The sequence below is a fragment of the Spinacia oleracea genome, chromosome 4 (genome assembly GCF_020520425.1).
Source record: "Spinacia oleracea cultivar Varoflay chromosome 4, BTI_SOV_V1, whole genome shotgun sequence".
NCBI classification, from domain to species: domain Eukaryota; kingdom Viridiplantae; phylum Streptophyta; class Magnoliopsida; order Caryophyllales; family Amaranthaceae; genus Spinacia; species Spinacia oleracea.
In genome coordinates this window covers 83,684,254-83,756,342 of record NC_079490.1, presented here as the reverse complement: position 1 = coordinate 83,756,342, position 72,089 = coordinate 83,684,254, and the positions used below count along the sequence as shown (strand labels likewise).

The window sequence follows — 72,089 nt, the reverse complement described above, 5'->3', positions numbered from 1 at the left end:
AGGTGCGTCTTTGTATTGTGTAGGATCTCATCTCATTTGTACTGTGCATATTGACTGAGCTTTCTGTCTTGTAGGTGGTCTGGCGCCCTTTTGCTACTGCGCCCACACCTGCTTCGGCTATGCGAGCCTTCTACTTTTCTGGACAGCGTGTGTTGTTCATGGGGGTTTATTCGCCCCATGTGGTATCTGGGCGAGCAAGTGACTCTTCAGCATAGTGCAGGAGACAGGTTGGTCCCTTTAGATCCTTCGGAGTGCATGTTATCAAAGACTGTTGATGTCGCCCGGGTCTAGCAGAGGCTGGTGGTGAGTCTATTTTTCTCCCGTGAGAGAGTTTTGTAGATAGGAGGGGCCGCTATGAAGACCTCCTATTGAGACTTGCTCCACCTGTTCGCTTTGTGCCACCGGTGAGTTTTTGGATATGAATCTTGTATTCTTGTATTCTTGTATCATTGAATTTTGTATAACTGGATCATTGTATGTGTACTTGTAGGCTGAAGAGATCGACTTGGAGGATGTTTCCTTTGCTGACAGGGTTCTCTGCTACGTGGATTCAGATGGGGAGCACGTGGAGGTTACTGTTACGATGGCCTCCCCTCCAGATCGGATGGCGACTGATGCCCTTCCGGAGTACTATGCATCTTGTATTTTCTTGAAATTTGTTGTAATCTTGTATCTGGAAATTGATTTTGAATATTGTATGCAGGCGCCTCGGGCGAGAGTGCGTCGTTGGATGCTTGTGATTGACTCTCTGAAAAATATTGTATCAGTCTGACCAAGAAGCTTGCTGGCCGGGACAAAGAGGTGAGTTTATTAATTCTAAGGTATTTGTACTCTTGAAACTTGTATATGGATATCTGATGCTTGAATTTTGAATTTTGTGTAGGAGCTTCGTCGAGGCCACAAAAAACCTGAGGATAGGGGACCTCGAACTAGTATTTCGATGGGGCAGACTGGGCGTAGCTTAAAATGAGGCCCTGACTTTGGTGCTGAGACTCACCAAAGGCATTCAGATGCTGGTTGGGGAGATATCCCCTATACTTCTCCCCAGGCTGGCAGGAATTCGTATTCTTTCGGAGGCATAGGCAGTCAGATGCCTTTCACACCTTCCCCTGGGTTCCACTTAGGAGCGAGCAGTTCTCATCCTTAGGGTGAGGCGTCTTGGACTCAGTGGTATGAGCTGGAGCGGAGGCGCCAGGTTCAGGATATGGAGATGCAGTGTCGATTTTGCGCGGCTCAGTCTTATCAGTTTCCTCCCTATCAGCAGGGACCTTAGCGGTCTTCTGGTACCCTCTGCATTTCAGAGCAGGAGCCAGCTACCCCCGGGAAAGAGTTGGACCAAGAGTTGGAGCGGTACATGAGCCGGAATAGGAACAAGGAGCCTGTGATTAAGATTGCGGCTGAGGATGACTCGGACTGATCCTGTATGGTAGCGAGTTCTAGCTTTGCCTCGGTTGGGCTTTTGTATGATGACTTTTTGTATGGATATTTGTAGTTTATGTTTTGTACTTGGATATTTGAATCTTGGATTTTGTAGGTTTGAATTTGTATGGTTTGAGTTTTTCTCTATGTGTTTTTGAATTGCGTTTCGTATACGTTGTGTGTGCATTTTGAAATTTGTGGCTATATGTATGCATGCAAAATGAAAAAAATTGCCCATTTTTTCGGGTGTATGTACCCACATTAAGCCCCCACTTTGACTGAGGTTTTTTGGTTTAGAAAAAGGGCAAGTCAAAGTATATTCAACTTTTGCTTATGCATCAGAAACTTGAAAAAAATTTGCCAATTTTTTCGGGTGTATATACGCACTATAAGACCCCACGTACTTTGACTGAGTTTTTTTGGTTTAGAAAAAGAGCAAGTCAAAGTATATTCAACCTTTTCTCATGCATATGCGGACTCGACTTAGGACACCGATCTAGGACTAGAATGCTTTTGAATTTGAACAAATTGACACGAAATTGACCCGGGTGCTGATTCGAACTACTTGAAATTGCGCGGCTTGCGGCTTCTGGAATATTTGGCATAAATCCTTGGAGCTGATTTGGTTGTACAATTCCATGAGGAGTATGTACTTGAAGTCATAAAGTGGACGTTGGGTTAGTCCTTCTTGCAGGCCCTGCGCCTGGCGCAGGCTTTGGCGCCTGGCGCAGGTGGTCCTTTTGAGTACCACCATAAATGTTGGTTTTTGTATAAATAAGGAGCATTCTGCATCATTTTTCTTGCACCAATCCTTCACTGCATGCTTTTCTTCACCTTTTAGTTCTTCACAAAAAGAAAGCAAATGGCGGTGTCTTTTGAAAATGCTTTGAACTCCTGGCTTGGTTCGCTAGGCAAACTGGAGAAAAGGGAGATAGATGGCATGCATCTTGGGGTGCTCGTCTCCTTTCGGTTCGTGAAACTTGATATGCATTTAATCCATACCGCTTTGGAGGCTTGGAATCCGATTCACTAGGTTTTCTGCTCTGGTAACAACGAGGTATGTCCCCTCCCTGAAGAGTTTAGTGCCATATTGGGTTGGCCCCTTATGATAGGGTCTTGCATACCTAGTGTTGAGGAACACGTTTTCTTGGCTTTTGAGAGGTATTTGGGCCTAAAGCCCCGATTTTGAGTTCTGTTGTACATGGCCATGGGGTGGATTTGTCCCTCTTTATCACCCATTTTGTTGGACTTGGTATCCCCAAGGTCTACCGCTTGAGAGCTTTGAGTTTTTGTATCTTTGCACGCTTCCTCTTTGCAATGGCGATGCCTCCCTAATAGAGATTATGGAGCAGTTTGCTTGTGCTAGGGACCCAATGCCGCTTGTGATTGGCGAGAAATTGTTGGGCAATGATATGCTGAAATCGGACCCCTCTTCTAAGCCATAGGGAAGCCCGGTGGTACTCCAAGTAAGAATCTGGAGTTTCTTGTATATTGAAATTTGTACTTCTATTTAGAACATTGAATTTTTAATTTTTTTTCTTGTATTTTCCCCAAGGTCTGGCTTATGGAGAGACTCATGTATGGCCGGCTTTCATTGGATGAGTGGCGCTGCGCACTCTCAGAGATTGGATCTTGTATCAGGTGGGTAATTCCGTGGTGGGGGATTGCTGCTATGAGACATGCACCTGGTTCTACTGTTTTGAGGGTGCCTCGCCTTTCGATGATAGCCTTCTACTCTCCGGCCCGAGTGATGAGACAATATGGGTTAAGGCAAGAAATCCCGGATTGCGCTGAGGAGCATCCGAAGCCTGTTGTACTCACTGTTGATTGTCTTGAAGTTTGGAGACAGTATTGGGTTGCCAAACCATTCTTGAACATTCAATTCCCACCTGAGCCTGTTACTCTGCCTGCGGAGTATATTGTATGGATGAAAGGTCCAAGCTTGCCAAAGGGACATTTCTTTCTCCGGGTCCGTGGGAGCCCGAGGTTCTAGAGCTAGACGCCCTGCATCAACTGATTATGAAGAAATTGATAGGAGTGTGGCCCACCCGGTGCTTGACAGTTCTAGGTCCAAAGGAGGTTCGTCATCCTCCCTTCTTGGAAGACTAGCAAGTTCCTTCTCCCGCCGCTTGAGAAAGGGGAAGATTGATGAATGATTGCAAGAAGGGCAAGGGGATAGTACTCAAGGTGCCAAGACTCAAGAGCATAGTCGCCCAACCCCAGATCTTTGTAGGCTTGATGTGTTTGAAATTGTATTTGTAGGAATTGTGTATCAGAGTGCGTTTAGGAATGTGTTTAGGAAGTGTGTTTAGTGGAAGTGAAAAGGCTTTGGACTTTTCTTCACTTTATTCCAACCTTGTAATCAAATTAGCTTTGATTGAAAAATGTGTCAAATTCTGCTCGAACATGTTTTGCATTTGATTTGCACATTTGCAATAAGAACAACAGCAATTGAATTTTGATTTTTTCTTTTTTTTTTTCTTTTTTCTTTTTTCAGGATGCCTTTAATTAAATTTTTTTTTTGTATTAAGGTGGTCGGGCCTCGGAATGAGGTTGCCTACGTGTCCCGTTAAGAAATCAGGCCGAACGTAGTTCTAACTTACATAACTTTTTGAATTTTGAATTTTGAATTTTGAATTTAGACATAGAACTTTTTGAGCTGATCCAGGTTCGTCAAAGAACGGAACTCAGTCCCATCGACATTTGTTAATTCGACTGCTCCTCCGGAAAGGATTTTCTTGACTATGTACGGCCCGGCCCAGTTGGGTTTGAATTTTCCCCTTGGGTCCATGACGCTCTTGCGAAGGGCTTTCAGGACAAGCTCGCCTTCCTTGATGTTTTGGGTTCTGACCCTCTTTTTGAAATGTCTTCCCACTCGGCGTTAATAGACTTGTACATGGTGAGCGGCTTGAAGCCGTCGCTCATCGAGCATGACTAGCTCGTCTTATCTTGATTGTACCCATGTAGCTTCTGGGATTTTGCTTTCGAAGACTATCCTTAGAGAAGGTATTTCTAGCTCGATAGGTTGTACCGCTTCCATTCCATAGACCAATGAAAATGGAGTTGCGCCAGTTAAAGTGCGAATTGAAGTTCGATACCCCCATAATGCAAAGTGCAGCTTCTGGGGCCAGTCCTTGTAATTTGTTTCCTCATGATGATGATTTTGACATTACTGCTTCGACTGCCCCATTTGTCTGTGGGCGATAAGGTGAAGAACGGTGATGTGGAATTTCCCGGAGCTTGGGTCCGCTGGGATTTTTGTATTTAAGATTGTACGATATCCCTTTTAAAGTTTGAATTGTAGATGCTTATAGATGTTTTTAGAACTTGAACCTTTGGAGTTTGTACCTTGAATTTTGTACTTTGGAACTGTAGATGCCTTGCTTGGCACAACCTTGCTCGTTGGAGTGAAGGAAATAATTCCCTTGGTCCAAGTATGCATTTAATGCTAAGTCTAATAAATGCGGTTCAGTATTAATTAACAAGTTAATAATTCAGTGAGATCAAGTGAACTGAATGCCTAGCTAGAGGCCACTTCAGTTCAAGTGGAATTAATAATATTAATTCACAACTTACTCTTGACTAAACCCGTAGGGTCACACAAATAGTACGTGAACGAATCAAGTATTTAAGTGAATATATTATTCATTAAGTACTCAATTTATGAACATTCGGAAACGACGGATCTCGGTTCCAGTGGGAGCTGAAATCGTCAAAAAGGAAAATAAAGAATACTCCGGAAATGATGATATTGCCGGAAACGGAAATATGGATCATGACGGAAATATAAATATTATCCAAGTCGTAGATGTTGCCGGAAATGGAAATATGGTTCGTATCGGATATTATCGGAAATAGAAATATTACCGGAATTGGAAATATTGCCGGAAACGAAAATATTACCGGAATCGAAAATTTTGCCGGAAAAGGAAATTATTTCGGGAATCAGAAATATTAAGGGAAACGTAATTATTTGTTCAAAACGGAAAAGAATTTCGGAATCGGAAAACGAACCGGAAGCTCGACGAGCGACATGCCGGCAAGCGAGTCGGCCCATCGCTCGACAAGCAAGGCAGCACCATGGGCCGCGCCTTGCGAGCAAGGCAGCAGCCATGGGCCGCGCCAAGCTACGAGCAAGGCAACAACACATGGTACGAGCAAGGCGGCAGCACATGGGCCGCGCCAAGCTGCGAAGCAAGGTAGCAACTCATGGGCCGCGCTCAGCCAGCACGACAGCAGGCCTGCCGAGGCGAGTGCCACAACATACTGGGCCGAGGTAGCACGAACACCAACGTGGCCCGTTGTGGGTGCGTTGGGTTGTTTCGTCTTGGGCTCCAAGAAATATCCGATTGCTTGATTCCCAAGTAACCTTGGATTAAGTATTCCTAGTCCTACTAGAATTCAAATAATTAAGAGTTTAATTAATGTTGCAATTCTAATTGAATAAGAATTTCAATCCTAGTAGCGTTGGTAATTCTATTCCTAGTAAGACTCAAATTCCTTATTTCCTACACTATAAATATGAGGCTAGGCCCTCATAATTATACACATCAATTGAACTGAAATCATATTCTTTATTCCCATTATGTTTAAGGGAGAACATAATACAAGCCTAACCCGAATACATAAAACCTTAAGTAAGATCCTAGTTGGTTGAACCTAAGGCGGATCCGAACGTGCTCTGGACTTTCTACGGAGTTGCAAAGCTTGGGGCTCTAAAGACTTGTTCTTGTTCGGTTCGGGAGTAGCTTGGGAAGGCACGCATCACATTGTATGTCACCTAAATTATGCTAATTGACTATGTGGCAATTAATTTGGATTCTGGCTTTATGTTTTTTCTGCATGAATTATATTGTTGTATTATTCATAATCTAACAATGGTATCACGAGCCTCTAATTAATTCCATAATCAATTATAGTTAACATGGATTAAATTTTGTAAATTTGCAATGAATTAAAGGGGTAATTAATTTTGTGGATGTAATTAATTGCAAATTTGTGCGATTATTTGATTATATGTTCGCAGGATTTTTCAGGAGTTTTGTCAATAATGGTCGAAATCTTATGTTTTTATAGTGAATTTCCCATGTAAACAATGTTTTAAAATTTTGACAAAAATCAAAGATTTGATGCCGAACCCAGAATTCCCAAATTCGAAGTCTAACTATGACTTTTCGGAGGTTTTAATTTTTCGAATGCAAAATTTGTAATTTTTTATGATGTTAAATTAAATATTTGCGAATCTTGTATGTAAATCTTGAATCTATGACTAACCGACTGTATATGTTTAACAATTTTAAGGTCTAATTTTGTTAATTATACAACCTAATTTGTAATTATAATTAATTCGTTGAATTTCAAATAATTTAGAATTTGTTTTGAATTTCATAATTAATTGATAATTTAATTAGGATCCTATGATTAAAAACCACCATAAAATTTGTTAAAATTGAAAAGTTTTAAAATTTTATGACCTAGATTTTAATCCCTAAGAAAATATGTAATCGGAAACTAATTTGAATAATAAATTTTCGATTTTTCGCCTAAATTTAGTGAAATTAATATGGATTATTAATTTGTCATTAAATTTAAATATAAAAGTTTTTTATTTTTATAAATCGTTCACAAACTTGCACGCACGAAGCAATGGAAGATAAGTGTTACCCTTAAGGGGTGTTGCATAGTGCGGCCATGCGACGACGAGCAAGGGAGCCCGTCGCCCATGTGGTACTAGGCAGCGAGCAAGCACGAGCATGCGCACGCGGGCATGGGCCTATGCAATGTGTGTTGTGCGAGTGATCGAGCAAGGCAACGAGCGTCAAACGCAAGGCAAGAGGCAGGCCAGCAACACGACGAGCAAGGGAGCTCGCGTGCCACTGCGCCAAGCCCCCTGCCCAGCGCACAGCAGCAAGCACAACATTGGCTGTTGCGTTGCTCGATGCGATGCACCTCTCGACCTGCAACAAGCAGGCCATGGGCGCTGCACTTGGCACGCGGCCCATGGGCGCTGCTGTGTGCCTTGTTTGGGCGAGGTGTGGGCTTCACCCTACGGCCATGCCTTAGCACGTTGGGTCGTTTATTTAATTTTCGGTTGAGCGTCGGTTTTAATTAAATTTCGTAATTTTAATTTTTCTAGAAACTTAATTTTGATTAATTTAATTATTATAAATTTTTTTATAATAATATTTTTAATAAAATTAAAACCTTGGTAAAATTATAATTAATTAATTTTAATCAAATGAAAATAATATTAAGGGATTTAAAAATTATTTTATATGCGCTTTAAATTTTAATTAAATTTGTAAGTTTCCGGTTGGACTACGAAATACAATTTTATGTTTAAAATTTTTAAAGCATGTAAATTCTTGGTTTTAGTGGGATCTTTTAGTCGTTAAACTCTTAATTAGTTCTTTATTCCTTTGAGGTTAAAACAACTCGATTAGAACTAACAAGGTTAAATAATTTGTAGATTGTTGGAACATTTGATTAGCTGCTGCAAATTTTTATGCGATGCATGATTTTTCTACTAACTTGCTATGTGGGCCATTCATTGATAAATGAATGGATGAATGGTATATTGTAAATGTATTGTTTTGCAGGTTATGGAAAGTGACTAGTATGGCCCAAATAGGATAGAAAATATGGTCTGTGTACCATTAATTTGAATGTAAAATTGGTCTTATGCACCAAAGTTTTTATTTAAATATGGTCTGCCTACCATCAAATAGTTGTAATTAGTTTTAATTATAGCATATCTATTTGAAGAAAATGGCGTCTCCCATGGTGAAATTCAAGACGAAGTTTCCAATCCATTTTCAAGATGAAGTCGGGCCATACTAGATCACATTTGAATCTTATGCATGCTTTAAGTTATTTATTGCTTTAAATATGTCTTCATAATGCATGAGATTATGGCTTGATTATGTTGCATGATTAAGGATTTTAGTTCACTTTAAATCTAACCAACATAGTAAGAGCCTTAAGTTCCAAACTTTAAAAAAATTGAGTTAAAAGGTGTCATTCTAAAATAACACTTACTTGGATAACCTTTACATCAATCTAAGTAACAGTTTTCCACCATAGCGAGGTGTTACTTGTGGATTCTAAAGGGGTAAGGTACACAAATAATTGTGAGTACATTTTAGTTTTGGTGAAACTCAACAACATAAGTAAGGAGTCCTTTTATGTCTTGGCAAACGGGATAGGTTTACCTAAAAAGTTCTTAGACGTACCAATCAACCAAGAGTAATTTCTAGACTATTAGAAAAGGATTTGATTAACTAAAATATTTTAGAATTGAGTCAGAATACATAATGTGCTTAATTCTCCAATGATTTAAGGATATTTGATTCATTTTATTCACACCTGTCGGAACACAAAAAACCTGAATAAAATGCTTAATAAATATTGAATTACGTATGTATGCTAGGATTTAAGTTTATTAAGAGAAAATATGAATGGTTATTTATTTGTTTATTCTTTTCAATTGTTGTTTTAACTATGGAAAAAAACAATCAAAATATCATCAAGGGTTCTAAACTTATGATCAAGTTGAACCTAACAAATTTTCTTGAATGGCAAGATAAGTTGGTTGAACCTAACAAATTTTCTTGAATGGCAAGATAACTCAATGGCATTGAGTATGCACTGTTTTACCCCATGCCAAGCTATTATGCAAGAGACATGACTCCTGAAAGACACGCCGCATGGGAAGCGGATCTCAACAAAGTCACGAGTCTCATATACGCTGAGCAACATCCCTGACGATTGGCATAGAAGGTTTGTAGCTTATGAACCATAAATGCTTCTCAGGAATCTAAGGGATATCTGTTGTGAAAGCACGAAGGAAAGAGACCTAAATGTCCATGAATTGATTGAATCAATGATAGGGCTAAAGGTTGATCTTCATAACAGATGTTTCAGGCAAGAATTTCATGAAACACATGCTCAAGTCCTTCGCTCTAAACAAAGAGTTGGTAAACCACTTAGGGATCATGTGAACTACATGTTATCATTGTTTGATCACTTGAGTCTGCTAGGTTCACCAATAAGCAAAAGGATGGTTGTCTCCTTCTTACTCAATTCACTTCATGAAGGATTTAGACGCTTCAGGCAGTACCACATGAGTGAACCAAGAGAAGAAACTATCGGTGAGTTTATTTGGCTAGTCAAAAATGCTGAAATACTACTCGACCGTGAAGCCAAAGATTTACTCAAGGCTAAAGGGACACCTTTCAACAAAGGTGGAAAGTCCAAGGGCAATGCTGAGTTAGTTCCCAAGAAGAAGACAAAGCAGGAAAAGTCCACATCAAGCTGTCTTTATTGTGATGGAATTGGCCATTACAAAAGAGAATGTCCCAAATATAAGGAACATCAGAAGAATGGAACTGTCGTTCCATCTTCAGGTATTTTCGTTATAGACTGTATACTTGCAAATTCAACTTCTTGGGTATTAGATACAGGTTGTGGCTCACACTTATGTTCCAATTGACATGGACTAAGAAGAAGTAGAAGGTTAAGCATGGGTGAAGTCGACCTACGAGTGGGAAATGGAGCAGGGATTGCTGCATTAGTTGTAGGAACTTATTATTTGTCGTTGCCCTCTGGGCTAGTTTTGGAACTGGAAGAGTGTTTCCATGTTCCATGTCTTACTAAAAACATCATTTCCGTTTCTTGCTTAGATGCTAAGGGATTTAGCTTTTTAATAAAAGACAATAGTTGCTCGTTTTATTTTAAAGAGATGTTTAATGGATCTGCTAAATTAGTCAATGGACTTTATGTGCTAGATCACGAGACACAAGTTTATAACAGAAATGCCAAAAGGCAAAAAAGAATGATTCAGACCTCACATATCTGTGGCATTGTCGATTAGGCCATATTAACATGAAACGCATAGAAAAACTTCAAAAGGAAGGAATTCTAGAACCATTTGACTTAGAGGATTATGGTAAATGCGAATCATGCTTACTTGGCAAAATGACAAAACAACTTGTCTCTAAAGTTGGAGAAAGAGCAACTGATCTATTGGGTTTAATCCATACAGATGTATGTGGACCAATGAGTTCAAATACTAGTGGTGGTTTAAGCTACTTTATCACTTTCACTGATGAATTCAGTAGATATGGTTATGTCTACCTAATGAAGCATAAGTCTGAATCCTTTCACGAATTCAAGGAATTTCATAGTGAAGTAGAGAATCAATTAGGCAAGAAGATAAAAGCACTGTAGTCTGATAGAGGCGGTGAATATCTGAGCTATGAATTTGATGACCATCTGAAAGATCGTGGAATCTTGTCAGAATTAACTCCTCCCGGAACACCTCAATGGAACGGTGTGTCAGAACGGAGGAAAAAGACCTTGCTAGACATGGTTCGATCAATGATGGGTCAGGCCGAACTTCCAATAGAATTTTGGGGAGATGCACTAAACACAACTGCACTCACAATAAATAGGGCTTCGTCTAAAGCTGTCGAAAAGACTCCATATGAGTTATGGTTTGGAAAGCCTCCAAATGTGTCTTTTCTTAAGATTTGGGTTGTGAAGTATACGTCAAACGATTAATTTCAGACAAACTTCAACCGAAATCTGACAAATGTATCCTTGTGGGCTACCCAAAGGAAACAAAGGGGTATTACTTCTACAATACATCGGAGGTGTTTGTTGCTTGAGATGGTATCTTTTTGGAAAGAGATCACATTTCCAAAATGACAAGTAGGAGAAAAGTAGACCTCGAAGAAATTCGAGTCGAACAACAAACTCTAGAGAATGATCAAGATGACATTCAGGTTGAAACTCAGAGATCTTTAGAAGTATCTGGTGAGAATCAAGAACCAAGTAGAAATGTAACCCCGCGTAGATTGCAGAGATATAGGTCCCAACCAGAAAGATACCTAGGTATTTTGACGAATGAGAGCCATGAAATTCTATTGCTTGAAAGCGATGAACTTGTGACTTACAAAAAAGCTATGACGAGCCCTAGCTCCAAGAAATGGCAAGAAGCCATGCAATCTAAATTAGACTCCATGTATGAAAACCAAGTTTGGGATTTGGTCGATTTGCCAGATGGCGACCAAGCCATAGGAAGCAAATGGGTTTTCAAACTAAAAAAGGACAAGGATGGGAACTAGAAGTTTTGAAAGCTAGATTGGTTGCAAAAGGATACATGCAAGGCCACGGTGTGGATTATGATGAAACCTTTTCACCAGTTGCAATGTTGAAGTCTATTCGGTAATGTTAGCAATCGTTGTATACTACGATTACGAAATATGGCAGATGGATGTCAAAACCGCTTTCTTAAACGGCGTGTTAACATAAACTGTGTTCATGACACAACCTAGGGGTTTTAAGGATCCAATGAATGATGAAAAGGTATGAAAGCTTAAGAAATCCATCTATGGATTGAAGCAAGCATCAAGGAGCTGGAATATACGTTTTGATGAAGTAGTCAGTGACTTTAGTTTCGTCAAGAACGCAGACGAATCTTGTGTATACAAGAAGGTCAGTGGGAACAAAACTTATTTTCTAGTATTATATGTCGACGACATATTACTTATCGGAAATGACATTCCTATGTTGAACTCTGTCAAGATTTGGCTAAAGAAATGTTTTTCGATGAAGGATCTAGGAGAAGCACAGTCTCGGCATCAAGATCTGCAGAGATAGATCTAAAAAGATAATTGTACTTAGTCAAAGCACTTATATCAATAAGGTGCTTGAAAGGTTCAAGATGGCTGACTCCAAGCGAGGCTACCTACCCATGTCTCATGGAATGACTCTAAGCAAGACTCAGTGCCCAAAAACACTGGATGAGCGTATACGAATGAGTGGGATTCCATATGCATCATTGATTGGTTCAATAATGTATGCTATGATATGCACACGCCCGGATGTTGCTTACGCACTCAGTGCTACAAGCATATACCATTCAGACCCAAGAGAGGCGCATTGGACTGCTGCCAACAATATTTTGAATTACTTGAAAAGGCACAAAGATGATTTCCTGTTCTATGGTGGAGATGATGAATTAATTGTTAAAGTCTATACGGACACAAGTTTCTAAACCGACAAAGATGATTTCAGATCACAGTCTGGGTTTGTCTTCTGCCTCAACGGAGGTGCAGTAAGCTGGGAAAGTGCTAAACACAACACCATTGTAGATTCTACAATTAAAGCGAAGTACATTGCTGCACATGAAGCAGCAAAGGAAGCTATTTTCCTAAGGAAGTGCATAGGTGAACTTGGTGTAGTCCCCTCCATTAAAGGACCAATAACTCTATATTGCGACAATAATGGACTATTGGATAGGCAAAGGATCCTAGACACCACCAGAGAGTCAAGCATGTACTTCGTATATTTCACCTTCTACGAGAGTTCTTTGAAAGAAAATAAGTTGAGATAAGCATGATTGGAACTGATGACAACATCTCAGATCAATTAACTAAACCTCTGCCGCAAGCAAAGCACAACTCGCACACTGGAGCTATGAGAATCAAGCATGTTGGAGAATGGCTTTGATGTTCTTAATAAATGTTTTAAAGTTTAAGAGTTTAATACTTTGTAAAACGTTTTTTGGTTAACCATTCTATAAATGAATAGAATTCATTATTCCATTTAATTTTGTGGTTTATCAAATGATGAGTCCTTTCAATTTGACCATATATTCAAGATAGACTGTCAGGACCAGTCCTGTGATTAAGAAATGTCTATCAAGTCAACTAGAATGTCAAAAGTTAAAAATGGTCCCTGGTCGGAAGTTTTCTATAAAGGTGGACGCATAGAAAACGCTAGACGACTAGAATGCAAGATGACTAGTAGTTCTGTTTCTTGAACTATGTGGACATGGCAATGTCGCAATCATTTTCATAGATACTTACTTGAGAAGATTAGTATCCGAAAGACCTATGAAACTTTACTGTAAGAGATGAAAATCTGTCATAAGTAAATTTCATTACATTATTAGACACTAATCCTCAATACCTGAGTGATTTGAGATTACTTGTTAGAGAACTGGTTACTTTGACGTTGTCAAGCGTCGCTCCGTAATAGGAGACTATAACGGCAACGCTCAGGTAATCACCAATCAAACGAAGTCTAACCTCAAGATCACAAGACTGGGATTGTCCTCCATAAATCGAGATGAGATGGTGAAAGTTGTACAAGGCCACTCGGAGAGCTAGAAACTGAAAAATGCATGGTCGTGCTCAGATGAATCATAGGCTATGATTATCTGTTTATTTGATCAATTGAACTCTGAAATTGAGAAATACCTCTGGATATAATAAGGATGACTACTCTTACCTTATGTTCATAAGCAGGCATCAAGCGACAAAGGAATTAGGAAATGCACACTTGTCCCTAAGGACAAGTGGGAGACTGAAGAAAATAATGCCCTTGTTCCAAGTATGCATTTAATGTTACCTCTAATAAATGCAGTTCAGTATTAATTAACAAGTTAATAATTCAGTGAGATCAAGTGAACTGAATGCCTAGCTAAAGGCCGCTTCAGTTCAAGTGGAATTAATAATATTAATCCACAACTTACTCTTGACTGAACCCGTAGGGTCACACAAATAGTACGTGAACGGATCAAGTGTTTAAGTGAATATATTATTCATTAAGTACTCAATTTATGAACATTCGGAACAGACGGATCTCGGTTCCAGTGGGAGCTGAAATCGTCAAAATTAAAGGTAAAATAAAGAATACTTTGGAAATGATGATATTGCCAGAAATGGAAATATGGATCATAACGGAAATATAAATATTATCCAAGTCGTAGATGTTGCCGGAAACGGAAAAATGGTTCGTATCGGAAAATATTATCGGAAATAGAAATATTACTGGAATCAGAAATATTGCTGGAAACGGAAATATTATCGGAATCGGAAATGTTGTCGAAAAAGGAAATTATTTCCGGAATAGGATATATTAACGGAAACGTAAATATTTGTTCGAAACTTAAATGAATACCGGAATCGAAAAACGAATCGGAAGCTCGACGAGCGACAAGCCGGCAAGCGAGCCGGCCCATCGCTCGACAAGCAAGGCAACACCATGGGTCACGCCCTACGAGCAAGGCAGCAGCCATGGGCCGCGCCAAGCTACGAGCAAGGCATCAACACATGGGCCGCGCCAAGGTATGACCAAGGCAGCAGCACATGGGCTGCGCCAAGCTGCGAAGCAAGGCATCAGCTAATGGGCCGCGCCCAGCCATCACGACTGCAGGCCTACCGAGGCGAGTGCCACAACGCACTGGGCCGAGGCAGCACGCACACCAACGTGACCCGTTGTGGCTGCGTTGGGTTGTTTCCTCTTGGGCTCCAAGAAATATCCGATTTCTTAATTCCCAAGTAACCTTGGATTAATTATTTCTAGTCCTACTAGAATTCAAATAATTAAAAGTTTAACTAATGTTGCAATTCTAATTGAATAAGAATTTCAATCCTAGTAGGGTTGGTAATTCTATTCCTGGTAAGACTCAAATTCCTTATTTCCTACACTATAAATATGAGGCTAGGCCCTCATAATCATACACATCAATTGAATTGAAATCATATTCCTTATTCCCATTGTGTTCAAGGGAGAACATAATACAAGCCTAACCCGAATACATAAAACCTTAAGTAAGAGCCTAGTTGGTTGAACCTAAGGTGGATCCGAACGTGTTGTGGACTTTCTACAGAGGAGCGGCGCTTGGGACTCTAAAGACTTGTTCTTGTTCGGTTCGAGAGCACCTAGGGAAGGAACACATCACATTGTATGTCACCTAAATTATGCTAATTGACTATGTGGCAATTAATATGGATTCTGGCTTTATGGTTTTACCGCATGAATTATATTGTTGTATAATTCATAACCTAACATGGAGATTATAGAACTTGAATTTTGAACTTTTGTATTTTGAATCTTGTACTTGGTGAATAGGTCTTTACATTCGCCTTGAAAATGGGTTTCCTGATCACTTATGAACTTGTGAGGAACACCGTATCCGCATATGATGTTTTCTTGAATGAACTGGGACACTTGCTTGGAACCCAATAATTTAAAAGATCTGGATATGGACTCTAGAATAAACCGTCCTCTTGTATTTTGAGGGAATTATCCGGTTTCCTGCGACGGAGTTTCTGCTTAATGGGATTTGAACCTGGAATGAGGGGAATTGTATGCTGACCGATTCTTGGATCAACCTCTGGCATATCATGATAGGATCATGCGAAGACGTCTATGTACTATGAAAGTATCTTGATGAGATCATTGCGCTTTGCTTGAGAAGAGTCAAACAAATCTCAATTAGTTTTAGATCACTGTTGTAAGAAAGGTTAACTTTTTCTATTTCCTCAATTATGGCCGTCCTAAATTCATGATTTTAGATAGGTTTTAAGATTTCAAGGTCAGTTTCTTGAGAAGCAAAGTTGTTTGGATTAGGAATGTGTGATCCTCAGCTTCCTCAACACGGTCATAGAGCTCAGCTACTGTCGTTGCCAAGGAAGTCATTTTGAATTTTATTTTGAGAGAATGAGTCCGAGCACCCATTTAACACATGACTTGATTTTAGAACTTGGACTTCCCGACACATGGTATGATATGCATGCAATGAATGAGACATAGACTTGACTCTAAGTGCCACTCCGAACATTTGGGATTTTAGATTTTGTATTTGTATTCGGGGTTTGCAACCCATTGGAATTATTTTGGGGGGATTTTAACCCATTAAGATTTGTATAGGCATTTGTACTTGTATCGGGACTTATAACCCGTTGGAAATATTTTTGAAAGGAGCTTCGTTCTTTTGTGGGGGCATCCTCCTTGTACTATTTCTAAGGACTTGAAATCCGATATTAGAGCTTGTAATATCGAAAGGGAATCTTAACCCGATTGGATTTTGTATGTTTGCTCCGGAATTTACAACCCGTTGGAACTATTTTAGGGGAATTTCAACCCAAAATCGAGTTTGGAATATTTCAAGGGAATTTCAACCTGATCAGAAAGATTGAATTTTGTATTATTTTTAGGGATGTTCAACCCGTGGAATATTTAGAGGAATTTCAACCCGCCAATAGAATTTGGAATATATAGGGGAATTTCAACCCATTGGTTTTATATTTGGAAAAGGTGTTTGGATTATTTCTAGGGATTTTCAACCCAAGGGAGATTGAATCTTGTATTATTTCTAGGGAGTTTCAAGCCAATGATAGAATTTGGAGTTATGGAAATTTGTTCCTGGATTTGCAACTCGTTGGAACTATTTTAGGGGAATTTCAAATCATGGGGATTTGACATTGAATTTTGTATCTGAGGGCAATGGTAGATAAGAATCTGTGTAATCTTGAAAGTGAGTTCGAAACTTGAGTTTGATTTGGAGTTTCAATTTGGAATTTGAAAAGAGGAGTTTTGTACAGAAGATGAGGCTTTGAATTTGGAATTTTGAAGGGCTTGGAATTTTTGGATTTCAAAATCCGGCGTTACGCCGTCATAGGTTTTAGGCATTCGAAATTGGATTTGGAACTTTGATTTACGAAAGGTTTTTGAATAGAAATTTGAGACTTGAAAATCTGGCATTATGCCACCATGGATTTGGAAATTTGAGGCCTTGAATATAGAATTTTGAGAATGGAAAGATTGAATTGAAAATCCGGCATTGCGCCATCATGGATTTGGAAATTTGAACTTGAGGTTTTGAATATGGAACTTGGATTTGAAAGTTTGAATTGAAAATCCGGCATTATGACGTTGTTGGATTGAAATTTGAAATTTGGAATTGGAAATTTGACTAGAAAGTCCGGCATTATGACGCCGTTGGATTGGAATTTGAATTTGGAGTTGGAAATTGGACTTGAAAATCCGACATTATGACGCCGCTGGATTGAAATTTGAAATTTGAAATTTGAAATTTGAAATTGGACTAGGAAATCCGGCATTATGACGCTGTTGGGTTGGGATTTGAAATTTGGAATTTAGGCTTGAAAATCCGGAAATATAACGCCGTTGGTTTGAAATTTGAAATTTGACTAGAAAATCCGGCATTATGACGCTATTAGATTGGTATTTGAAACTTGGAATTTAGGCTTTGAAAATCCAGCATTATAACGCCGTTGGATTTGAAATTTGGAATTTGGAATTTGAAATTTGTGCGTGAGGCGTGTTTAGGGTTTTGAATCACATGGAGTGGCACTCCTAAAAGACCCTAAATCGAAGATTTTAGATGCATGAAGTTTGAATGACGCTCCTAGGGGTTAGGTTTCCTAGTTGGAGGCTAATGGTTTTGGCAAATCTAGAACTTGAGGTTATCCATTCACGCGTGCAAAGACGCCCACACAATGCACAAATAGCACGTTGTCACACAAACATGTATATGAATGCGACATGCAAAGTTCTAAACCTAAGGTCGGTCTAAGTTTTGTATGATGCAAGTGGTCGGCTTTGGGTGTGGAAAGGGTGCTTGACTAAGAGGCGGATCCGACAACAACTTTTTCACCTCCTCAAGGGGGAGGTGTTGGTTGGCGGGCGACCTCCGTACTTAACGTCAAGAACGTCAAGAAAATGTCAAGTTTCGGTAGGCGCGGAAATGGTCCCACACTTTGGTTAGGAACCGTATGGAGAGTGGCCATTTCGTTGCCCCCAGGGCTAACCCGAATGTTGGGCAAGGTAGAAATTTGTTTTTGCAAAAGTATGGTTTTCGAAAATATGAATGCCATGCTTAGAAATTGAAAATTGTACTCGAATATTTTACTTGAAAAGCTCGTTTTTCGGCATTAGTTCTCGAGGTTTGGGAGCGTTCTTCGAAATTTAAAATCTGAACTGAACTCCCACTCGAAAACTTAGGCAGAATGGGCAGCCAGCCATTGGAAGCCACTGTGCTGAATGCAGACAGCAGCGCCTGGCGCAGGGGCCTGCGCCCAGCGCTATTGCTGGCATGAAGAACTTGAGCGTGGCAGTGGCAAGTTGCTCAAGGACTGCTTGCATAATCTACTTGAAAGTTAGAACTCCCAACGGAGTCGCAGATTATAAGGGGTTGTTTTTCCCGCATCGTACAAGGTTTTTCTTTCCCTTACGGGTTTTGTAGATTTTGAATTTCGAAGGAGTCGCCACCAAATAATATTTAAGGGTCCGGTATGGAAATACCAAAGTTGAATCTTGTGGATAAGGCATTGAATCTAAGAAACCGAATGGGTGAGATTCGGGCAAGGGAACGAATTGCTTATTTTGCGAGCTTTTGAAAGTACATTCGAGTGCAAGACAAGGATCGTTTTCGGATAATCCTAATCATGACACTAAGTTGGTTTGAGCATGCATTTTAGAGCATAAAATTGCTACTTTTATGTGGTCACTTTGCTTTAATCTTAATTAAAGGAACCTAAGGTCGGTTCGTCCAAGAATTATCTATGTTAAGCGTGATGTAACCTTTTGTATGTTGTTGAATTTAGCATGTGAGGTGATGAAAGCGATAAACATATAAAGCATCATCACAAGAATTGAAGGAATTATTGAAATGCTTACAAAACCACATCACCTTAAAATAAGGTGAGTAAAGAGTGTGGAATTGAATTTGCAAGAATAAAGGTGCGGTATTGAAATGTGCGTTATTGAAATGCGGTATTGAAATTGCGATATTGAAGTGCGATATTGAAATGCGATATTGAAATGACAGTATCGAAATGACGATATTGAAATTGTATTATTGCACTTGAGATCCGAACGCCAAACAACTACTTAATAATAAGTGTGCCCGACACGGATTCAATTCTCTTAAAATCTCAACTTTAGATGAGTTGCTCATCATAAAGCATTATTGACTTTGATTATTGAAATAGAACTTGAATATTGAATATGAATATAGAACTTGAACATTGAAATTAGGAGTCTTGAATCTTAAAGATTAGACCTTTTATTGTTAAAAAGGCCTCACCTTTAATGTGCTCCATAACTTGAAATTGACTCTAGTTTAAGGAAGTGATTACAAATAACCTTAAAGATCATGGAATCTTAAAAATGGGACTTGTATTTGAACATAAAATATGGATGTTCATATGTTCTAGTTTAGAAAAGGAATTGCACTTTTCATAAACATCCTTGAACTTTGTGGAAAGGTTTGGATTTGTAAAACTGTGTGATTGTTGTAAGGAATACTTTTAAGAATAAAAGCATCAACTTACTAATCATTTTTGAAATCAAAGCTTGAATCTTGAATTTTATTATTGTAAAGGTGCTTAGACAATCATTTGGGAAGAATTTCAAGAATGAAATCTCCCCAAAGATGGAACTTTTGACATGCTTTTCCTAGATAGTCATGAGCATGAACTCAAATGACAACATCCTTGGAATTGTACTTAGAAATGTAGAAGAGTATAAAGCATCATAATGATTTGATTAGGGATTCGGAATTACCTATTTAGGATTAGGTTAGCTTTCCGATTAGTGCTCCCAATTGTTTAAATGTTTTTGGATTTAGGATGGAAATTGTAGAATTGAACTTGAATTTTGTATTTGATTTTTGAGGGGAAATTTCGAGATTACGACGATGTATTATCAATCTGCCTCCCCAAATGCTTAGGAACTGAGGGTTTAAATAGGGGATTAAGCAGCTAAAATCCAAAAGCCACTTGCGCCTGACGCTGGTGACGTGGCCCAGAATCCGCCAAAACAAGGACGATGACGCCGTCCTTGATTTTATTTTTTTATTGTTGTACCTTCATACTATTTGTACGAGTTTGGCACGTAGTGTTTGCTTTGGGATTAAGTATGGGTTTGCGTCTAAAAACAAGCCGTTTTTGAATTCGGATTTCGTGTTTGCACTCGGTTTTACGGGACGGGGCCCGGTATACTCGGTTTTGTGGGTCGGCGCACAAATTTGTCTTGCTTAATGTCATATTGACTGGAAAAGGCGTTGTAAAACCAATGGAGAGGTCCATTGGGTGAGATTTTGTTTGGATTTTGAAATTGATTTTTGAAAATTTAATTTTGTACCGGGTTCCGTAATGGAAACGGGCTCGGGAATTGGACTTTGGATTTTAGATTTTGGAATACACTTTAGCAATTGGGACTTCCGCACGGAGTTGCACCAACCACCTAGCAAGGATAATAGTATCGTCATCATCCCATTAGGGGAGACACAAATTAGGTGTCTACACCTCCTGTTCTTGACGGGGAGGGATTTCATCCTCTGGTCTCTGAGGGTGCCTATCCAGTATGAGTTTAACTTTATTAGCAGTTGTATTCGTTTAATTTTTTCGAACGTCTGCTGCTCATGTGTTTCGCTCTCTGACAGGTGCATGTTAGCATGGTTAACAGGATAATGAGAGTGGTTAACCGGTTAAAGGCCGCGTTGGTCACAACTCAAACGTCTCTTTCTTGCCGTAGTCCGGGCTCAACTCAGGTAGTGTGTCTGACTGTTTCATTTTAGCTATCAGTGATTGCACGTATTCTGATGTACTAATTGTACTTTGTAGACTGGAGTGTTGCAGTCCCGTATACAGGAGCCGCTGCAGACCGCTTAGACCGCCATTCCTTTGAGGGTGGTCATGACGTCTCTGGCCCAAATGCTAGGCCTCGTACGTCTGATGCCGGGTCAGGTCAGAGGCCCAGAATCCGGGTCAGGTTGAGCCTAGGAGGATTCATACCGGGTCTTTCGGTGTGCCGGTGTCTTAGATAAGCTTGCACCCTCAGTCGTTTCAGCCATTACAGGCCGGTTGGCAACCACAACCATTATAGCCTGGTTGGCAGCCGCCTCTATTCCAACCTACTAGCACCGGGTCGGTGCTTATACAGTTGACCCAACCACTGCAGCCGTCACCGTGGTCTGCTGGACAGTTGCAGAGTTGGAGGTCTTCCCAGTTCGATGCTCTGTTTAGCAGCGAGGGTACAAGTGGAGGTGCTCCGGACGACGAGGATGATCCTTATCTCCCGGGGTTTAGTAGGTCCCAGCCTTAGACCGTGTACATTTATTCATTTGGACATGTATTTTTCGTATTGGATTCATGTTTGGTCAGACTTTTGTACATATTTAGCACTTTTGTGCCAGTATTTTTATTTTGTCTTTTTATGTATTGAATCCCATTTTGCGAAAAGTAAGTCATTTTTCTCAGCTTTTGCTTTTTTAGAGGTATTGCCTTTCTTGGTGGTATACCGACTTACTTAAACAGAAAAACACATATAGAAATGACACATTTCAAGTTTTAGGGTCAACAACTGCTTTTAGAATCATGGTCGAAGTATACTTTAATTTAGAATCGAATCCAAGTAAAAGTTACAAATTCTGTAAAAAAAAAAAAAGACGAATCCTAACTGTCCCGGAATAGCTGAGTTACATCATAGTTTAAATCTGATTTAAGAAGCGGATTAGAAACCCGAAACTTATAGAATCCGAATATCCTAGTGAGTTTGTGGAAACTGAGAAGCGAGCGCCAGAATATTCTGGTGCTAGGGACTTTAGCGCTTGAAAATTCTAGCGCTGGTATGCAAACTGCTAGAAATTTTTAGCGTTGGTTTCCTTGCTCTGCGGAAATTCGAATTGCACATCTATTTCAAACTATGTCAGATTCTGCTTGACGTATCTATAAATAAAGGCTCACGATGCTCTTAGTCTTCACCCTTGCATTGCTATTGATTTTCTCTGCGTTTTTCCTTTTTATTGTCATCATGCCAACTCACGTCCCTCTGTTTCCCTGAAATATTTTGTTTGCAAGTGGCTTTATCACTTGTCGCGACTGAGAAAAGATTGCCGACAGAATGTGCTTTAGATGCTTTTCTAGGATTACAAGAAATAAAAATTGACTTTAGCCTTATTCATTATGCCCTAAACTTTTGGGATCCCGACCATTATGTGTTTGTTTTTCGTAATAGCGAGATCGTTCCATTGCTTGAAGAATTTGCAGAGATTCTAGGTTATCCTGTTAATGCACTTTTTATCACCCCTAGTACTGGTGAAGAGGGGAGGAAAGTTATGGGGAAATTCCTTGGTTGACCGATAATTAGGTTAATGAAATGTTAGTAGGAGATACTGTAGATTTGTCAATGCTCATTAAATTCTTTAAGATCTCTATTGACAATATAACCAAACAAAAGTGTGACATTAGGGCTCTTTTCTTTTGCATGTTGAGTTGTTCTTTTTTCTGTAACAATGACAATATGTTTGGAGATATGAAACTGATGCCAATCGTCAGTCTGCTGGAAAGTCGGTATTCCATGATGCCAAGGGTTGTGGCCGAGACTATACCTTGTGCGGATGCGCTGAAGAAGGATGCAAAGTCCGAGACTTTTGGTGGTGGCCCCTTTTTTTACTGCGGGTAATCAATCGTATATATATATATATTTTTTAAAAACTATATGTATTTTGTAAACTTCATTACTGAGATCCAGGAATTGTGGCGCATGATTTTTTGTGCTGCAATTTTATGGCGCTTTCCCTTTTGGAACAGATACAACTTTTCTTTGCTTAAGCGCTGGTAAATCCCAGCGCATGGATGGTTAGCGTTAAAATTTTCTAGCATGGATGGTTAGCGTTAAAATTTTCTAGCATGGATGTTGTCTTATTCTTGTTTGCTCGTTTTGTTTGCTTTTTAATTTTGCGATTTATTCACGAGTATTATACGATTGATTCCTATTTCACATTTTCAGATATGGCTTATGGAGCAGCCGAGGCTCTTAGAGGCCCCATCTGATCTTAGGACTTACTCTCCCCGGGCTCTTTGCAGCAGGAAGTATCTGCACCAAGGAGAGAACGAGGTCGAGTGGACCTCTTATTTCATGCATGAACTTTGTTCTATCAAGTGGGTGATTCCATGGTGGGGTCTGCAGTCGATGGTAGGCGGCGGAGAGTGTCTTATTTTAACAAGACTTGTTGGATTGGCTCATCCCACCTGTTTGGTTCTATACCAGGTCATGCGGCAGTTTTCAGATACCACTCCACCGGCTACAACCTTTTTCCCGTGGCACCGCATCCTGGGGTGGGTAGAATATTATGATAGTCTGCCCCCTTGGGATGTTGCCGCGGATAGGAATATTGCTCTGTCTAAAATTTACAAGCTTTGGATGAGTTCGGATGACGTTGTAGAGAGGACTAAGGCTCGTAATGTTGAACTTGTTGAGTTGTTGTGGTCGCGATACAGACCCAAGTTGTGAGGGGGTCGAAAAAGCACGAGGCTAATGCGTGACCTCGTCCCTCGTGGGCGTGACGTTTCTTTTTGTCAAATCAAGTGTATTTGGATTTCCTGTGAGTCTACACCCAATTGACTACTAATATAGGAGTCGCCATTCAGTTTTTAACGACAATGAGAAAAACTGACAAAACCTGGTTATCGTGACATAAAGGGAGTGCAATTATGTTTGACCACGACGGCCATAGGTTCCCTTGTGATCCCTGGTGTGGGGATCGCTCAACGTACACCCGCAGGGTAGAGATTGAGGGTTCGGGGGACTGTAACTACCAAGAGGAGTACTCGCTCTTCGATAACTCCAGAGGCAGGATATCCTTACTAGCTCAGCATAAATAATTGAAGGGACATGCGTTAACTATTAAACTAATCTGAATTGATTTTAACAATATGCAACACATAATACTAGATCGATCGTGATTATCTTGTTTAGCTTGATTTAAGGGACCTAGCATGATAGTTCAATTGTCCCAGATATTATCTTTATTAGGCGTGATAGAACAATCGGATTTAATAGTTTAACAGTTTTATAAAAGGGCGAGGAAAGCGATTAAATCATGCAAAGGGACACATTACGACGCACCCTTGAGAGGTGCGTCACGGTTCTCAGAAAACTAACCACTTTGGCTTTATTTAACGAATCTCAAGTTTCCGGGCATAATTCTTCAGCTACAAGGGACAGGATACGTTCTGTTCGATTTATGGATCGATTGCGACAGAACGCGGGATCAATTTCGTAGCGTGAGGCTTAGGCTTATGGGTTGGAGTCAATACTCAGAATATGAATTGTGTGTATTCCTTTCACGTCGAATTTGGGGCTGTATTTATAGAAAAGAGTTCGGGAAAAGATAGAATTTTAGAGCACTAATCCAAGAAGAATTAGGAGAGAACACGTACCCAGGTATTTTGAAGATTTCGGCGCCCAGAGCCAGGCGTTGAAAATAGGGTCTGGGCCGTATTTCCTTGTCAGATTTGGACTCGTGGAATACGGAGTCTTTGAGACTTATCCGAGTCTTTTAGTGCGTATTAACTTTAGGACGGAATGCGTCTGGGCCCGTTACAAACTCTAGGTTCGTTAGGATTTTAATTAATACGTAACTCTTATTTTTGAATTATACTAGGAACAGGATTCCTCTTGCAAATTATATCGCTTTTAGGATTTATGTTGGAGTGCAACACCTAATTCTGACAGGTTTCTATCTTTTATGTCTTGCCACTTTTAGCAACTACCCGTTACGGCAGTTAGTATTTTTAGCAGGTTTCTATAAATAGCAATTTTGGGTGAAATGAAAAGGGTGATCGAGATTCGTTATTTTATAGGAGATGCGTTGCCAAGTGGAGATTTTATGTTCTCATCATCGAACATTCCCTTTCGGGAATGGGGACAAAAGTAGGTGTCTACAGTTAGCCCCCACTTTGACTGAGTCTCGGGATGAGACGATGGTCAAAGTACTGGACGGAGTGCGTCACACAAGCCATAGTGTATGTGACTTGTTTTGCGAGGGTCTCACGAGCCCCCGAGTGATAACATTTGACTTAAGGGTCATCAGTTGAAGTGTCGACATATCCCTCACGTGTCATTGGGATTTGTCAACTGGTAGTATAGAAACTCCCTCACTTTGTCATTGGAAGTATCTAAAGATGCGTAGAAACTCCCTCACTTTGTCATTGGAAGTAGCTACAGATGTTTTCGAAATCAAAGCTATAAAGTGTAATTAGGCCTGGCCAAGCCCAATCACAAATTAAAAATGTTTTTAAAGATTCTCATTTTCAGGGTTAGCTAAACGAGAAAACCCCCTTGTTTTTATGGGACGTAAAACGAAGGAAAATCCGACACATCGTTCTTTTTTGGAAAAACGGAAAACCAATCCTTTAATTTTTGGAAAAAGGGAAAATCGATCCTTTAATTTTTGGAGAAAGGGAAAACCAGAAAAAGTTATCGCTGCAGCGACTAAGGACATGCGCGGTTAGTGACGCAGACCCCGCCGGCTAAAGATGGCGAACCTGTCCGCTAAGGGTGGACGCCCCGTCCGATAGAAGTGGACGAATCTATTTCGAAATTTGTTTGTGGTTTTTTTGAAAATAAGGACCTACGCGGTTTGTGACGTAGACCCCGCCGGCTGAAGATGGCGAGCCTGTCCGCTAAGGGTGGACACCCCGTCCGATAGGAGTGGACGAATCTATTTTGAAATTTGTTTGTGTTGTTTTGAAAATAAGGACCTACGCGGTTTGTGACGTAGACCCCGCCGGCTGAAGATGGTGAGCCTGTTTTTTTGTTTTGAAGATTTTTTCGAAAACTGAGGACCTGCGCGGCTAGTGACGCAGACCTCGGCCGCTGAAGGTGGGCGAGCCCTGTCCGCTGAGGGTGGACGTCCCTGAATTCGTTTTTTCAATTTGGAACTCGCGTGGTTCGTGACGCGGTTCGTGACGCGATCTTGCCCGCTGAAGATGGGCAAGTTCCTATTTCTTTTGTTCATCGTGATTTCTTTTGAGAATTTCTTTTCTTATTCATTCTCGCAGGAGCGAATTCTTCCGAGGGATGCTCGGATTAGTTGCAACCTGAATGTGGGTTGACAACATGCTTAGACGGACCATTGTCTCGTGGTCATCATCTTTCATGGTTTTGAGCTAGTCTTCACGGCTCAATTTTGCCACTACCTGGGTCCTTGATTAGGGGACTATGGATAAGTATCAACGGCGACCTTTGTCTTGAGGTCGAAATCCGTTTTTTTTTTTAAGATTATCCAAACATGGGACTGTGTAAAGGGTAGTCCGGGAATATGATTTTAACTTCGCACACTTTTCGTTGGAGTATATATCTTCTTTCGAGCCCCCAAGCACTCGTGCTTGATGGTCATTTCTTGCCAAGAGAGGTACGTATTTTATAACGCCCTTTAATCATGTTTGGGATCGTGCTCGTATGTGCGAGCGACCTTTATAGTGGTATGCTATTTTGACGAAGTCGTGGAGTGCGACTTTATTTTCCGGGCGACAAGGTTTATTTTTCAATAATATCAGGTTTAGCTTGGCCCGGATTAATCTTTTGATAAACAAACATTTTTTATTTGAGAAACCAACGACTTAATAATATTTTTTGGTGTTTCGAAGAATGACCTTGATATTTATTTTGCTTATATTTGTTTTGAAAAAATGTACACGTATATTCCTTGAGACGAGTCTAAGTTTCGACAAGTTTTAACATTCATTTTCACTATTTGGGTGCCAAAGGTGCTTTTGGGCTTCATCTTGATTTCAATAGGGCCTCGTGTCTACCAACACGGTTTTAAGTCCTTTCCTGTTCCGCGTTTTGCGAGATCCGGGCCTTGGGCTGCATTTTCGGCGCCCAAGGCTAGGCGTTAATCATTTCGGCGCCTAGTCGTGGGCGCTGAAAGTCTTATCCTGGAGATTTTTGGTTTTCGGATTTCTTAACGCGTTTCCGAATGGGATCAGGATGTCACTTGATGTCTTCAGGTATATATAGGGGTTAGATACGTCCTTCTTTTCCATCACTCTCAATCTTCTTCTCTCTTGTAATTGCTTAGCTTTAATTCTTCCTTGCTTTTGTCATGTTGATTCCTCCCTTCTCCCTCCAACGAGCTGTTAGGCGTTGGCTAAGAGCCCTTACTCCTACAGAAAAGGCTTTGTTGAAAGAATACCACTTAGAGGCACTTTTAGGCTTACAACAAATTAATATTGATTATAACTTTCTGTATGCAGCCCCGAGCTTTTGGGATTCTGATCACCATGTTTTTGTCTTTCGGGGCAATGAAATATGTCCTTTGCCAGATGAATTTGCTGCGATCCTTGGTTATCTTATTAATGCTACTCCTGCCACCCCTGGCACCATTGAAGAGGGTAAAATAACCATAGGGGGTTTCCTAGGACTAGATGCTAACATGCTCGCTGAGATTGTTGTGGGTGATGAGGTTAATTTGGCAAAGCTTGTAAAACATAACTTTAGACCTAGTAAAAATATGACCGAACAGAAATTGAACATTCGAGCCCTTGTATTTTGCTTGTTGAATCATTATTTGCTGTCGAATAACAATGGCGAGTTCGGTGACATAAGGTTGATCCCCTTGATTAGCCAGATGGAAAGTTGCTATTCTATTATGCCGTTGGTTGTTGCCGAAACTTTGTTGAGTGCGGATGAGTTGAAGAAGAATGCCAAATCTGAATATTTTAAGGGGAGCCCCCTATTGCTGCAGGTAATCGATCTTTCTTTTGCGCACACATATTTTTTTTTTATTTTTTCGTCCGTCCTGCCTGGGGCTGATTTTCAGCGCCCAGGGCTGGGCGTTAGAATTTTTGGCGCCTGGTCCTGGGCGTTGAAACTGCGCCCTAGGTTTCGTTTGTTTATTTATTATTTTTTTTGATCTGATCGTACCCGTTCTTTCTGCAGATTTGGCTCATGGAACGACTTAGGCTTTTAGAAACTCCTGCCGATCCTAAACATTATCGCCCTATAGCCTTGGGTAATCGAAAGTATTTTCATCCAGGCCAGGACGAGGCCGAGTGAGCTTCCCTTTTTACTCATGGTATCTGTTCTATTGAGTGGGTGGTACCGTGGTGGGGTTTGACTACTATGACGGGGGGTTCTGATGTGTCAGTTTATGTTTCTTTGTTGGGGCTATCTCGGCCCATTTATATCTTTCCTTACCGAGTCATGCGTCAATACGGCTTAAGGCAGACTATCCCCTTTTCTGATACAGTACCACCTAAAGTAGCGGCCTTTTCACAAGCACGGGTCCAAGCATGGGCTAAGTATTACGATGGTCTCCCGCGTTGTGTTGTGGCTACAAATGGCTTTGTAGGTCTTTTCGAAAACTACAAGTTGTGGATGAGTTCCGATGATAAAGATGTGAGGACCGAGGCTCGAAATGGTGAGCCGGCTGAGCTTTTGATACCTCGTATTCGGGTTAGGTATGAGGGCCGTGATTCTGCCAATCCTCCCACCCATGGTATTAAGAATGTGAAAGCTCGTCCTGATCGAAAGCGAAAGGAAATTCCTCCCCGTTCCAGTTCTAGGCCTAAGAAGATGCCTAACATGAAGGGGCCTGCCGTTGCTAAAAGAAATGCAAGCTCTCGCGGAGATCGTTGCCGGAACAATGTATGGGTTAGGAAAGCTCAGCCGCTAGTAGAACCAGTGACTAATCCAGTTGATGTTGATAATCCTTCCCCCACCATTGTTTGTGCCCTTGAGGCTGAGCGGGCTGTAACTGTTCAAACTGAGAATGTTTCTTAGGCCTTGGCATCTTTGGAAGTTAGTGTCCAGGAGCCGGTTCTTATGGAGATTGATATAGGGGCCGCGCAGAAGCCTGTGGGGGTGGACCCTGCGAACATTGCCCTCTACAAGACTTTATTTGATGATCCGGAAGAACTAGAGTAGTGTAGTTCCTGCTAGGGTGTAGGTGCCCTTTATTTATTTCAGTTGTGTTTGTTTTTCATTCCTTAGCACTTTTGTTTTCCTTCTTATCATAAAGGCGTATTTTATTTTTACTTTCATTTTTTGCTTCTCCTTTTTTTTCATTTTTTATATATTTGCTCATGTCTAACACCTTTGCACAACGTATATATATTTTACTTGATTGGACCGAATCCATAATAGGATTGCCTACGTATCTTTGTTAAATAATTTTAACTTTGAATCAGGTCGCGCGTAGTTCTAGCTAGAATAAGTGCTAGGATGCCGAATTTAATAGATATGCTCTGAGGTGGAAACATATTATTTGATCGGTGAAATGAGTGAAGTTTTATCATTATTTTAATCTGCTGTTTTTGCCATAAGCCGTGTATCTGCACATAAAAATGAAATTCCATGTGTTTTTTTGTTTTGTTTTTTTTTTTGTACGGCTATTTTTTGGTATGCATATCTGAATACGTGTTGTACCCCCCAAGTGTTCGTTATTTTTCCGTTATGTGCGGATAAAATGACGAGCATTTCTGGGCAAAAATTGGCAGGCGGAGAGTTTCAACGCCCAGACTGGGGCGTCAAAGATTTCGGCGCCCAGCCCTGGGCGTTGAAAATGATTTCTGGGCGGTCTTTTTTCGACGCTTTGCTTCACATGTTCTTGCATTTATTTTTTTTATTTTTTTTTGTTTTACTTTTTTACTCGTATTCAAATCAATTTTGACGCTATTTCGGATGCTTTTTTGACTGTTAGCGTGAGACGCATTTTTGTCCGGATTAATTTTTTCTATTCATGACTCGAAACGGTTTTAAGGATGGGGTTAGTGTGCGGCAGATATGAAGATCTTTGTGTAGGCTTTTGAGTGGGCCGAGGTGCGCGTTGACGTGGGGGGCGGTGTTTATTATTTTATGAATTTTTTTTTAGCAACATTTGCATTTTTGGGTTTGATTTCCTTTTTGATTTCTTTGGGTTGCATGGGTTAGACCCTTATGTTTTGGCAATATGATAGTGTGGTTCATTTTGGGATTTATTTTTTAATTTCAATGTCACGATTCAAGACCGAGTGGGCCTTGTTTATTGGGCCTAGAGTGGGCCGCTTCTTTGTTTTTGTATTTGCAAGTACGTTTAGTGCTTATTTAGTGTTAGAATAAAAGTTTTTAGGAGAAATCTTACGCCTTTATTAATTTGGAAAGTAAGGAAAACACACTGAAATAAAATTTGCCTATATTCTAAGGGGTCTTAGGACCATCTAAAGCCTTTTATTTTTTTCTATCAATCTAAAGAACTACTAGGCGTTTTTCTTTACTAAGGTGCTCTCTATGGCTCAAGCCTTGGGTTTAGTCTCGTAAAACTTTGGTCCTTCGCCGGTACTCATCTTGAATTCTATTCCCTTTGTGTTGACCCACTGACATGTCTTCACCCATCCGTTCTCGACCTCTTCTAGTGTTGATGCCGGAGAGATTACCCGGGTTGGATCGAAACCTTCATCTTGTAAAGCTAGGGTAGTCATCACAGTCTCGTCCTCCATAGGCCTCGATTCGTTAAACAATGTCCATAGAGCCTGGTTGTCCAATATTTCAGCTGTTTTGGTCTTGGTGAGGTGAGGTGCCTCATCCAAGGTATGGCAGTCATGGAAAATTTCAAATCCGGGTTTTAGCAAGCCATCCTGAACGAAGGGTTCAGGGAAATCACAGCATGGGAGTTCTTCTCCTTTCCGAACGAATATTCCGTTAAGAGTTCTTTGATACGGGGGAAGAAGGGTAGTTTGTTTGGCCTTAGTTGGGTTAAGGCGTAGCCCAGACAAGCGGTCAGCAATATCTTCCTCTGTTGGTTCATAGCCTAGGCCAAAGGGAGTAGATTTGTTGGGTAGAGGATGGAACGTGCATTCTTTCTTCCTTATGCCGAATGGGGTTCCTGGGAAATAACCTTGAGCTAACAGCATTTTAGGGATGATTCGGGATGCGTGTGGGTCTAGGAATGCTGGATCATAGTCCTCGATGAATTGGATGGCTTCATCCATTTGAAAACCGTAAAGGTCGTCTGCAGTTTCGGCCGTTCCAACCATGGTACAACTGATGTCGAGAGGAGGGGCGCGGATTTCCAGAATTACCCCGTTATGGTTAAGTTTAACCATTTGGTGCAAGGTAGAAGCCACACCTCCTAAGTCATGGAGCCAATGTCGCCCCAAGAGGAGGTTGAAAGTGGGCTTGATGTCGATTATATGAAACTCCGTGGTTCGTGCCACAGGCCCGGTTTGTATTGTAAGGTTGATTTTTCCCAACACAGGCCTTCGAGAGTTATCATAAGCTCGTACTCCTTGCGTGGAGGTTTGGAAGTCATCGTTTCCTAGCCCCAAGCAATGGGCGGTTCGCAATGGGCAAACGTTAACTGCCGAACCGTTATCTACGAGTGCTAGGGGGATGTTTTGTCCTTTGCATCCAACCACTAGATAGAGGGCTTTATTGTGGGCGCCTCCTTCCTTGGGCAAGTCTTTGTCAGTAAAAACAATTGCTTTTTCCCCATCATCTCTTGTGACGTGGTTAACCAATGAGTCAGGTGTGATATCCGTAGGTACTAAGATGAGGTCAAGTGAGCGAATAAGTTTTTCGCGATGCTCCTTTGAAGTACACATGAGATCCCAGATGGTAATCTCGGCCTTAGTTATTTTTAGTTGCTTCAAGAGAGGATTTTCAATGACTTCTGCGACGGTGGTGTGCCGTCCATTCTCAGGAGTATGTCTGACTGGGATGTCGTCCATGGGAGGTGGGCGAATATCCGGTTGGTATATCCTTCCGGATCGGGTGAGATTGTCGACTTCGGGTTCCTGAGGGGTGGTGTCAATGAGAGCATACCCGGGCCAAGTTTCGGTAAAGAGGTCCTGGCCCGATACTTAAGATAGGTAGATATCTTAAGCATCATCGTCCCACACACCGCACACTTCTCTCTCGATTCGATCCATAGGGACCATGGCGAGTGGTGCACCTTGGGGCGTAATGTACACCGTGGGGTCGAAGTTCTTATTTTTTGGTTGGTCGAGAGAGATGTGACAAGAGCCGAGTGGGCTCTTGTTGTTGTTGGGTTTGCCAACGTTAGGGAGAGGTATTACTTCATCCTCTATCATGTCCTGGATTGTGTTTTTTAGATTCCAGCAGTTTTGAGTGTCATGCCCGTTTCCTCGATGGAATTTGCAGTAAGTACCTTCGACCCAATATTTACTTTTGACAGGAGGGTCACGGGTGGGGCCTATAGGCCTCAACTTTCCTTGATTAGTTAGTCTTTCGAGGGCTTGTACCAAAGTCGACCCGAGTGGGGAAAACTTTCGGTCTCGGACCCATCTTCCAGGGCTTCTCCGGGCGGGGGTCTCCTCTACGGCATGGACTTCTTGGGCTTGGGGTGTGTGGCCCCTGTTGTAGGTGTTACTTTTGTATGCGGTCTTGCTTTGTATTGTTTTCGCGAGATCATCCTCAATTTTTATTCCCACATCATAAACTCTTTTGAAAGTATCAAGGCCCAGGTACCTAAGGTGTTGTCTGTAAGCTGGGTCCAGGTTGTCAATGAATTTTTGGACCAATTCTGTTTCGGGAGGCCTATTTATTAGTTGGGCCGCTTGGTCCCTCCATCTAGCAAAGTAGGTTGTGAAACCTTCATTTTTCTTTTGGAAGAGGACTTCCAGCTCGCGCTTGGTGACTTGAAAATCCATGTTCGACGAGTATTGCTTGATGAAGACATTGACAAAGTCCTCCCAAGTGGGGAAGAGCTTAGGGTCTGGTGGTAGTACCATTTGAGCAGCACAGGTTCCAAGGACAAAGGAAAGGCAGGTAAATACATGGACTTGTCCACGCCTTCCAAGTTCATGGCATTCACGAAGCTCAAGAGATGATCACGGGGGCTTTGAATTTCGGTAAGTCAGATGAACTAAACGTTTCTGGTAGTTTGCCAGGAAAAGGTTCAGGATCGAGGGAGAAGTACTTGCTCCCCATGGTTTGCTGTAGAACCATTTTTTCAATCCTCTTTTCGTTATCGAGGTCGTTTTTGGCTTGCGGAGCTGCTAAGGCTTCGTTTTCCATTTTCAGTTGGCTCATGAGTTGGGTCATTTGGACCATCCGGTCTCGTAATTCTTCGATGGACATGTTTGGGGGTGAATCGAGGTTGGGGAAGCGGAGATCCTTGAAAGGGGGAATGACGGATGGAGCTTGGAGTTACTAAACCTTGCGTTGGTGATGTATCTTCGAGACACACTAACCTTTGATTTTCAGATCGGCACAAAGTGGCAGGACCAGCCCTATGCATAAGATAAGCTAAAGTTTAGGCCCCAAAGTTTTAAGCATTATTAGTCTAGACTTTTGACTCTCTCTATCGGGTTTTTTTTTTATTCTCTCCTTTATTGGTACACTTTTTGGTTTTTTCCTTGTTCATTCTTTGGATTTTCGAAACACTTGCCCGTGTGACATTCATAGTTATTAGCATGCTCGTTTTTGGTGCCGAACATTGTCGTCGTAGGAGGCCTAACAACGACACGAAGAGTTATTTATTACTATTTTTTTAGTCGCTTTTAGAATCGAGTGCCTTTTCATACGCCCTCGCAGCAATTTTTTTTTTTACGAAAAGTTTTTTTTTGCTACGTATTTTTTTATGCGCGGGCACCGAGGCTGTTGTGCCTGACCAAAAGGCCAGGCAGCAACTTCAGCGCCCAGCAAGGGGCGTGAGAAATATTGGCGTCCAGCCAGGGGCGTTGAAAACGCGTCCCTGGCTGGTCCTCGTCTTTCGTTTGCGTATATCTTTTCGTTTATGCGACTTTGATTTTGCGTGCTTGCCTAATAACGTCCTTTACGCGTTGTGCAGCGTTTGTGGGATTCGTTACGGGCCATCCCGAGCGTCGCTTATTTTTGTGGCGATTGTTCGGGTTTGCGGAACACGTATTTTGGTATAACTCTTTGGCCAATTGGTTTATGAATGTTTGGGCAATTTTTAAGGTCGTTGGTTTTCTAGCATTATTTGTCACACACAATCACATAATTCGCTACACATAACTAACATTACATCATGAGGCAAAATAATAATATGTCATGTAGTTTATGATAGGCTTTTGTGGGTACTATTTGCGCCGGCTTGGTACCGCTTCTATCGCAGATCCAACACATGCCCCGGTCGAGGTAGTGCCTTCAACAGACGAATTTCGCCCAAGAGGCCAATCACGATGTAAGCCAAGGGGGCATGCACCAATGAGAGGGACCTAGTGGGCGAGCGATTGGGTTTGGGACGGGTGTACTACTAGCGAAAAGTGTCGAGTGGAAAACATTCGAAGCGTATGCAACCCCCGGTTGGCGATGGGTATCCTTAGTCCCAACTCCCGAGATGAAACATCCAAGGGAGCCAAGATTCGTTATGCGGTTCTGTCCGTTCACATTAATATGTTGATTTTCAAGTCGTCCTAACTTGATGGGGAAATAAACGCGGGGTAGGATCGTTTCACCCTTCGGCTATTTTGATTACCTACGAGCACGAGTATTTCCTTCACTATCCCCAGTGGAGTCGCCACTGCGAGGGGGTCGAAAAAGCACGAGGCTAATGCGTGACCTCGTCCCTCGTGGGCGTGACGTTTCTTTTTGTCAAATCAAGTGTATTTGGATTTCCTGTGAGTTTACACCCAATTGACTACTAATATAGGAGTCGCCATTCAGTTTTTAACGACAATGAGAAAAACTGACAAAAACCGGTTATCGTGACATAAAGGGAGTGCAATTATGTTTGACCACGACGGCCATAGGTTCCCTTGTGATCCCTGGTGTGGGGATCGCTCAACGTACACCCGCAGGGTAGAGATTGAGGGTTCGGGGGACTGTAACTACCGAGAGGAGTACTCGCTCTTCGATAACTCCAGAGGCAGGATATCCTTACTAGCTCAGTATAAATAATTGAAGGGACATGCGTTAACTATTAAACTAATCTGAATTGATTTTAACAATATGCAACACATAATACTAGATCGATCATGATTATCTTGTTTAGATTGATTTAAGGGACCTAGAATGATAGTTCAATTGTCCCAGATATTATCTTTATTAGGCGTGATAGAACAATCAGATTTAATAGTTTAACAGTTTTATAAAAGGGCGAGGAAAGCGATTAAATCATGCAAAGGGACACATTACGACGCACCCTTGAGAGGTGCGTCACGGTTCTCCGAAAACTAACCACTTTGGCTTTGCTATTTCTCCTTTTATTTAACGAATCTCAAGTTTTCGGGCTTAATTCTTCAGCTACAAGGGACAGGATACGTTCTGTTCGATTTTTGGATCGATTGCGACAGAACGCGTGATCAATTTCGTAGCGTGAGGCTTAGGGTTAGGGGTTGGAGTCAATACTCAGAATATGAATTGTGTGTATTCCTTTCACGTCGAATTTGGGGCTGTATTTATAGAAAAGAGTTCGTGGAAAGATAGAATTTTAGAGCACTAATCCAAGAAGAATTAGGAGAGAACACGTACCCAGGTATTTTCAGCGCCCAGGGCTGGGCGCCGAAGATTTCGGCGCCCAGAGCCAGGCGTTGAAAATAGGGTCTGGGCCGTATTTCCTTGTCAGATTTTGGACTCGTGGAATACGGAGTCTTTGAGACTTATCCGAGTCTTTTAGTGCGTATTAACTTTAGGACGGAATGCGTCTGGGCCCGTTACAAACTCTAGGTTCGTTAGGATTTTAATTAATACGTAACTCTTATTTTTGAATTTTACTAGGAAAAGGAATCCTCTTGCAAATTATATCCTTTTTAGGATTTATGTTGGAGTGCAACACCTAATTCTGACAGGTTTCTATCTTTTTTATGTCTTGCCACTTTTAGCAACTACCCGTTACGGCAGTTACTATTTTTAGCAGGTTTCTATAAATAGCAGTTTTGGGTGAAATGAAAAGGGTGATCGAGATTCGTTATTTTATAGGAGATGCGTTGCCAAGTGGATATTTTATGTTCTCATCATCGAACTTTCCCTTTCGGGAATGGGGACAAAAGTAGGTGTCTACACAAGTACTAACAAGAGATGACCTCACGGTCTTGTGATTTAAGTGTTAGACCTCAAAGGAGGCAGGTGGACGGATATCGTAGAACTGATCATCCTTATGCTGATACTAGATCTCGCAAGAAGCCCATTGAGCGTGGTGCAACTCGCCCAAGAAGGTTGCGGCAATAGACTTGGTTAAGGGTCGTCGTCGAGAGAGAGGTAAAAAAAGGTGTGGGCTTAGAAGACTCATGTTCCTGCAAGCGCAATAGCTGAGACTTCTAGCATTAGTGCACCCGTTGAGATTGCTGCATCTGGAGCTGGTAAATTGATTGAAATACAAGCTGAGAAGATGATTGATGCTTTAACATCCATGGAAGTAGGCTTACCAGAGCCAATTTCTTCTATCGAGATTGATGTCGGGATGGTGAAGGAATATGTGGATGAGACTCCGGCAAGTGTCGTCTTCCACAAAGATTTTTTTGGAGATGAAAAAGAGTTAGAATAGTGCTATAGGGTGTTTTGGGGTGTTTGTGCCCCCTTTTGATTTCTGGATTTAGTTTGACATAGTGCTTTCATTTGTTTTCCCTTTCTACATTTAGTTTGTTTGACTGGGAATGCGAGTATTATTTTCAATTTGAATAAAAATATTACCTTTGATTTAATAATTCCATAGACTTATATTATTTTGCAAATTATTTGGACCGAATCCATTTCTAGGATTTCCTACGTATCCGCCCTAAGTTAACTTAGTTTAGAATCAGGTCGCGCGTAGTTTTTGCCAGATAATTTCTGGATTACACTAGTAAAAAAACATTCATATGAGGCGTCACTTTTATATTCATTAGCGACGTTTATGGCGTAGTAGCAAATAGAGTGACAGCAAATGAATAGGATTTATTTGGGGCATTAAAAAACGCCTCAAATTAATCATACATTTGCGGCGTAAGGTAGGAGAAACGCCTCCAATGAATAGTATCGTAAGGCGGTGTTTTCTACCTAAACGCCTCAAACATTGTAAAATTGCGGGAGTTTAAACGCCGCGAATAATGTATAAATACTTTTTTTTTTATATTCTTCAATCCCAAAAAATATAGAACATGTACTCACGCCATATGTATACAATGTCCAAAACTATCATCAACCACCAATAACTTCCAATAAACTTTGATTTTTACATATAACTCAACCATCATATGTTTACAAAAACAAACCGCCGAAATAGTTTCAAGTCGATAATAATTATATCTTTTACGCTTCTTACGTTACAAATTTTCACCAAAAATATAATAAGGAAATTATATATGATTTGAATAGCAGGAAACATCCACAAAAAGAGATCGATGAAGCGTTAATTATTTCCACACAATGTTAGGTGAAGTATGACACCCATTTTTCTCGTATTTCATCAATTTTCTCATCGGTAAAAGGATCTCCACTTAGTGACGTGCAAACCTAACAAAATAATATATATCATAAAATAAATTACGGTTAGATGATCTAAAAAGTTGTTGTCTTCTAGGTCCTCGAACAACGGAAATAATAGTCTTTTCCAAGGGATGATGAAAGAGTTCAAAGTAAGAAGCATATATTCCACCGCAAGAAAAAACCTAGCCCTTACACATGCGCACACAAAGAGAGGAATTGAATAACCCAATGAAAGAATAACTTTAATCTTCACATGGCTAAGCATGGAAGGGAAAAGCCCTTAGAATCAAGAACCTTGACAACATGACAGCAACAATATTCATGACAATAAAGGAAACAAAAATTATGTGTCTTTCCATCAATAAAACTTAGTCCATTTAAACAATAGGTTTCATTGAGAAAACAAAATGCCTTACTGAACAAAGAATTTGTTGGCTTTTATTGATCGTTATTGGTCATATTTTGACTGTTATAGTCGTTTTTGCTCCCAACTCTAACCCGTGAACTTAAAATGCTATTCTAAACCCTTTAAATGTTTGATAAACTTAATATTAGGATGATAAGACTCATTCTCATCTACTTTGGTCAAGTTATGCAAATTTAAGGCTTTATTGATCGTTATAGGTCATATTTTGACTATTATAGTCGTTTTTGCTCCCAACTCTAACCCGTGAACTTAAATTGGTATTCTAAATCCTTTAAATATTTAATATACTTAATATTAGGATGATAAGACTCATTCTCATCTACTTTGGTCAAGTTATGCACATTTAAGGATTTATTGATCATTATAGGTCATATTTTGACTGTTATAGTCGTTTTTGCTCCCAACTCTAACCCGTGAACTTAAATTGGTATTCTAAGCCCTTTACATGTTTAATATACTTAATATTAGGATTAAACTCATTCTCATCTACTTTGGTCAACATATGCACATTTAAGGCTTTATTGATCGTTATAGGTCATATTTTGACTGTTATAGTCGTTTTTTCTCCCAACTCTAACACGTGAACTTAAATTGGTATTCTAAACCCTTTAAATGTTTAATATACTTAGTATTAGGTTACTAAGACTCATTCTCATCTACTTTGGTCAACATATGCACATTTAAGGCTTTATTAATCGTTATAGGTCATATTTTGACTGTTATAGTCGTTTTTGCTCCCAACTCTAACCCGTGAACTTAAAATGGTATTCTAAACCCTTTACATGTTTAATATACTTAATATTAGGATGATAAGACTCATTCTCATCTACTTTGGTTAATATATGCACATTTAAGGCTTTATTGATCGTTATAGGTCATATTTTGACTGTTATAGTCGTTTTTGCTGCCAACTCTAACCCGTGAACTTAAATTGGTATTCTAAACCCTTTGGCCTTGGATAATTAATTGGATTTAGTTAGAAGAAATGGAGATGAGAAAATCTCATCCCTTCTCAAAATGACAAAAAGATAACTACGGGTTTCCCATTTCCCTTTGCGTGGATCCATTAGTTAGGTTCTCAGAGGACCAAACTCCATACAATCATCTAGGATTCTAGACGGAACAGAGTTCCAGACACATCTTCAAGACTCCATTCAGCATAGTCCTTAAAATTAATCCAGACCTTATTAACAAACCTTATTAACAAAACAGAAGTAAAAAGTACAAGACAACCAAATTGATATCCAAAAATAAATTAAACTATATAACTAGGATAACACCCTTACCTTCTCTAAATCTAAAACATCATTGCAGCAAGAGACTAAATCAAACATGTACCACATTACGTAAAATCCACACTCAAGGCCTCCCTTTTGTTGAGTGCACTAGAAATAAGGGTAAAATTTAGATCAAGTAAAAACGGAATCTATACAAATTATAAATATCAAATCATTTTACGTGGGCAGTTACCTCCACATATTTCCATAAAGGCTCTTTCCTGTTGACACGGTTGCCACACATCTTATACCTTGTAAAACAACTAGAAATTCTCAATTAATCTTAAGTTATTGCTTGGTTATATCCTTAAAAGAATACTTGATAAAAACATAATTATATAAGAAAAAACTAAACGGATTTATGTCTCACTAATGGCTTCATCTTCACATTTCGACCTAAACTCAAGCGAATGGAATCGAAGTGATAGATGTTGCAATTTTTAACAGATATTGCAAGGAGCATCCAATGGTCGCTGGATCCAATAACAATTCCATTACCATTTTAATAATATAAGTAAAGAATATGAGCAACGCAGGAGACGCAACAACTTAGAACAACAACATATGCACAGACTTAGAACAGTAACAATCAGACAACATTTACTTAGCATAACAACAGATCGTGCATAGCAGCATCAACTTAGCATAACAACAACAGCATAATAACAAGAACATCATAAGCAATAATACAACACACATCAGATAGCAGCAAATTACTGGGTCATATCGGGTTTGAGTCATTTGATGCAAATTCTCTACAAATTATGCCTTAAGTAGATCCTCTCCTTAATACTAACACAAGTAACAAGTCATGGGATAGATAGGAATGATTGTTGGAATAACCTCAGCCCAGCATCCAGCGACACCGACACTATCCATCTTGGTTACGCTTTCATCGTGTATCCCATACCGGACGATCAATTTGGATTCATCACGAAGCAACATATTAAGACTATGCATGCTCAGAGGTGAGCATGATAGAAACACAGATCAACGTTACAAGAACATGATCAAACATAATCCTGGAAATGCCCTTCTTCTGGGAAACTATGCTAGATTTTTAAAGGAGGTAGCAAATCTTATACTAAAAATGAACATTTTATATGGTTGCAGTATTCTGGTTTAATGTTTTTCTGTTAGGTTAGACTGGTGATTTGGCTAAAGCAGAAGAGTATTGCGAACGAGCAATTCTAGCGGAAGCCGGAGATGGGAATGGGAGTGTACTCTCTCTATATGGTGAACTAATATGGCAAAGCTCCAAGGATGTTACTCGAGCTGAAAATTACTTTGATCATGCTGTTCTTTCTAATCCTAATTACATGTAATCCAAACTTAAAAAATCTAAATTGAACTGATCTCGATCAAAAAAACTCGGTTCCAATAGATTCAAACCAACACAACCCGCACCAAATGACTCAAACACGATATAACACCCGAAAACTTTACTGATTCTATATCACTGGGCTTCCTCAGGCTTTGGAAACTCATTGCACCAAATTACTTGTAGGATACCGGGATGCCCCTTTTTCTGATCACCCCTTTAGCTGTTAACTTACCATCTCAACTTACCATGTTTCTTGTTAAGCTATTGGGTAGCATGACACAGTAATTTACTAGCTTTATGCACATCAAATGTTTCAGGTATAAAATATATGTTGAAGTAGTTCAATCAAGGGTTATTTGGTGAAAACAACAACATATGCACAGACTTAGAACAGTAACAATCAGACAACATCAACTTAGCATAACAACAGATCGTGCATAGCAGCAACAACTTAGCATAACAACAACAACATAATAACAAGAACATCAGAAGCAATAACACAACACACATCAGATAGCAGCAACACAATCAGCTGAAAGTCTGGCCATGTTGATTGCAAGAGAGTTGTGGAGGGGATAAATTGTGCTCTCACCCCTACTGATTGGTTGTCTAGCATATACAACACATGCAGGGAGTTCATGATTCAACTAGACAGAGGACATCAGCAGAAAATACAACAAAACTGAAGCAACAACAACAACGTAGCAGCAGCACAATACAACGGAATTGAAGCAACAACAAAAGCGTAGCAGCAACATAACAAACTCATTTCATACTTACTTTTCAAAAATCGGTTCCAGAACGAACTCATTTCTGGATTTTACTAATTCATTCATCGCATTGAAAATGTATGCGTTGACTTCCTCGGTGTTGAATTGATTTTGGTGTCAGGAGTAGTGTCTAGACATAGCCACCCAACATTGGAATCCTTGTCATTTGAGTTCAATTCATTTTGGAGTGCTCTGAGCGGTTGATTATTGAATAGGTTACATGATTTACGTGAAAGAAAGTTAAATATTATCTACTTAAGATAAAAAAAAGTTACCTCATGAAAACTTGAATAATGGATATATTTAGCTTTACTCCTCTTAAGAACTGTGAAATATCATTCTTGTCTACTAGAATTTTTTTATTTTCATTGTAATGGAACGAGGTCCTATCTAGAATCACTTCAAAAGAATCACCATCTGGCATGCAGCCATTAAATGTCCGCAACCACTCACATTCTTGACTAAGGCTAACTACAATAGTATCGTGAATATGCGGGCTTCTTCGAGAAGCCGACAAGACAGAGGCTAGTTCATTGCTAACAATCATCTCTAGCGACATCCGCTTCAACTTCTTAACTTTCGGTGTCGCCTAAAAATTAAATTCAAAGAATATAAACTATAAACGATAACATGATTGGTGAATATGAAATACATATAATTGAATAAATACAATCAGAATCTTATCACCTCAACCGAAAACCTCATTAATGTAGTAGGCCATTGCACATATGTACCAATAGCATTCTCCATTGCCTCAATATCGAACGCCGGAACAGGAACAGAAAGTGGCAAGCCCAAGAATTCATTTGGCACTTTCTGAATTTTCACCTTCAAATGACCAGGAAGTAACAGTACAGTGTGACAAACTTCATTCTCACGAGGTGGATATGCGGTAGTACTCGCCACGTCATACATTGCTCCAGATTCTGGGTCTTTAAGTATAAGGTGGCATGTAGTTTCTCCCTGGGTAAGGATTTTTATCACATTAGACATATATATTAGAGATAAGTAAACTTCAAACTAATTTACACAAAATAAGGCAAAACATCTGCACTGCAACAATGGTCAACTTTGACTAGAATCTTAAAAAAGTCAACTCTGGTCAACTTTGACCAGAATCTCAAAAACGTCAACCCTGTTGACCGGAACTAACAATATAATGGTAATAACATGCAACAAGCCCAACAAGCCCAATCAGATATATCAACCAACTATCTTCCATATTAGCTAAGCATCACGTATATTGGTCAGTACATAGTGATCCTTTACAAGTACAGTATAACATGAAGGGTGAGTGAGACAGAAATGAAAATGAAAGGTTAGGGTTAATTCAAATCAACCACTTTGGTGTACGAAATAAATATAGTATACCCCACATGATATCAACATTTGTACGTACGCCTAAAAAGTAGTATGCTCAGTTTTCCGGAAAAGTAAACTCTCAACAGTCAAAACTGAAGACAAAAGTTACTAAGAACCTTAGATTGCGTGACTACACGAGCTCCTCTACCAGTCAACACGGCGGGGAGAGTGCAGTGGCTACCACCTTAGGACATCGGCACGACTAAACTGTCTTGTATAGAAGCCACCTCTACATCTCTATTGTCTGCCTGTCTTAGGAAATGAATACCTGCTATAAAAATAGTGCTATGGAAACTAGACATGTTCGGGTTTGATCAAGATCAAAGGTATGACTATGGAAAGGTTTGATTGTTTGGTCATAATGACCATCACTGAACAGGAACTATTCAACTAATTCTCAACTATTTGGACACAGATCATACAGTCATACAGGAACATAAAACATAGGTTCACAAACAGCTCATCAACTTTCTTACACAAGTATCAACTAACTGTCAGAATTCTGATTCAGTGAGTGATATAGTTACCTCGAATGACGACCGAACCTCCTCAAACTCAGATGGCAGAGCCTTCTCATGGGGTAGCTCCATTTGCTTGGGTGGTGAACGTTGAGAGTGGTTCGAAGGAGGTTTTGAAGGTAATTTGGGACTTAAACCCATAGATTCTAAAATGGAAGGCAGATTGGCCTTCATGCTAGCCTTTAACTCTTCTCTCATTTCCTCACGAAGTTCCTCCTGAAGTTGTGCTTTATTGTCTCTTGATCAGACTTAGGGTTTGATATTGCCTTTCCAAACTCCCTTTTGACCCCGACATTCACCCCTCCAAATCCACGTGCCCGGCCAAAATGATCTGACTTCCCAAGAGCCACGGATAAGGCATCTTGGTTCCGATGTGGAGTAAATTCCCCTTTTGCTTGTTTTTCTATAATCTCCAGTTGTTCATAGTTGTTAAATAAAAGTATAGGCATCAAAACTTATACACAAGCAAACCAACAAAGGAAGCACTATAAGCACCATTGATTTAAAAAAATGTATTGATCACAGGCTCTAGTTCATATAATAAGTGGCAAGATCGATGTTAAGTCCATTATCATTCAGTGTATCACTTTATGAACTAGACATCTTTTAGATGCTATGTTTCTGTTCTTCCGAGGAGCATGAAGCTCTCTGTACTCTAACGTGTATGCTTGCACTCCCATTCTCATTCTCATGAATCTCTCTGTCTAACATGGATACTACAGTTCTGCTCTTCCGAGGAGCCACTAGTGGAAAAAGGCTTATTTGCATCCCCGCATTTGCCACGCCATTCTGAACATGTGATGCAAATAACAAATTTTAGCATAAAATTTACTCATTTGCGTCGCAGCTTTGTTAAACTGCGAGGCAAATGACTCTAGGATGCCCCCCAGAGTCATTTGCATCGCAGATTAACAAAGCTGCGAGGCAAATGACTCAATCAAGTGCGTCGCAGATTTACAAATCTGCGTGGCAAATGACTCTAGGAGCATCCTAGAGTCATTTGCCACGCAGATTTACAAATCTGCGATGCACTACGTGTCCACCTAAGAATGTACGATAATTTCGGTTTCTAAAATTTAATTATTACCTTTTCCTTTTTTTTATTTGGTGCGACGCAGTCTACCTGCTCATATTCCCTTTCTCTCCTATTCTCTCATACATATCCTGCCTCGCCTGTACAACTCTTTCTCTCTCGTATTTTCCAGATCTCCATTGTTGAAACTCCAAAGCTTCTCTGTCGATCTCTCCTTCAAAATCAATATCGAGCTTTCCCTTCAAAGTCTCCTCTCACCAAATCATCCCAATCTCTCATATTTGTCTTAAAATTCAAGCTTAGCGAATACGAAGGAGGCAAACCCAGATCTGAAAGCAATGACTTCTTCAGCCAGATTTCAAGCCGCGTTCTCTGAAAACTCCAGCTCTGAGTTGGATGAATCGGCGACGACTCATTTTGGGTGCGGTGGAAGTGGGGCTGAGTTTTGGGGCATTCTGTTGAGTCGACTCAGACTGAGTTGGTCCCGAGTTACACCGGTACATGCCTTCAAATTGCAGAAAAGTGGGGAGAGAAAGAGGGATATAGCTGGGTTTTCGAAACAGTGAAATCTGCAAGTGTCCTCTTCATCTGCGAGCTCCCATTCCAGCATATTGTCCGTGAAATTTCTCAGGATTTCAAGGTAATTAAGTAAAATTTAAAACCTCGAAAGAAACTCGTGATGAATGAATGCTGCCCTCGAGGCGAAAAAACCCAAACCGGTTTTTTAATGTGGTGGAAGTCAACCTTTTTGCTGGACGAGTGGAATGAGGGGGAGCGGCTCGATCGAGAAAAAACTAAAGTTTGGACTGTCAAATCACTGTCTTATGCTGTTACAACTGGTGAAAACAGCTAAGAAGTCGACTGCTTACTTTCTTTCCAAAAGTCTTTTTAAGGTTGCAAAAATTTGGAAATTTGATTTCAGTAATTTAATTGTTGCTTGATTTGATTAATTAGCTTGTGATTTCATTGTTGTTTGATTTGCTTCTCCTTTTGTGATGTACGTGTTTAATTGGTTAAGTGTGCACTGGTTAACTGAGATAGTATGATTGGGAATTTTAGGTTTACATTGTTGTTTGATTGAATTTAGGGTAATTTAGGACTAGGAATTTAATTTTTGTTAATTAATTTCTGATTTCTATAGGGCAATTTGTCTTTCGTTGTTTTCTGTGGCTTTGCAGCATTCACTTGATTATCATACCAGATTATGGTCCAGTTGACAGTAACGTCAGAGGAGAAGGTATGAGTTTTGCTTTAAAATTTCGTTGATATATCCACTAAGAGTTGTGTTTAAATGTATCAATTGTGAGGAATCAGTCTGCCTTTTTGCCCACTTTTCAGCATTAGAGATAATTAAATGTTAAGCTAGTTGTTTATAAGAAGTATTGTGGAATTCGCATTCTTGTATCTAGCTCGAGTGGACTAATAAATATTGAGAAGTATCACATGAAAAATGGAATATATCAGTGAATGAATAGTGAGTTAGTTAACTGGGTGTCGATGGTATTCGGGTTTTTTATCTCTCTGTTTGTGAAGTCGACTCTTTATTCATGGATTTGACAATTAGCTGATCTCAATCGTTTTTCTGTTCCTGGCAAACATTGATATGGTCATCAATCACACTAATAATAATTTATTTTGCATACCTTGTTCGCATATGCTTTATGGTGTGGTTTCTTGTTGGTAGTTCAAGAATTCCATATTGTTCAGGCTGTTAGAAACCTAGAATAACTGTTTCGATGTCATTTGAGGTTATACATAGGATGTATACAGACTTGTGAGGCCATATAAACTCGTTGTACTAAAAAAAGTGAATTCTGTGATCTTTATTTGTCTTGTTAATCCACATGAGATCAATTCTAGTATAACCGAGCACCAATAAATCTACGAAGCTTAGAGAGAGTTTGCTTGTAGTTTTATGTATGGTGTTAGGTACTCTCATGCTTGTAGTTTATGATTGATTTCATAGATGTGTTGGTTTGTGTATTCTATATTGTTTGCCTAAATAATTAACTATATTAGAGAGTTCTATCATGTAATTAGATATTCCATATTATTTATTAGCACATGGTGATTGTTTAGGCCCGAAAGATCGAATCGTACCGAAACATGTAACTTGTTTCCGTAAAATTACCCTAGATTTGTGCAGATGCGAAACATAGATAGCTTTTTTTTGGCACTGTTTCAATTCATTGATTTTTGTGGTCTCGTGGTAAAGCATTGGTTCTGTATTTTAGGAAAGCATTGATTTTTCATTTTTGTGGTCTCTTATGGATGATTTTCAATTGAAATAAATAGATTTTCTCGTTCTGGTTTTGTCCAAAAATCTATCTTATTGCGTTCAAAGAGTTTGGGTTTTTGTAGATTCTAATGGTTGTTTGATCAATGCAGTCATGGCAGGAGTTGCACCTGAAGGTTCCCAGTATGATGCTCGCCAGTATGACAGCAAAATGAGTGAATTGTAAGTTGACTAGTTTGCAGTAATACATAATCTGTGAAAGTTTTATTGTTTTATCACTGATTTTCATTTACTCCATGACAATGAAGGCTTTCTGAGGAAGGAAGTGATTTCTTCACTTCATATGACGAGGTTTATGAAAGCTTCGATAAAATGGGTTTGGCAGAGAATCTTCTTAGAGGAATCTATGCTTATGGTAAATTTCAATCCTACATTCTTTTTTATTGTTTTTGTTTTAGTTATTTGAAAATGGAACTCTGTACGTTATCAGGTTTCGAGAAACCTTCTGCTATTCAACAGAGGGGAATAGTCCCATTCTGCAAGGGTCTTGATGTTATTCAGCAAGCCCAGTCTGGTACAGGAAAAGTTTTTCCATATCAGAACTCGTCTGAACTTATAAAAGAATAAAGCCTAGAAATTTGTCCTTCTTTTGGAAATGAAAACTGGAAAATGACATCTTTAACGACAAATTTTATCTGATTTCCACAGGTTTTGGATCTGATCACGAGAAGGACTTTGTTACAGCACTCCAAGCTACTATTCGATGCATCAAGTCCCCCCAGGAGTACTTGGAACAGGTAGTTAGCTCGTCCATATTTTGATAATCTAGCCTCAAGTGTTTGTCGCAGCACTCCAAGCTGCTATGCTGGACTTCTGGTAGAGATTGATCTTATGGCTATATGTTGAGTATAAAGCAACTATTCGAATTTGAAATAGTTAGACAGTTCTATTTTTGTCAAACTATTTCTTTATGCATATGAGTTCTTTTAGTTTTGATTTATGGATTTATCAAGGAATTTTGAGAGTTTATGAATTTTGATTCAATGAGCTTGTGTTTGTGATAATTTATTGGATATATATCTTGTGAGTTTTTTCTTTGGGAAACTGACTGCAAGTCTGCAATGGGTTGAGATTTGTGATAAAAATGGGTCAACTTGATTAGCAACCTATAATGTATGATTGTATGAGTGTCCAGTTACGACTATTTGTTAGGATTGATTGGTATTTTTCTAATGATAAAATTTGATCTGAATGTTCAAGGGTGCTTCTACATTAGGAGTTACTATTTATTATATTTTGAATAAAAAGAAGGTTCCTCATTTGCAGGTAAAATGAAAGGAATTACATTCATAAAGGATCCTGATGGCTACTGGATTGAAATCTTTGATCTTAAGACAATTAAAGGTGTTGCTGCAGGTGCCTCTTGAGGCTTTCTTCCAGGTGGTTTTCTATCATTAATCATTTATTAAGTCGTATCCCATAAAGGAATATAGAAAATTTTCTATGTGAGAAGGGAGTACGTCTTATGCTGTTTTTTTCCTGATGTTTTGTTTGTATACAAATAGCATCTTATTTCACTTATCTTGTAATAACTTACTCTTAATTGATTTAACATGCCCCCTTTTATTTAATTTTATATTTTTAATATGCCCCCTTTTATTTAATTTTTTTTTTAATAGCGCATTTGTTAGTCGTTGGGCATGCCTGATTTTTTCATCCCTGGATCAAGATGTAGTGCACGCGATGCGTGCAATAAGTACGAGTCGACTTTTAGCTTAATTTGCAATATTTCTTTTAAAGTTTGAAAACATTCCTTAAGTTGTTTAGTTTAATTTGTAATACTTTCTTAAGGACATGTAATACTTCATGAACAATGTCGACTTTTAGCTTAATTTGTAATATGAACTCGATCTCTAGCTAGATACCTTTGTTGTAGTAATTTTATGTTTGTTGTAACATGTTGGTTGATCTATGGCGAATTTAATTGCCTTTTATTGGGAACGTTAATTACGTTGTAAACTATTGTGACATGTATTATTTATAAATGTATTCCCGGTATTGGGAAGCGTCTACTTTCAAAGACGGTCATGTTGGAATTTCCAATAAAATATTAAAAAACCAATTTTAAAAAAAACAAAAAATAAGTCATTTGCCACGCACGTTAGCTTAATGTGCGAGGCAAATGACTTAATTTTTTGGCGCCAAAAATGTCATTTGCGTCGCACATTAAGCTATTGTGCGAGGCAAATGACTTAATTTTTTGGCGCTCAAATTGTCATTTGCGTCGCACATTAAGTTATTGTGCGTGGCAAATGACTTTTTTTTTTGGGGCCTGAAAGTCATTTGCCACGCACTTTAAGCTAATGTGCGTGGCAAATGACTTTTCAACATGGTGCCTGAAAAGTCATTTGCCACGCACATTTGCTTAATGTGCGACGCAAATAAGGGTCATTTGCATCGCACTTTTGTGCGATGCAAATAACTTTTAGTCATTTGCATCGAGATCTTTTGCCACGCACAATGTGCGACGCAAATGTGCTTAAAAGTGCGATGCAAATGACCCTTTTTCCACTAGTGAGCATGAAATACTTGATAGTTTTATTTGGGTTATCGGCAAGCAAAAGACATTATGCATTTTCTCCCTTTTTTGTAAATAATAAGATAACTAGTACATATTCTACCTGTTAATATTCAGCAAGCAAAAGACATTACTATAGTTTCTCTCATTCCTCCTTTGCCAAATTCATACATGTCATAGATATAATTATAAGTTGATTATTATCTCATGGGCCGTATATAGAAAATCACAAGAATTGAATTACTTACATATTTGTCAGCAATTGCCTTCGTTTTGGGCTTTGGGATAGATCTTTTTCTTGTATTTTTGTCTTTCTTATGCATTAAACAATACCAATCATCACCTCATCAGAATTTGGGTAAAAGCCCTCGTGGATCCATATTTTCCGAGCATCCTCATAGTTATGTTGTCCCAAGTGATGAGGATTATCATTCGACTTTGCACTCTTTTGGGCCTTTTGACGCTTAAGCTAACAAACATATATTTTTACGTTAGTTTCATACCATAGCCAATTATACACATCATACAAAATAGTGAAACATAAACTTACCACTGCTATGTCAGATGTTTTTGATTTTTTAAATGTCTCCCAATCTTCTCGTAGGATGTTTTTCCAAATCTCATATGGTTGACGATTGACCTCATTTTTGCTACACTTTCTTGTAAAAATAATATGCCCACTCACTAGCTTTCCCTTGAAGTCCCTGAATCTCTTAGCTACACTAGAGAGGAAATTCTTTTTGATTACACTACTACAAAAGCCTTGGTTTATGGACGCCAAGAGATCGACGCTTGAATATGAGCATTGGTGGAATAAATTAATTCCCGCTTATCCACGACGCTTTTTTCCGTCCAGAACAATGTAGACAACTTTAGGCGTCGAGAATACATGTGCAATCCACGTGATCTTGGCAAATTAACTACAGGTTACCCGCAACTTCACATTTTTCTGGAAAAAGAAAAACTACCTCATTGAATAGCTCCCACCCCTCACCTCTCATCTCTCATATCTCACCCACCGCCTCTCATCTCTTGCTAAACAATCTCAGATCTACTCTACTCTCAATGAAATTGTAAGCCTCTTTCAACGCAGCTTCCTCATTTGTCTTCTCATGGACTTGTATTTCTCTGTCTCACCTCTCCAAATTTTGTAAATTCCGTTCTTTAAACTTGTAGATCTTTTTCGGCGTGTTAATGGCTTCTCATCTTCTACCTTGTCGGCCTTGTGAAAGGTAAAATAATCTTCCGTTTTTTTTCTTTCTGTTTTCATCTTCCGTTCTTTTTTTTTTTTTTTGAAATCTGAATTTCTAGGGTTTTTAGGTATTTGTTTGCATTTGAATCATGTAGTTTGATTTCGTTCTTCTTATATAATTGATTTAGAATCGGGTAATTTTCTGTTCGCTCTTTAACTTGGGTTTTAATTTGTCTATGTTGAGTAGAAATTTGCGATTCTAGCCCTAATTTGTGTTGGTTTGTTAGTTTCTGAATGCTGTTGAAATCTTTGTTATTTTCAGCTTGTTATTATGTCATGACTGAAAATTAAAGTGTATTGGATTTCAACTGGGTATTCTCTCTTGTAGTTGATTTTTTTTCGCAAGGTATGATTATGGTGTTAATTTGACATAAAATTAGTTTACTCTCAATGTCGAATTCTTGGACTAATAGCAATATATGTTTATTATTGCTAATTTTGGATTCAATTAATTTTACTGTTGCCATCATTCAAATTATGTCTAGATCTTACAATGTGTTTTTATTAAAGCCATGTTTTTTTGTGATAATTGCTGCTTGTTTTTTTTTTCTTTTTTTATTTTTTTATTTTATAGATAAGCCAATGACTGATTGTGGTTGGAAGTTAGTCCTTTCATATGTGATTTTGTAGGAATGTCAATTTTCACGGTTATGTTATAAATCATTATAATCACTATTTATGCAGGCTATTTTTGAATTTTTACCAATAAGAGAAAGCCTGGAATGGCCTGAGTTAGAGCAGAAGAGAGTGCCCTTTAGCTGCAAGTTACAGGTGAATGAACAAGACCCCTACAATAGCAGTCATCGAAGCAGAACTGATTAAGAAGGCTTCTCTAAATTTAAGGTCCTCAGTCGAAGATGAAGCTGTAATTAATTCACGCCTTTTTCCAGGTAAAGATATTGCATCCGTACAAGAAGATGTGCAAGAACAATGAGCTGAACATACTGAAAGTTATTATAAAACATTATAAGTATTAGTAAATTTTGTGAGGATTAGATAAGATTAGTAGAGTTGAAAAGAGCATGGAGGTCTTGCCTTATGACAGGATATACAGTCTCCATGTAGACAGTGCTAGGTGTTTGTTTAGATTACATTCCCATTAGCTGAGCCATGATGACATATCCAGAAGAAGTACAATAAAGCATCATGTAAACATGCCTGGATTTTCCCAATATAAGTAACTGCTGTTAATACATGTATTCTCTTAATCCTTAATTAATCCCAATGTTTCTAATTGGGCAAAGTTGCATTATTTCAAGGAAGTCACCCAGTATTTTTAGTGGCAAAAAGTGGGAAGGTACTTACTTTTAAGCTAAAGGGAGATTCACTAATGCTCAGGGAGCGTATATTTTAGGAAATTCAAGGTCTTTTCTCTCTCATAGTATCCCGTTTACATCACACCGCCTATTGTTGCTTCCTTCAATCTAAAAAATTTGATTTGGTATTTTCTGAATTTTGTGAGATTTTAGGAATGTTAAGCTGTTGAAAATTGAAGATTTGCGCACACATTGTTTCTTGCGAGGATGTCAGTTGTTAGTTTGGAGATAGAATTTCACAAATATATAGTGGAAGACAAATTTTCTCAAATATTTGCACTTGTTTCTGGTTCTGGTGAAGCTAGATTACCACCAGTTCACAAATTTTATTACTGCTTGTTTTTGTTAATTAGCTTGATTACCACCAGCTCATAAACTTACAATTGTTTCTGGTGAAGCTTATCTACAGGCTTGTTCTAAATTCATTAATTCAACTAAAAACAACCCCCTTTTAGCTTAATCATGTACACATTTCCTAAGCTAAGCTATGTTGATGGTCAGTGTAGGTATTAAGTTCCTGATCCTTGTCCCCTAAAGAAACAAAATAGTTCTTGATCCTTGCAGCCTATGAGTATGTTTGTAGAATAACTTCTATCTTCTGTATTTTCTTTTAAGGTTGAAAATACTTTTTGCACAGATTCTTACTTAGGATTCTTTTCCAGGGTATGTTTTAGTGATTGCTTCTATATTCTTTATTAACTGTTTTTCCTCGGATTACGCTGCCTGCTCTCACTCAAGGGGACCTATTATAGGTTTGGTTCTATTATTTGGGTAGTCTCATATCACATGTAAGTCTAAAAGCAAGGTACAAGTAAAAAAATCCTCTTCAGAGCTGAGTATAGAGCTATTGCATCAGCGCGCCGCTTCTGAAGTTGATTGGACTGTAAGGTTATTACTTATTAGAGGAATTAGGTGTCACCAATTTGAAGGTAGTAAGTTTGTAACCCTGCATTATGATCATCAAAGTGCCTTGCCCATAGCCAGAAATCCCATGTTCCATGAAAAAACAGAAGGTAGCTCGCATTCTGTCCAGAAAACCTAAGCCGTGTCTAACAATAGGTAATGTGATTTATTCTTTATTTTTGGTTGATGCTTGTTCTTCTCTATTTGAGTTTAATTCAGATTTGCGTATTTAGGGTTTAAATTTGAATTTAGGTAAATTGGTGGTTAAAGAGGATTCGAATAGTCAGACATAATTGTGAAATTTGGTAAATTGATATTTGTTGCCTAACGTAAGTGCGCACAATTAGTTCTATATGCGCTTGTGTTTCAGCAAGTGATAGTGATTCGGTAGTTGATTGGGTTAGGTTTCTTTGTTAGAGAATCAGATTAGTTTAAAGTGCGCGCAATTATTTCATCGTTCTTTGTTTATATGTAGTTTGTAGCTGTGTTTGTATTCAGATCCATAAGGACTAGCATAGCCCATCATTTGGAGTTTGAAGTGTCTATTTATCAAACTTATATTATAATCACATTTAAACCTCAAGCCTAACATAATTAATGCTGCATTTATTTGATGTTTTTTTAGGATTAGCGTTCTAATTCTGTCCATTATAATCTCATCCAAATCTTATGGCTAAGATAACATATGTATGTTTCCTAGCTATCATATGAAATATAGGAAAAGGGAGTTGGTTCTGTACCTTGATTATTGAAAACAATGTTGCTCTCTTGGACTGTCAATTACACTGTTAGCTATTAATTAATCTCTTGATCATGTGGCTACTTTTTATTCAACTGTTGGCGGTTGAGACTGTTAGACGGACACCTATGACAAAGCAGTCAAGCTGGTCCATCTTTTTCAGTCCATCAGAGAGTTTTGCAGAAATATTAGATACGCTGCTAATTTAGCTATAACCAGGTATAGTTTTTAGAAGGGGAGTTCTTATTTGCATCTATTAAATAAACCAGGTTAAACTCAAATATTTTTTGAACTAAAAAATACTATTCGACACGTCCACGTCTCTTTTATCCACCAGCAAGTCCTCTTCTGCCTCTACCACGTCCTTGGTTTCCATTGTTTCCAGGATTTTCTTCTTCTCTTGCTTTTGTTTTCCTTACAAAATTTATTCTTTGCACGACTTTAATTTTGGGTGCATCATCTTTGTATTTCTGAATCAATAATATTTAAACTAAGTTAATGATTTAACATTTAGATATGAAAAAATGACATAGTAACTATGTAAAACATATAGTTTCTATTATGCATCATATAGTAACTCTTAGAATTAACGATGGTAAGATACTCGCAGAATTGCAGATATAGTTATTGTTATTGTTATAGTTATATAGTTACTGTCATAATAATATAGTCACTTTTATTATTAATAACATAGAGTACAAAGAAAAAACATAAAAAAAACATATAGTTACTATTATACATGATATAGTATCTCTTAATATTAAAGATAGTCATATACGAGCAGGGTTGCAGATATAGTTATTGTTATGATCATATAGTTATTGTGATCATAACATAGTAACTCTTATTACTAATAACATAGAGGACAACAAAGAGGCCGAACATAAAAATAACATTATAATATACATAAAAAAACTATACCTAACATATAGTACCTATAAATATTATTGATGGTCATTTAGTCACAAAGTTGCAGACATAGTTGGTGTGATAATAATATAGTAACTCGATTCATAATATAGTAACTACATCATTAAAAATATAAAATAAACATAAAAAACATGCACATAACATAATAAACTAACATATTACCTATTTCAAACATATAGTAACTATATAAAACATACAATAACTGTTAGGTTATGATACATATGACAATTCATAAATCATGCGGAAAAACCATAAAGCCAGGAAAGCATATTATTTACACATAATCATTTAGCATAGTTTAGATGCATACACTTTGTTGCGTGCCTTCCCTAGCTGCGCCCGAACCGAACAAGAACAAGTCTTTAGGACTCCAAGTGTCGTCCCTCCGTAGATAGTCCACAGCACGTCCGGATCCGCCTTAAGCTTGACCAACTAGGATCGCCCTTAAGGTACTTAGAATTGTCGGCACATATAGGCAATTGTATGACTGAATTTTTGCTCTCAAAAATCACTTTGAATACTTGAATACTCGATATAAATTGTGAGCATTGATCACCTATTTATAGGGCATGGGTATCGGATATTAGAATCCTACTAGGAAACGATTTAGTGAATCTGAATTAATCTAAAATTCAATCACTTAATTTATCTAGTAGACTTAGGAAATCAATCTTATACGAATCCTAACCGATCAAGGTTTCGTACGCAAGCACAAACACACACGCAGGCGCAGCAGCCCACGAGGGGCGCCATGCGCGCGCGCGCTGAGCCCAGGCCCAGCAAGTGCTCGCAGCCCACGAGGGGCGCGCGACTACTGGCCTTGCTCTCGCGTTTGGGCTTTGCTTGCTTTGGTCGCGCGCGGGCTTTGCTAGGCATTGGGCCTAGCTTCGTGTTAGGCCTTGCGTCTAGCAAGCTCGTCCGATGTTTATTCGAACGATACGCTTCCGATTAAATTCCCGGTTCCGGAATTCATTTCTGATACGAACAATATTTAATATTTCCGATTCCGAATCAATTTCCGTTTCGAACAAATATTTAATATTTCCGTTTCCGGAATTATTTTCCGATTCCGATAATATTTCCGATTCTGACAATATTTCCGTTTCCGGCAATATTTCCGATTCCGGCAATATTTCCATTTCCGATAATATTTTCCGATACGTACCATGTTTCCGTTTCCGGCAACATCTACGACTTGGATAATATTTATATTTCCGATACGATCCATATTTCCGTTTCCGGCAATATCATCGTTTCCGGAGTATTCATTTCTTGCCTGTGACGATCTCAGCTCCCACTGAAACCAAGATCCGTCCATTCCGAATATCCATAGATGGAGTATTTAATGCCATTAAATACTTGATCCGTTTACGTACTATTTGTGTGACCCTACGGGTTCAGTCAAGAGTAAGCTGTGGATTAATATCATTAATTCCACTTGAACTGAAGCGGCCTCTAGCTAGGCATTCAGCTCACTTGATCTCACTGAATTATTAACTTGTTAATTAATACTGAACCACATTTATTAGACTTAACATTGAATGCATACTTGGACCAAGGGTATTATTTCCTTCAGTCTCCCACTTTTCCTTAGGGACAAGTGTGCATTTCCTAATTCCTTTGTCGCTCGATGCTTGCTCTTGAACATAAGGTAAGAGTTGTCATCCTTATTATGTCCAGAGGTGTTCCTCGGTTTCAGAGTTCAACTGATCAAATAAACAGATAATCATAGCCTATGATTCATCCGAGCACGGCCATGCATTTCACAGTTTCTAGCTCTCCGAGTGGCCTTGTACAACTTTTAAGCATCTCATCCCGATTTATGGGAGGACAATCCCAATCTTGCGATCTTAAGATTAGACTTCGTTTGATAGGTGATTACCTGAGCGTTGCCTTTATAGCCTCCTTTTACGGTGCGACGGTTGGTCAACGTCAAAGCAACCAGTTCTCAAACAAGTAATCTCAAATCACTCAGGTATTGAGGATTTAGTGTCTAATAATTTTAATGAAATTTACTTATGACAGATTTTCATCTCTTACAGTAAAGTTTCATAGGTCTTGTCCGATACTAGTCTTCCCAAAGTAAGTATCTATGCAAATGATTATGACATTGCCATGTCCACATAGTTCAAGAAACAGAACTACTAGTCATCTTGCATTCTAGTCGTCTAACGTTTTCTATGCGTCCAATTTTATAGAAAACTCCGACTAGGGACCATTTTCAACCTTTGACATTCAAGTTCACTTGATAGACATTTCTTAGTCACATGACTGGTCCTGACAGTCTATCTTGAATATATCGCCAAATTGAAGGGACTCATCATTTAATAAACCACAAATTAAATGGAAAAATGAATTCTCTTCATTTATTGTGAATGATTAACCAATAATGTTTTACAAAGATTTAAACTCTAAAACTCTAAAACTTTAAAACATTAAACAGGGATATCAAAGCCATTCTCCAATATGCTTGATTCCCATAGCTGCAGTGTGCGAGTTGTGCTTCGCCTGCGGCAGAGGTTTAGTCAATGGATCTGATATGTTGTCATCAGTTCCAATCTTGTTTATCTCGACTTCTTTTCTTTCAACGAACTCTCGTAGAAGGTGAAATCTACGAAGTACATGCTTGACTCTCTGGTGGTGTCTAGGCTCCTTTGCCTGTGCAATAGCTCCCTTATTATCACAATACAGGGCTATTGGTCCTTTAATGGAGGGGACTACACCAAGTTCACCTATGAACTTCCTTAGCCATATAGCTTCCTTTGCTGCTTCATGTGCAGCAATGTACTCCGCTTCAGTTGTAGAATCCGCAATGGTGCTTTGCTTAGCACTTTTCCAGCTTACTGCACCCCCGTTGAGGCAGAACACAAACCCAGACTGTGATCTGAAATCATCTTTGTCGGTTTGGAAACTTGCGTCCGTATAGCCTTTAACAATTAATTCATTATCTCCACCATAGACCAGGAAGTCATCTTTGTGCCTTTTCAGGTACTTCAGAATATTCTTGGCAGCAGTCCAATGCGCCTCTCCTGGGTCTGACTGGTATCTGCTCGTAGCACTGAGTGCGTACGCAACATCCGGACGTGTACATATCATAGCATACATTATTGAACCAATCAATGATGCATATGGAATCCCATTCATTCGTCTACGCTCATCAAGTGTTTTTGGGCACTGAGTCTTGCTTAGAGTTATTCCATGAGACATGGGTAGGTAGCCTCGCTTGGAGTCCGCCATCTTGAACCTATCAAGCACCTTATTGATATAAGTGCTTTGACTAAGTCCAATCATCTTTTTAGATCTATCTCTGTAAATCTTGATGCCCAATATGTACTGTGCTTCTCTTAGATCTTTCATCGAAAAACATTTCCCAAGCCAAATCTTGACAGAGTTCAACATAGGAATGTCATTTCCGATAAGTAATATGTCGTCGACATATAATACTAGGAAAGCAATTTTGCTCCCACTGACCTTCTTGTATACACAAGATTCGTCTGCGTTCTTGATGAAACCAAAGTCACTTACTGCTTCATCAAAACGTATATTCCAGCTCCTGCATGCCTGCTTCAATCCGTAGATTGACTTCTTTAGCTTGCATACCTTTTTAGCATTCTTTGGATCCTCAAAACCTTCAGGCTGTGTCATAAACACAGTTTCTGTTAAAACGCCGTTTAATAAAGCAGTTTTGACATCCATCTGCCATATTTCGTAATCGTAATATGCAGCGATTGCTAACATTATCTGAATAGACTTTAGCATTGCAACTGGTGAAAAGGTTTCATCGTAATCCACACCGTGGACTTGCCTGTAACCTTTTGCAACCAATCTAGCTTTGAAAACTTCAAGTTTCCCATCCTTATCTTTTTTCAGTTTGAAAACCCATTTGCTTCCTATGGCTTGGTAGCCATCTGGCAAATCGACCAAATCCCATACTTGGTTTTCAGACATGGAGTCTAATTCAGATTGCATGGCTTCTTGCCATTGCTTGGAACTAGGGCTCGTCATAGCTTGTTTGTAAGTCGCAGGTTCATCACTTTCAAGTAATAGAACGTCATAGATCTCGTTCATCAAAATACCTAAGTACCTTTCCGGTTGAGATCTATATCTTTGCGACCTACGCGGGGTAACATTTCTAGATTGACCATGATTCTCACCAGATTCTTCTAAAGATCTCTGAGTTTCATCCTGAATGTCATCTTGAGCATTTTCTAGAGTTTGTTGTTAGACTCGAATTTCTTCGAGGTCTACTTTTCTCCCACTTGTCATTTTGGAAATGTGATCTTTCTCCAAAAAGACACCATCTCGAGCAACAAACACCTTGTTCTCAGATGTATTGTAGAAGTAATACCCCTTTGTTTCCTTTGGATAGCCCACAAGGATACATTTGTCAGATTTTGGATGAAGTTTGTCTGAAATTAATCGTTTGACGTATACTTCACATCCCCAAATCTTAAGAAAAGACACATTTGGAGGCTTTCCAAACCATAATTCATATGGAGTCTTTTCGACAGCTTTAGACGGAGCTCTATTTATAGTGAGTGCAGCTGTATTTAGTGCATGTCCCCAAAATTCTAATGGAAGTTTGGCCTGACCCATCATTGACCTGACCATGTCTAGCAAGGTTCTGTTCCTCCGTTCCGACACACCGTTCCATTGTGGTGTTCCAGGAGGAGTCAATTCTGATAGAATTCCACATTCTTTCAGATGGTCATCAAATTCATAGCTCAGATATTCACCGCCTCTGTCAGACCGCAGTGCCTTAATCTTCTTGCCTAATTGATTCTCTACTTCACTCTGAAATTCCTTGAATTTGTCAAAGGATTCAGACTTATGCTTCATTAGGTAGACATAACCATATCTACTGAAGTCATCAGTGAAAGTGATAAAGTAGCTGAAACCACCTCTAGCATTTGTACTCATTGGTCCACATACATCTGTATGGATTAAACCCAATAGTTCATTTGCTCTTTCTCCAACTTTAGAGAAAGGTTGCTTTGTCATTTTTCCAAGTAAACATGATTTGCATTTACCATAATCCTCTAAGTCAAATGGTTCTAGAATTCCTTCCTTTTGAAATCTTTCTAAGCGTTTCAAGTTTATATGGCCTAATCGACAATGCCACAGATAGGTGAGATCTGAATCATCCTTTTTGGCCTTTTTGGTATTTATGTTATATACTTGTTTGTCGTGATCTAATAAATAAAGTCCATTGACTAATCTAGCAGATCCATAAAACATCTCTTTAAAATAAAACGAACAACTATTGTCTTTTATTAAAAAGAAAAATCCCTTAGCATCTAAGAAAGAAACTGAAATGATGTTTTTAGTAAGACTTGGAACATGGAAACATTTTTCCAGTTCCAAAACTAGCCCGGAGGGCAACGACAAATAATAAGTTCCTACAGCTAATGCAGCAATCCGTGCTCCATTTCCCACTCGTAGGTCGACTTCACCCTTGCTTAACTTTCTACTTCTTCTTAGTCCCTGTGGATTGGAACATAAGTGTGAGCCACAACCTGTATCTAATACCCAAGAAGTTGAATTAGCAAGTATACAGTCTATAACGAAAATACCTGAAGATGGAACGACTGTTCCGTTCTTCTGATCTTCCTTTAGCTTCAAGCAATCTCTCTTCCAATGCCCCTTCTTCTTGCAGTAGAAGCATTCGGATTCAGAAGTGGGTTGACTGACCTTCCTCTTTACAGATTTGGCGCCAGTTTGCTTAGTTGGGCTGGCCTTGTTGCCACCTTTCTTAGCATTCCTCTTCTTTCCAGATTTCTTGAACTTGCCCCCACGCACCATAAGCACATCCTGCTTATCACTTTTGAGCGTCTTTTCAGCGGTCTTCAGCATACCGTGAAGCTCAGTGAGCGTTTTGTCCAGACTATTCATACTGTAGTTCAGTTTGAACTGATCATACCCGCTATGAAGAGAATGGAGGATGGTGTCTATAGCCATTTCCTGAGAAAATTGCTGATCCAGCCGACTCATATTCTCAATGAGTCCAATCATTTTGAGAACATGTGGACTTACGGGCTCGCCTTTCTTAAGCTTGGTCTCAAAAATTTCCCTATGAGTCTCGAATCTTTCGACTCGAGCCAGATCTTGGAACATGTTCTTCAACTCACTGATGATTGTGAAAGCATCTGAGTTGATGAACGTTTTCTGCAGATCCGCACTCATGGTGGCGAGCATTAGACATTTCACATCCTTGTTGGCATCAATCCGACGGTTGAGGGCTGCCTGAGTGACCCCGTCGCCTGCAGCTTCGGGCATCGCCTCATCTAGGACATACTCCTTTTCTTCCTGCATAAGAACTATTTGCAAGTTCCTTTGCCAGTCAAGGAAGTTTTTCCCGTTCAACTTCTCCTTTTCGAGAATTGATCGAATGTTGAATGAATTGTTGTTTGCCATATTTAAAACTACAATTGAAAAGAATAAACAAATAAATAACCATTCACAGTTTCTCTTAATAAACTTAAATTCTAGCATACATGCATAATTCAATGTTCATTAAGCATTTTATTCAAGTTATGTGTTCCGGCAGGTGTGAATAAAATGATTCCAAGATCCTAAAATCATTGAAGAACTAAGCACAGTTTGTCGACTTAATCCTAAAACATCTTAGGTAAGCAAAAGCCTTTTGCTAATAGTCTAGAAACTATTCTTGGTTGATAGGTACGTCTAAGAACTTTTTAGGTAAACCTATCGATTTTGCCACGACATAAAAGGACTCCTTACTTATATCGTTGAGTTTCACCAAAACTAACATGTACTCACAATTATTTGTGTACCTTGCCCCTTTAGGACCAATAAGTAACACCTCGCCGAGCGAAAACTATTACTAGATTGATGTAAAGGATATCCAAGCAAGTGTATATTTTGGCATGGCACCTTTTAACTCAATTTTTAAGTTTGGAACTTAAGGCTCTTACTATGTTGGTTAGATTTTAAGTGAACTAAAATCCTTAATCATGCAACATAATCAAGCTTTTGATCTCATGCATTTTAAGACATATTTAAAAGCAATAAATAACTTAAAACATGCATAAGATAAATGTGATCTAGTATGGCCCGACTTCATCTTGAAGCTTTAACTTCAAAGTCCGTCTTGAAAATCTCCGTGGGAGGAACCATTTTCTTCAAATAGAATAGGCTATAATTAAAACTAATTACAACTATTTGATGGTACGCAGACCATATTTGAATTGAAAAACAACTTTGGTACTTTAGACCAATTACATTCAAATTAATGGTACGCAGACCATATTTTCTATCCTATTTGGGCCATACTAGTCACTTCATAACCTGTAAAACAGTACATATACAATATATACCATTCACCCATTCATTATCATGAATGGCCCACATAGCTGGTTAGTAAAACACATTATGCATCACATAAACATTTGCAGCAATTAATCAAGGGCACCAATAATATACAAATTATTCAGTCCTTATTAATTCTAATCAAGTTGTTTTAACCTTAAGGATTTGTAGACCTAATCAAGAGTTTATGACTAAAAAGGGCTCCCACTTAAACCAATAAATTCATATGCTTTACTAATTTTAAACATAAAAATGTATTTCTAGTCTAACCAGAAACATACAAATTTAATTAAAATTTAAAGCTCATATAAATTTATAATTGAATCCAAAAGTTTAATTTAATTTCAGTCGTATTTAAATTAATTCATGATTTTAATTTTAGTAAAATAATTAGAATAAATAAAATTTATTATAATTACAATATTCAAAATTAAAATCCAAGAAAATAATTTAAATTATCAATTTTAAAATTAATTAAAATTACGTAAACTGAAAACTTCAAATTAAAAATTTCAAAACGATCTAATCGCAACGCAACAATCCCACGCATCGCACGCCCATGGGCCACACGCACACAACCATCGCAGGCCATGTGCACACAGCCCATGCGCTGCGTCGCATCGCTGCTGCTCACCATCGCAAGGCATCACGCGAGCTGGTGCTCGCTGCGCGCGCCAGCGCTCGACGCACGAGCATGATGCCGCAGCCCATCGCTGGGCGCAGCGCTCGTCGCACGTCGCAACACGCACCCGCACGCCATCGCTGGGCGCAGCGCTCGTCGCACGCACAACAAGCACTCGCACACCATCGCTGGGCGCAGCGCTCGTCGCACGCACAACAAGCACTCGCACGCCATCGCTGGGCGCAGCGCTCGTCGCACGCACAACAGCGCTCGCTGCGCGCGAGCGATCGATGCTTGGCGCAGCACTCGTGGCACGCGAGCTTACGCTCGCTGCGCGCGAGGCTCCGCACGCTTGCGCGAGGCAGTGCGCGCTGTGGCGCAGCTCGCTTGCTGCCCACACGCGACTGCTCGTGCCTTGCTCTCGCCCTCGCCCATTCGCCCATTGCACACAGCCCACGACACAAGGCAGGGCTGCTGCCTTGTGGTCGTGCACCATGGCCTTGCTCATTGTATTCGTGCCGCATGGGCGACGAGCTCCCTTGCTCGTCGTCACATGCCCGCACTATACAACACCCCTTAAGGGTAACACGTAGCGTCCATTGCTTTGTGCGTGCAAGTTATATGAGCGAATCGCATAAAAATTTAAAATTTATATTCAAAATTAATGACAAATTAATAAATAATATTAATTTCATAATTTTAGGGCGAGAAATCGAAAATTTATTATTCAATTGATTTTCGATTAACATGGATTCAAGTCTAGGTCATAAAAATTTAAAATTTAACATAAATTTACAATTTTTTATGGTGGTTTTTAATCATAGGTATCTAATTAAATTATAACTAATTATCAAAATAAAATTAATTCTAAATTATTCCAATTTTCAACAAATTAATCATAATTACAAATTAGATTGCATAATTAACAAGGCTAGGCATTCAAACTTGTTAAACATATACAGTAGGTCAATCAAAAATTCAAGATTTATCAACAAGAATCGCAAATATTTAATTTAACATATTAAATTTACGAAATTTTGCATTCGAAAAACTAAAACCTCCGAAAAGTCATAGTTAGGCTTCGAATTTGAGAATTCTGGGTTCGGCCGAAAAACACACTAATTTTGTCAAAATTTTAGAATGCCTTTTACATGCGGAATTGACACAAAAATCACTCGATTTGGATGAGTAACGAAGAAACTGCCGAAAAACTGCGTACGTATAATTAAATAAACGCAATTTGCAATTAATTAACAATTACGAAAATCAATCACCCCTTTTAATTCTTGCAAATTTGTAATATTTAACCATGTTCATGCAATTTAGATTATGAAAATAATAAGAGGCTCGTGATACCACTGTTAGGTTATGATACATATGACAATTCATAAATCATGCGGAAAAACCATAAAGCCAGGAAAGCATATTATTTACACATAATCATTTAGCATAGTTTAGATGCATACACTTTGTTGCGTGCCTTCCCTAGCTGCGCCCGAACCGAACAAGAACAAGTCTTTAGGACTCCAAGTGTCGTCCCTCCGTAGATAGTCCACAGCACGTCCGGATCCGCCTTAAGCTTGACCAACTAGGATCGCCCTTAAGGTACTTAGAATTTTCGGCACATATAGGCAATTGTATGACTGAATTTTTGCTCTCAAAAATCACTTTGAATACTTGAATACTCGATATAAATTGTGAGCATTGATCACCTATTTATAGGGCATGGGTATCGGATATTAGAATCCTACTAGGAAACGATTTAGTGAATCTGAATTAATCTAAAATTCAATCACTTAATTTATCTAGTAGACTTAGGAAATCAATCTTATACGAATCCTAACCGATCAAGGTTTCGTACGCAAGCACAAACACACACCCAGGCGCAGCAGCCCACGAGGGGCGCCATGTGCGCGCGCGCGCTGAGCCCAGGCCCAGCAAGTGCTCGCAGCCCACGAGGGGCGCGCGCCTGCTGGCCTTGCTCTCGCGTTTGGGCTTTGCTTGCTTTGGTCGCGCGCGGGCTTTGCTAGGCGTTGGGCCTAGCTTCGTGCTAGGCCTTGCGTCTAGCAAGCTCGTCCGATGTTTATTCGTACGATACGCTTCCGATTAAATTCCCGGTTCCGGAATTCATTTCCGATACGAACAATATTTAATATTTCCGATTCCGTAATCAATTTCCGTTTCGAACAAATATTTAATATTTCCGTTTCCGGAATTATTTTCCAATTCCGATAATATTTCCGATTCTGACAATATTTCCGTTTCCGGCAATATTTCCGATTCCGGCAATATTTCCATTTCCGATAATATTTTCTGATACGTACCATGTTTCCGTTTCCGGCAACATCTACGACTTGGATAATATTTATATTTCCGATACGATCCATATTTCCGTTTCCGGCAATATCATCGTTTCCGGAGTATTCATTTCTTGCCTGTGACGATCTCAGCTCCCACTGAAACCAAGATCCGTCGATTCCGAATATCCATAGATGGAATATTTAATGCCATTAAATACTTGATCCGTTTACGTACTATTTGTGCGACCCTACGGGTTCAGTCAAGAGTAAGCTGTGGATTAATATCATTAATTCCACTTGAACTGAAGCGACCTCTAGCTAGGCATTCAGCTCACTTGATCTCACTGAATTATTAACTTGTTAATTAATACTGAACCGCATTTATTAGACTTAACATTGAATGCATACTTGGACCAAGGGCATTATTTCCTTCAATAACTATTGAAGAAAATAAACATATGGTAACAAATCATGATAAAGTAAACATAGTACCTATTTCAAACATATAGTAACTGTATAAATAATATAGTAACTATTTGAAGAAAATAAACTATAGTAACAAATCATGATATATGAAATAAACATACTACCTATTTCAAACATATAGTAACTATATAAATAATATAGTTACTATTGAAGAAAATAAACATATGGTAACAAATCATGATAAAATAAACATAGTACCTATTTCAAATATATAGTAACTATATAAACCATATAGTAACTATATAAAACATATAGTGACTATTATTATAATATAGTAACTATTGTACACATATAGTAACTACTATAATCATATAGCCACTATCTAAGAAGCGGACAAAAACATACTCTAAATAACATAGTACATAATGTAATCGTATAGTAACTATTATTTATCAAAAAGTCACTATAAATTGTTCATAACATAATAAATCTCTTTCATCACTCCAACCCTCAAAAATGGGTGTCCTACTGCTTGTTGAAAGAATCAGACCTGAATTGTGAGGCAAAGAAATGGAAAACTGTTGTTATTCTGTATGTGGTAGGAGAAGCACCAACTCTCAAATATATTAAGACCTACATATAGAAACAATGGTCATTTGCTAACAATCCTGGGGTTTTTTTCCATAGTGAAGGGTATTTTATAATTCGATTTAAGACAATGGAGGAACGTAATATTGCTGTGTGTTCGGGGCCATACACTATTGCTAATCGGCATGTCATCCTCAAACCTTGGGTGCCTGATTTTAATTTCAAGGATGAAATTCTCAAGGTTGTACCCTTGTGGATTCATCTCCCTAATCTGCCCTTAAATTGTTGGGGTATGGATTCGCTAAGTCGGATTGGTAGTGTGTTGGATACTCCCCTTTTTGCTGATGAGTGTACCACTGCTCAAACCCGGATCTCTTATGCTAGACTATTGGTGGAGATTGATGTAACTCAACCCTTGATTCACTCTACCAAAATTGAGGATCCTAGTGGGAAGACTATGACTCAAGCCATTGTTTATGAATGGGAGCCTCCATTTTGTGTGAAATGTCAGGTGATTGGGCACGATTGTGGAAGGGTGAAAGAGAAGGTAGCAGTGAAGGCCAAAGTAAGGAAGCAATGGGTGCCTAAACAAGTCCAACCTGTGGTGATACAACCCATCTCAGAGTTTGTGGCTTGATCTGTTCCTAGAAGGGTGGTTAAACCCCCTAGTGGTACTGATGTTGCTGCCCCGCTGGTTGTTGGAAACTCTTATGCTATGTTACCTGTGGAGGATACAGAGCCTGGTGAGAGTGTTGCTGCTGTGTGGGGCAAGGACCCTATCCTCTTTGGTCATCCATGAGGCTTTTAACTTGGAATGTGAGAGGCTGTAACAAGCCTTTCAAGTAGAAAGAGATTAAACTCTTTTTGCAGGTTAATAAAGTTGAAATTTGTGCTATCCTTGAAACTAGGGTGAAGCTCGAGAAGTTTACAAACGTCTCGAAAAAGATGTTGAAGGACTGGAATCATAATTATGGTTCTTCTCATAATAGGAGGATATGGGTAGCTTGGAAACCTAGGAAATTTGATGTTTGTGTGGTTGTGGAGAATGCTCAGGGGATATGTTGTAAAGTGACTAATATTCAGTCTGGTGTTAGTTTTCACTTTATAGCTGTATATGGTTTTAATACCATGGAACTTAGACGGGATTTATGGAGATTTCTTCTTGCTACTTGCTCTCAAATTACTGGTCCTGTAATTTGCAGTGGGGATTTCAACACTGTACTTTTAGTTGATGATAGATTCAATGGGAGCCCAGTTACAGACAATGAAATAAGGGATTTTGATGATTGTATCTAGAGCCTCGAGTGGTCTGTTATCAAGACGGTTGGGGCGTACCATACTTGGTGTAATAACCAGGATGGGGATGAAGAATCTCTTCTCGAATTGATAGTAGCCTAGCTAACAAAGAATGGCTGACTTTGTTTTCTTCCTGTGTAGTTGAGGTGTTGGAAAAAAATGTTTCTGATCACTGTCCTCTACCTCTTGATGTGAGTCAACCTGTGATTCGTAGAAAACCACCCTTCAGGTTTCTAAATGTGTTAGCTCACCATGAGATTTTCCCTAGTATTGTTCAAGAGGTTTGGGGGAAGCAGAAGCATGATAACCCCATTCTAAATATCTGGTACAGATTGAAGGAGATTAAGGACCCGTTGAAGGAGCTTAATTCTACTCAATTTATGGGTATCACCAGGAGAATTGAAAGCATTCGGGAGAATCTCAAGGTAACTCAGCACAACCTAGCTTCGGATAAGTCCAATACTCAGCTCATTAGTGTGGAGAGAATTTATTTGAGGGAGCTGGAGAAGTGGAGCAAAATTGAAGAGAGCATCTGGCAGCAAAAGGCTAGAGCTGATTGGATCACTCTTGGTGACTCTAATACTCGGGTTTTTCATGCGTTTGTGAAGGAGAGGCAGAATCACAACATTATTAAGGTGCTAATTCAGAATGATGGTACTCGGTGTTACATCAAGAAGCTATAAAAGATGAAGTTCTTCATTTCTATAGGCACCTTATGGGGGCTGCAGCTGTTTCTCTTCCCATGATAGATTCTGAAGTTATTAGTCGAGGCCCGAGGCTCACTCATCTTCAACAGCTTGATCTTTGTAAGCCTATCACTTCTGAGGAAGTTAAAGCTGCCTTATTTGATATGAATGATCTTAAAGCTCCGGGTATTGACGGCTTTAATGTTTATTTTTATAAGCATGCTTGGAGTATAGTAGTGTGAGGGGGTCGAAAAAGCACGAGGCTAATGCGTGACCTCGTCCCTCGTGGGTGTGACGATTCTTTTTATTCAATCAAGTGTAATTGGATTTCCTGTGAGTTTACACCCAATTGACTAGTAATATAGGAGTCGCCATTCAGTTTTTAACGACAACGAGAAAAACTGACAAAACCCGGTTATCGTGACATAAAGGGAGTGCAATTATGTTTGACCACGACGGCCGTAGGTTCTCTTGTGATCCCTGGTGTGGGGATCTCTCAACATACATCCGCAAGGTAGAGATTGAGGGTTCGGGGGACTGTAACTACCGAGAGGAGTACTCGCTCTTCGATAACTCCAGAGGCAGGATATCCTTAATAGCTCAGTATAAATAATTGAAGGGACATGCGTTAACTATTAAACTAATCTGAGTTGATTTTAGCAATATGCAACATATAATACTAGATCGATCGCGATTATCTGATTTAAATAGCATTAAGGGACCTAGCATGATAATCCAATTTCCCAAAAATATTATATTTGTTAGGCGTGGTAGAACAATCAGATTTAGTTAGTTTAACAGTTCATAAAAAGGGCGAGGAAAGCAATTAAATCATCGAAAAGGGACACATTACGACGCACCCTTGAGAGGTGCGTCACGGTTCTCAGAAAACTAACCACTTTGACTTTGCTATTTCTCCTTTTTATTTAACGAATCTCAAGTTATGGGACAGGATACGTTCTGTTCGATTTATGGATCGATTGCGACAGAACGCGTGATCAATTTCGCAGCGTGAGGCTTAGGCTTAGGGGTTGGAGTCAATACTCAGAGTATGAATTGTGTGTTGTTGTTTTCACGTCGAACTTAAGGCCCTATTTATAGAAAAGAGTTCGTGGAAAGATAGAATTGCAGAACTCTAATGCACGAGGAATTAGGAAAAAAGACGTACCAGGTATTTTCAGCGCCCAGGCCTGGGCGCCGAAGATTTCGGCGCCCAGAGCCAGGCGTTGAAAATAGGATCTGGGCCGTTTTTCTTAGTCAGATTCGGATTCCTAGAATCCGGAGTATTGGAGATTTAATTGAGTCTTTTAGTGCGTATTAACCTTGTGACGGGATGCCTCTGGGCCCGTTACGAACTCTAGGCTCGTTAGGATTTTAATTAATACGTGACTCCTATTTTTGAATCATATTAGGAATAGGATTCTCTCGCAATTTCTATCTCATTTAGGATTTATGTTGGAGTGCAACACCTAATTCTGACAGGTTTCTATCTTTTATAACTTGCTACTTTTAACAATTACCGATTACGGCAGTTACTATTTTTAGCAGGTTTCCATAAATAGCAGGTTTCTATAAATAGCAGGTTTCTATAAATAGCAGGTTTCTATAAATAGCAGGTTTCGGGTGAAATGAAAAAGGGGAATTGAGATTCGTTATTTATAGGAGATGCGTTATCAAGTGGAGATTTACGTTTTCATCATCGAACCTTCCCTTTCGGGAATGGGGACAAAAGTAGGTGTCTACAAGTAGGTGTCTACAGTTAGCCCCCACTTTGATTGAGTCTCGGGATGAGACGATGGTCAAAGTACTGGACGGAGTGCGTCACACAAGCCATGGTGTAGGTGACCTGTTTTGCGAGGGTCTCACGAGCCCCCGAGTGATAACATTTGACTTAAGGGTCATCACTTGAAGTGTCGACATATCCCTCACGTGTCATTGGGATTTGTCAACTGATAGTATAGAAACTTCCTCACTTTGTCATTGGAAGGATCTAAAGGTGCGTAGAAACTCCCTCACTTTGTCATTGGGAGTAGCTACAGATGTTTTCGAAATCAAAGCTGTAAAGTGTAATTGGGCCTGGCCAAGCCCAATCACGAGGTAAAAATGTTTTTAAAGATTCTCATTTTCAGGGCTAGTTAAACGAGAAAACCCCCTTGTTTTTATGGGACTTAAAACGAAGAAAAATCCAGCACATCGCTCTTATTTGGAAAAAACGGAAAACCAATCCTTTTAATTTTTGGAAAAGGGAAAACCAGAAAAAGTTATCGCTGCAGCGACTAAGGACCTACGCGGCTTGTGACGTAGACCCCGTCGGCTAAAGATGGCGAGCCTGTCCGCTAAGGGTGGACGCCCCGTCCGAAATGGACGAATCTTGTTTTTGAATATTTGAAAATAAGGACCTACGCGGCTTGTGACGTAGACCCCGCCGGCTAAAGATGGCGAACCTATCCGCTAAGGGTGGACACCCCGTCCGAAAAAGTGGACGAATCTTGTTTTTGAAATTTGAAAATAAGGACCTACGCGGCTTGTGACGTAGACCCCGCCGGCTAAAGATGGCGAACCTGTCCGCTAAGGGTGGACACCCCGTCCGATAGAAGTGGACGAATCTATTTTGAAATTTGTTTGTGCTTTTTGAAAATAAGGACCTACGTGGTTTGTGACGTAGACCCCGCCGACTGAAGATGGCGAGCCTATTTTGAATTTGAAGACTTTATTTTTTGAAAACTGAGGACCTGCGCGGCTAGTGACGCAGACCCCGGCCGCTGAAGGTGGGCGAGCCCTGTCCGCTAAGGGTGGACGCCCCGCTCGCTGGAGGTGAGCGAACCTGAATTCGTCTTTTGATTTGGGATTCGCGTGCCGCGGTCTTGCCTGACTGAGGTGGACAAGTCCCTATTTTTTTTGTTCATCGTGATTTCTTTTGAGAATTTCCTTTTATTCATTCTTGCAAGAGAGAATTCTTTCGAGGGATGCTCGAATTTAGTTGTAACCTGAACGTGGGCTGACAACGTGTTCAGACGGACCTTTGTCTTGCGACCGTTTGCTTTCGTGGTTTGAGCTAGTCTTTACGGCTTAATTTTGCCACTACTTGGGTCCTTGATTAGGGGACTATGTATAAGTATCAACGGCGACCTTTGTCTTGAGGTCGTAAACCGGTTTTATTTTTTTGAGACATCCAAACACGGGACTTCGTACAGCGTAGTCTGGGAATATTGTTTTTACTTTGCATAATATATATTTTCCTTCGAGCCCCCAAGCATTCGTGCTTGACGGTCATTTCTTGTCAAAGAGGTTCCTTGGGGATACGCATTCTGTAATGTCCTTGATCATGTTTGGGATTGTGCTCGTAAGTGCGAGCGATCTTTGTAGTGGTGTGCTACTCTTAACAAAGCCGTGAGGTGCGACTTTTAGTAAAGGAATCGGCAATTTTCAAGTCGAATAAATATGGCAGGGCCCTATAGAAGTCAGAGTTGTTCTTTGGGTCTGGAATCATTTTCGGCGCCCATGCTTGGGCGTTAATGATTTCGGCGCCCAGCGCTGGGCGCTAAAAATAACTTATGGCAAAGTTTCTTGATGACACAACCGGCCTCTTGTTCGTTCGTTTATTTCACTTGGAAGTTCTATGTGTTCTCCTTTCTTTTGTTTTTTCTTTGTTTTTAGAACGTGATGATTTTCTTGAGAAGCCGTAGCCGATGGGTGGACTACGGTGCTTGTCGCTTTGGGGCGATTATTTTAAGGAACTGTTGCTCTTAAGGCGTACAGTTATTGCGATAGTTGGGTGAGTCTATATGGCCCGAGGAACATACCTTGAGGCGTAAGACTTTGACCGCTCTTGTTGTTGTATATTTTCTTTTTAAACGCGTTCGTGAATGTTCGATACGTAGAATGATGTTATGTACGTGCGAACGAGCGTTCATAGAATGGCCGTTGTGTGCGGTTCCATTAATCAGTTTGCTTGAATCATTTTTTTTTTGAGCAATGACTGATTTTGAATAGTTTGTTTAGAAGCTTGATAGGGTTCAGGCCCATTCATGAAGTGGGCTTAAACATCGTGCCCTTTCGTTTGTTCAAACATTTGCTTCGAGATTTTTTATTTTGCTATGGTTGTTTCGTAGCTTGGAGCCCCCAAGTATGCATGTTGGGATGCTTCCTTTTGGCGTACGATTTTTGTAGGTTCTTTCGCAAAAGATGCCTTGGGGTTCCTGCTCATGTGGGTGCGAGCTATCCCTTCCGTGGTAGGTGATGTTTTGCTACCTTTAATCCTTAATGTAGAAGTCGTGTGGCTTGCATTTTGAATTTGGGCGATAAGTAGTCTTTGCCTCTTTTACACGTGTTCTTGGTCGTGCCCGCATTAGCGCAATATGCCTTATTCTCTTTTTTTAGACTTGTACCATGGGCCCAGTGAACTTATGGTGCGACGTAGGCTTGTGTGGCCTAACGGCGTGTCTTAGAACATTCCTCCAGGTGTTGGGATATCGTCATTTATTTTTTGCATTGGAGTACTTCACCACGCCTCGTTTAGGTGTTCGAGCAAGTGTAGCACCTTCCGCGTGGGTATGCACAGCTTATTACTTCGTTCGATGCGAGGATTCATAGGTGTTTCTTTCTTATTTTTATATCTGGGCAAAACTTGGCCAGCAGAAAGATTCAGCGCCCAGGCTGGGGCGTTAAAGATATCGGCGCCCAGCTCTGGGCGTTGAAAATGCTTTCTGGGTATATTTTGACAGTTCTTATCCTTGATTTTTTTTTCTTTCGCTTTTGCTTTGGAACGAGGTAGACTGT

The 72,089-nt window shown here is 39.5% G+C and overlaps 2 protein-coding genes and 1 long non-coding RNA gene across 3 annotated transcripts; 2 read left to right on the top strand and 1 right to left on the bottom strand.

Moving 5' to 3' along the window:
• Positions 1–41,513: 41,513 nt before the first annotated feature.
• Positions 41,514–43,383, bottom strand: LOC130471361 (uncharacterized). The gene is made up of 2 exons (XM_056841425.1): positions 43,086–43,383; positions 41,514–42,159 (listed from the first exon to the last, which is right to left on the bottom strand). The coding sequence occupies exons 1-2, from the start codon at positions 43,272–43,274 to the stop codon at positions 41,869–41,871; spliced, it is 480 nt and encodes a 159-aa protein (XP_056697403.1). The 5' UTR covers positions 43,275–43,383; the 3' UTR covers positions 41,514–41,868.
• Positions 43,384–46,179: 2,796 nt separating this feature from the next.
• On the top strand, positions 46,180–46,972 carry LOC110790635 (eukaryotic initiation factor 4A-9-like). The gene is made up of 3 exons (XM_056841918.1): positions 46,180–46,567; positions 46,654–46,760; positions 46,836–46,972. The coding sequence occupies exons 1-3, from the start codon at positions 46,500–46,502 to the stop codon at positions 46,970–46,972; spliced, it is 312 nt and encodes a 103-aa protein (XP_056697896.1). The 5' UTR covers positions 46,180–46,499.
• A 2,599-nt stretch (positions 46,973–49,571) lies between these two features.
• Positions 49,572–51,383, top strand: LOC110790634 (uncharacterized). The gene is made up of 2 exons (XR_002533843.2): positions 49,572–50,155; positions 50,860–51,383. It is a non-coding gene; the product is annotated as an uncharacterized lncRNA (long non-coding RNA).
• Positions 51,384–72,089: the final 20,706 nt, after the last annotated feature.

Bases quoted from the DNA above. Each gene is read 5' to 3' on its own strand.
- LOC130471361 (XM_056841425.1), bottom strand. From the start codon at position 43,274: ATGAGAGAAGAGTTAAAGGCTAGCATGAAGGCCAATCTGCCTTCCATT. The intron at 42,160-43,085 runs GTAACTATATCA...ATCCTTACCCAG, and splicing joins AGGTTCGGTCGTCATTCGAG to GGAGAAACTACATGCCACCT.
- LOC110790635 (XM_056841918.1), top strand. From the start codon at position 46,500: ATGGCAGGAGTTGCACCTGAAGGTTCCCAGTATGATGCTCGCCAGTAT. The intron at 46,568-46,653 runs GTAAGTTGACTA...ATGACAATGAAG, and splicing joins GACAGCAAAATGAGTGAATT to GCTTTCTGAGGAAGGAAGTG. The intron at 46,761-46,835 runs GTAAATTTCAAT...GTACGTTATCAG, and splicing joins TAGAGGAATCTATGCTTATG to GTTTCGAGAAACCTTCTGCT.